Source organism: Catharus ustulatus, chromosome 2 (genome assembly GCF_009819885.2).
Source record: "Catharus ustulatus isolate bCatUst1 chromosome 2, bCatUst1.pri.v2, whole genome shotgun sequence".
In the NCBI taxonomy this organism is placed as follows: domain Eukaryota; kingdom Metazoa; phylum Chordata; class Aves; order Passeriformes; family Turdidae; genus Catharus; species Catharus ustulatus.
In genome coordinates this window covers 72,869,286-72,941,374 of record NC_046222.1, presented here as the reverse complement: position 1 = coordinate 72,941,374, position 72,089 = coordinate 72,869,286, and the positions used below count along the sequence as shown (strand labels likewise).

General features: G+C 38.9%; 1 long non-coding RNA gene across 1 annotated transcript; it reads left to right on the top strand.

Moving 5' to 3' along the window:
• Positions 1–32,710: 32,710 nt before the first annotated feature.
• LOC116992567 lies at positions 32,711–58,760 on the top strand. The gene is made up of 3 exons (XR_004417074.1): positions 32,711–32,828; positions 58,108–58,198; positions 58,694–58,760. It is a non-coding gene; the product is annotated as an uncharacterized LOC116992567 (long non-coding RNA).
• The last annotated feature ends 13,329 nt before the right edge of the window (positions 58,761–72,089 follow it).

Here is a 72,089-nt window from a genome sequence, read left to right as displayed (position 1 = left end):
TTCAATGCTGGAACAAAAAACTCTGCCAAAATGCTCAGTATCAATTCAGTGAGTTTGTGGGACCAGCTCTGGAAAATTAACCAGTTAATGCCTGACTTCCAAATTTTTGCCGATCAAGGTAAAAGACAAAAATGTGTTGCAAGACATGTTTCAAGGGTCAAAGATCAAGGGAAGCTGCAGCTGGCTCATTTACAAGGAGGCAGCATGACAAGGGTCAGAAAGGTATGACATAGGGAAGGGATGAACACTGATGAAATTACTGGTGTTTTATATCAGTGGCAAAATGTCAGACGCACAGAGAGAGGGTGCTTTGATATTCAGAAAGAGATGTAATTTAGGGCTGTGATATTTGAAAAACTAAACAAAACCCTTACTGTCGTACATTTCCTCAAGGGCTACAATTCCAGCAGTTAGCAAATTCCATTCAAAGTTCTTTTTCATGCTTGTTAGCCTGGACATTTGTAAGGAATTTCAGAAAGCACAGACCATGATGTGGATTCTTGGGGATTGTGTGGAAGTGAGGAATGACTTGGTTAGCAGAGAGGCTGATTCCAGAGTGTCAGTCTGCAGGAAAGTGTAAGTAGATACAGTGTATTTCAGAGTGTTTTCTAGAGATACAGGTTTTGGAACCAACAAGAGATGGGAAATCATATTAAACACTCTCTGCCCTGAATCAATTACCTTTTTGGATGTATTGTCATCTCTTTCAGTTAGAGCCCAGAAAGGGTTATTCTGGAACATCATCCTTTCAGTGGGAATTTTATGCTCCTTCCAACATGAGTGAGTCACCATTGCCTGGCTAACAGGCAATGACATTTGCTGATAAGAATGTCATACAGTGCATGTAGAATGAGAGGCATTGCAAATGAAATTATGTCAAGGAGAGATTTCACAGAACCACAGAGCCTTAGAAGATAGGTGAGCCTACAAGGGTCCTCTGTAGCTGAAAGAGAGGCACAGGCAAACATAGAACTTGTCTTACTCTGCTGACTTAATATCTGGGTCACTCTCTGAAGATGCCTCTATTGACTCCATAAAGATCCCAGGGAGACTCCTAAATTAGGTCCCTGAACTGTCTAAATGTCTGTGTGATCAATCAAACCATGTCTATGACTTCAGGTTAACTTCGCATCTGTTCGTAGTACAGAGTTTTTGTTTAACCTCATACATATGATAATAAACTTCTAAGTAAAACTTCAGAAACATTTTTGAGGATTCACCTCTTTGCATCCTCTGCTCAGTTCAGAAAATTTGGAGATAGCTTTCTTTAGGCTTTCTTTTGACTTAGGGAAATGATATTAGCTTTTGACAAAATCAAAATATCCCTGTCATCCTCTATTAATCATGGTAAGTTTCTCAATGAAGAGATTGGTTGTGTTGTTATGGAAGCTGGGCACAGGTTGAGAATAATTCAGAGGCATTTCAGAGATTTCTGATTAACTGCATGAAGTGACACTGTTTTTAGATGACTTTTTATTTTCTCCTGGTCTTCCCATCTTCTTCTGGCATTTGGAAATTATTTTCCATTTTTCTAACTCACTGGACATTAATCTCATTGTACTTCTGCTGAAGTCAATCCAGGAATACTATGGTTCTGCAGAAAAATATAAATGATGCAATCTACCCAAAAGAATTTCTTTATGCAAAGTATGTTGCTCCATACCTAGTGACTTGATGGCTAATAAAAAAATGAAATATTTATTTATGACAAATTGAATAAGGATCAACTACAAAAAAGTAGCAAGGTCAATCCAAAGCACATTATCATGTCTCATTTTAACAAGAGTCCCATCCTTAAGCGAATTTATTGAAATTCTGATCACAATCTACTCACCTTATTTTCTTGCTTCAATTGGCAATGGTACCTATATTTATATTTCTTCCACAGTAAAAAACTCAAATGTAGTAATTATTTGGGGGTATGGGCTTTTTGTATCTTGTACGTTCTTCAACAGTATGAAAACTGACATAAGTCATAAGTCTCTAAAACTTATGAAAGCACATATTTTTTTTCCAAAAAGTGTGGTATGATTATATAGTTGTAGTATTCAATGTTCTTTTGTTCCTACCTCAGCCAGAGTAATTATACTAATGTAAAGTGATATGGTGACAATATTATTTAACATAGTAATTCAGCTTTCTTCAGGGCTGAAAGAATATGATTCTTTGTTTGTTATAAACAATTACATTTCAAATTCATAATATTCAGTTTCAAGTAAAAGTAATTTACAGAATGGTACAATGTAGAAGCATGGGTAATCATGCCTATCTTTCATGTGAACACTTGAAGTGACACTGATTGCAGTGGCATTCTGGATCCCATCTTCCCTAAATAAAATGAAACAAGCTACATTTCACTGTGATTCATAGGGGATTGAGGACTTGGATGCCTATCTCAAACTCACACACCTTGTCAAGGTTGTCATCATGGTGCTTAATAGGGGAATTCAATACTGTGATGCTTGTCTCTTTCTATTGGCCGTAAATAAATCATTGAACAGCTACATTCCGACATGAGAATCTCAGCTATCCAACTGAATTTTGATTGACTTAAACATGCAGAGAATGTATGATTTCCTCTAAGGTATTTTGCAATTGTACAAAGTAAAACTATGTTAAATACTACTCTGAGGATATAGCTTATTTCCAGTAAAAAAGCCAAAGGTTTATGGGGAGTATTAACAGCATGGGAAATATGCAAAATAGCTTAAAAAAATATATACTAAAATGGACACTACCTGAGTTTGTAGATCAAAAAATGAAAGGACACTTTTTGAGAACAATCTGTCACTTAAATAGCCTAATTCAGGAATGGTCTCTGCTTAAAGCCACTAGCAGATTGGACTCTATTATAGAATAGTAGAATGGCCTTCTAGGCCATTTTTTTTCATGAAGCAGCAAGGAAGTTGGATCTTCATAAAACCTAGATGGCAGTCTAGATTCATAAGATGTTTTTGACACAGGATTTTCAGCAGGATTGACAAAGAGGGGAATATCCCTAATATTGTTTGATTAAGATTTTTCATATCACATTTACTACAATTCCTCCCAATTCTTTCAAATTTTTTTCCTTGTCCTTTTCCAGAAAATTATTTTCTAGATCTCATGAAAGGAGGGAGGCATAAAGTAGGCAGCACTGTGCACAACACAATCTCTGCTTTCTTTAAATTTATTCATTTTGTGGTATCCTTTATGTGACAGAGCAGCCCCCAGTAGTGAGGACAGGCAGGGATTCAGTGCTGAAGTTTCTCCTTGGCACTTTAATTACATAGGGTGAATGCACTCCATGAATTTAACCCCAGAGTGTGAGTTCCTCTGTAGGTACATCACTGCTTTCAGTGAAGTCAATAGCACACTTACATGCAGCAAGGCTTGCAGCCATTATTCTTGTATCTTGTAAATCAGCACAAATCTGATTGAATTCTGGTTTCCTATTGACTGGTGATCATTAACAGGGTAACAAGAAAAGGGAAAAATAAAAAAAAAATTCCCCTAAAGAAGAATTATTAGAAATCTGACATCTGTAATGGTGTTCAAAGGGTTCAGTTATTTGAGAAAAGTTGCCTGGATAAAAATAGATTCCTCATTGATAGTCAGATCATTGAGACTCCATAAAAGGACACACTATTGAAAAAGTTCCTGCAAACTGGCTTTGTTTGGCATCTGACTGAATTGTGGGAGCCCTGAAGCTACCAGCAGCTTCCTGCCTGGCACTCTTGGAAATCCTTTAGATAGTACAAGCAATAAACACTACCCAGTGGGAAACTGCAGAGTAATGTTTTACACTGATTACATGCTAACAGCAGGGAGAAGCTTGATGTGGACTTTCTGAAGTCAAATATATCAGCTGAATACCCTTTTCTTATAACAAATAACTTATTGAATCTAGGACACTACACTATCCTCTCAGATAAAGAGGGCCTAAAATTACATTCACACTCCCCTTAAGCCATTGACAGTGATGTGGCTCTGAAAAGCATGAAATTATTCCCGATTCTCCACTAAGTCAAACTATATCCATTAAGGTTAACTGAGAAAAAGGAGCAATGGGATTTGTATTTAAAATTTCATGTTTACCAGGCAGTACAACTGATTGAATTTTTTTTCTTTTTGTTGAACAAAATAATTGTTACACATATATTTTAGAATATATATTTTATAAATCATTAAGAAACCCCAAACCCATGGAAACACATAAAAATAAACACAGGTAAACCAAGGTGAATTTATAATGCACTTGAAAAGGCAAAAAGTTGAATTGAATTTTGATTGAAAGGTGTGTTTTGTTGACTGACTAAATCTCCCTAAAGCTGTGGGTATTGCCACAAGAGGAGATGTTCTTGTTCCATAGGGAATAGAAAGTTTCACAGAGTATTTTAATGTTTTGTTGTATTTATAGAAATGAAAAGTTCAAGTGTTGGTAACTAATAATACTTGGTATTTTTAACAATCAATGTGCATAAACTTTACGTTGAGGCTAGTGACTTAATATTTATATGTGCGTTGTATCAGTGTGTTTCACTGATATCACTCATTACCTTATATTGCATTTAGTAACAGCAATGGGATCTCAGCTGCATTTCTGTGTGAAAATCTCCAAGTGGACCTTTTTGTGAGTTTGGCAGATTTTGGGGTTTTTTTTTCCAAGTTTCTGGTGTGCTTTTCATTGGTGCTCTTTTACAGCTTTCTCTCTGCTTTGGACACTGAGTGCCTTTCCATTGCTTTTCCATTTAATATCGCTAGCTCCAATTCTTCTGCCAAGTCTGTTAGAAGGAAATGGGCTGGGTTTAATTTTTGCGATGAAGGAATCATTCTGAGCCCAGGCAAAACCCTCCAAAACTAAGCTGTGGGGCAGGCTGCAGTGTTCCCACTGCTACAAGAACTACCTCTGATGGCTGTTTCAGGACAGGCTGCCCTTAGGAGCTATTCTTACACACAAGCATCAAGAGCAAGAGACTGAGAAAATATTTGAAAAGAAAGAATAAGCCATTGAAAACCACTACAACAATACTTCATAAGATCTGATGAGTACTCTCTTCAGTCCTCATTAATGCTGCATTGCTAACAAAATTATGCGTGAAGTCAGCTGCTCCCCTCCTCCACTTCATATCACTGTGGGCTGCTGAAACACAGTAATTCAGCAGCTCCATCGTCTGGTTGTATAAAGCTTTTGTGAAGCTGCTTAAAGTAGGGTCCACTTCTGATGCCAAGAGCAGAGGGTATCAGCTTAACCAGCTCAGGTATTTTCAAACACCTCTGAGGATGGCTGTTCCACAATGTTCATAGATTCCAGGTTTTAGAGGGACTTGGACAAACTTGAGGAGAGGGTCTGGGAGAACCTCATGATGTTTGACAAGCCCAAGTACAAGGTGCTGCACCTGAGTTGGGGCTTTCCCAGATAGGAATACAGATGAGGAGGAGTGATTAACACTAGCCCTACTGAGAAGGAATCCCCATAGATGAAAAGCAGGAGACAGGAGAGAGGGAGGCTCAGCAGGGCTGGGCAGGAGGAGATGGTGGCAGAGAGAGTGAGGGCAGAGGGAGTTTCAAGAATCTGGGAGCAGGTAGGAGAGGGAGTGAGGGAGCTGGGTTACTCTGTGTCCTGCCTAGGCTGGACACCCTCTGGCTCAGGAGCTGGAGTTTCTGCCCCAGCACTTGGGCAGCTGAGCCTCCACCACATAACCTGGCACTCACCCCTGCCCAGTCTGCACTGCCACAGCCCTGCCTGCTCTGCCCTGGTCTCTGGTGTTCGTCCCATTGTGACCTGTCCCCTCTGCTGTCACTGGGGATGGAATCCCAGCAAAGACCTCCTCACATCTCTCCTTCCTTCTACATTTACTTCTTTTTACTATTCCCCTTTTGTTCTCTACTTTTGTCTGCTCCATTCTCCCATTTAATTTCTTCCCCCTTTTTCAAGGGTTGGTTGCCAGAGTCTCTTGGGAGGCAGTCCTGGAGGGTAAAGTAGTCAAGGAAAGCTGGGCATTCTTCAGGAAGAAAATCAATTTTCTGGTTAAAAAACGCCTGCATGGCCAGGCTCAGAGAGTGGTGGTGAATGGAGCTACATTCAGCTGGCACCGTGTCACCAGTGGTGTTCTTCCAAGGGTTCAGTGTCAGGGCCAATCTTGTTTATTCCTCCTCCCACAAGATCAGGGAGAGAACTGGAAGGGTAAAAGTGAGAAAACTCTTGGGCAGGGATAAAGACAGTTTAATAGGGAAAGCAAAAGCTGTGCAAACAAGCAAAGTAAAACAAGGAATTCATGTTTTCCTTCCCATGGGCAAGCAGGTGGTCAGACATCTCCAGGAGAGCAGGTTCTCATCACATGTAATGGTTCCTTGGAAAGACAAACACCATCACTACAAATTGACTCCCCCTTCCTCCTTCTTCCCCCCACTGTATATTCTGAGCATGGTCTGGAACCTCCCTGGTCTGATTGTGTCATCTCTCCTGGCTGTGTCTCCTCCCATGCACCCCCAACTCCCTCACAGAAAGCAGAAAAAGCCTTGGCTCTGTCTAACTCCTGCTCAGCTATAAGAAAAGAATCTCTATATCATCATCCCTGTGTTCAGCACAAATCCTAAACACAGACCCATATCAGCCACTGTGAAGACAATTGAGTCCATCCCAATCAAAACCAGCACGAGCTGTAACTAAAATATCTTCTTCAGGATACCAAAGAGGGTTTTTTTTAGGTTGGAAATAGAAGTCCTTGTGAATCCTGCAGTTTATGACTCTCTGGCATGTTTTGTTCAGACCTTTTCTGTGATATTCCACACTGCAGAAAGTAAAAAAAAAAAAAAGATTGATGAGAAATTGACTGAATGGCACAACCATGAACCATTGCCTCTATATCAAGGTTTTCCCTATTTCCAACAAATATTTAAATAGGAAACAATCTGTGAAAATTGTTACTACATAGAGTGATGAAGCAGACCTTGCATTGTGACCATTACTCGCTATGAAGGTAAAGAAACTGGAGCAAGTCTCACATGGAGTGACTGGGAGTGAAGCTGCTGCTTAGAAGGTAAATGGCCTCAGTAAGGAGTTCAAAACAAAGGCAAAAAGAGGCTCAATTCTAGTAGCAATGATAAAGGAGAAAAATGAAATATCAAGAAATCTTTAAATAAACAAAGAACAAGAATTATTATTTTGGAATGAAAATGGCTCTTCCACTTAACTTTCTGTACAAAAAATGCTAAGACTTCTCATTATTCTGTTTCTTTTGGAGCCAAGGACAGCAGAATCGACATGTTCTTTTCAGTACAGTCCCCAGGGAAAAATTGACATATAATTGCATTTTTTATGAGGAGTAAAGATATAAAATTTATTTTCGTTTTTAGATATTTTTACTTTCTAAGAAAAGGAAGAAGTAGTAAAGTAGCTAGTAAAGTCACTCAGGTTTATCCTTTTAAATTACTTTTACAGACTTCAATGGAAAAAGTCTTCTTACTCTTTCCCTCTAATATATAGTAATAAAAAAGTCCCTCTTCTTTTACTTTTTAATTCTCATTTTTTAGGAACTATTGAGACAGTGTCAGTTCTGTTTATGGATAATTATGGAGCTGGCACAGACATTTGAGGATAAGTCAACAATGGTCTGAGCAAAATATAAGCAGAGAAACTAATTTTCATTTGTGCTAACTGCGTTTTGTCATCATTGGAGAAGATACAAAAAATGATAGAGGAAAAGTCATTCCTACTTTCCAAACTAACTCCTGCATAAGGATGTTGACTGTCTAAAACTGTGAGTGCCTGTGTAGTCAAGGAAGAACTTGAAGAAATCAGTCAATAGACATTGGCACAGACACTTCAGACAGGATGAATAACTGGCTCCCTGGAGGTGCTAATTGACCTTGAGTCCCTGGGCAGGGTGGGCAGAGGTACTTTGTCCAACCAAGGTGACAGATTATGTAGGGTGTAATCAACCCTTAGTCGTTCAGTACAACCAGGTTTTTCAAACTCCAGGAGTCTCTTAATTTTATTTATTGCTTCATACTGGATAAGTTAAATGAATGTCAAGGACTTGTTTTTTAATTCAAATATTTCTTCACTTGCTGACATCTGTTATCATCTCTAGTCAGTTATTTAAAAAAAATTAGCAAACAAGACCTTCAGCTTTCCTTATCTGACAAAGGGCAGAACATTTGTAATGAATCAATCTTCATCATCCACTTTATTTAGCATCACACTGGCACAGGACATTGACATTCTCTGTTTCAAAGACTGAAGTTCCTCATCACCTGTGTAAAAGGAAGAATAAGGTATTTTTCCTTTTCATCTTTGACAGTTTAAATTAAACTGTGTCTCTGGCTTTCTCACAGACAAGGTTCTTTTAAGACAGCAGATAAGAGGCAGTGTTTGAAGAACATTAATTATAGGTTCAAATGATAAAAACTGGCTGGAGTAGGCTAATTTTTACAAAAGACCTTATCCTGTCATGTTCTTAGGAAAAGAAAAAAATGAAAAAAGAAAAAAAGAAAAAGCCTCAGCACCCCAGCTGAAAGAATCACATGCAGTGCATACAGAAAACTATCACCTTTGCTCAAAGCTCATTTTATTGGCAAATTTGAGATGACAAAAATTGACTCCTGCTCAGATGAACTGATTTTTTTTCCCCTAAGTATAATAATCATCAAGTCCAACTTCCTGACCACTCCAAGGCTGACCAAAAATCAAAGCACACTACTAAGGACGTTGTCCATATGCCTCTTAAACACTGACAGGCCTTTCAGAGTAAGAGTTTGTTGCCTGTGCATGCTATAATAGACTAGGGTAAATGTAAACACACTGCAAGAAAAAACAACTTTTGGGCTTTTATCTTTCATTTCCAATTTCTGGTCAAAAAGGTCATTCTGGATAATTTCTTTCCTAATGCAATGCTGTATAACCTTGTCCATGGATTCTTGCCTACAGATGTTGCCTCTATATAATGGAGTGTCAGATATGATAAACTTCAAGGCTCTTCTTTCACTTGAGAAGAATACTGCAAGCCACTCCATTTCCCCTGTGTTTCTCTGCTGAGCACCATTTTAGTGTAATCCTGTTTAAAGCATGCATGAAATATATTAGACATAAACAGAGATTTGGGACTGAACAACATAAATTATTAAAAACACTGAAAATCTCTACATGAATCCAATCTAAAAAGTATCATATAAGTAAAGAAGAAATCCATAAAATTTCTCACAGAAAAATAAATTGCACAAGAAGTACCACAATTACTCTCTCCTTATATATAAAGGACGGGTGAATTCCAGCAAGGTTAGGAAGCAAGACATTTAAAACTGGGGTTTTCTCCCAGAACAATCAATACAAGATATTAATCTTCTATGCCTCCCTTCTGATGTATATGTGTTAGTGCATTTTAGAAAAGGACAAAATATGCACACAGATAACAAAAAATGAAATTTCAGAGTCAAAAGCCCGGACTGTGAGCCCTTAGTGAACAGAGTCAACACTGTGTATTGATTGAAAATTAGCTAGGGGAAAGGTGCTGTATAAATGGCTCTATAGGGGAGTCAGGAGTAGAGTAGAAATTGTAACACTTTGCTGCCATTCTGGCCCAGGATAGCAATTTTAATTCATCAGGTGAGCCCAGAGGGAGATGCACTGCTGACAAGGAGTCAGAGGTATACTTGAATTGATGGTGCTTCATTCAGAGAGGCAAGCCTTACTTTTGAAGAGATTTTTCAAAGCCTGGATCTTCCACATCCTGATCTTTACATGGGGGCCCAGAGTCTCTTTTGAAAAGCTTGTCAGACCCATCAGGGTTTCCTTTGATTCACACTGGTACGAGCAAAATGCAAACAGACCAAGGACTGTCATCAGATGTTTTTTACAGAAATTACTCTGGCAGATTCCAGGGGTAACTCAGGTTCCCACAGCTCCTCGTTGCTTTTGGCTGTAGGAACCAACCTGACTGCTGAGCTTCCAAAGCAAAGTACCAGAGCACCTGAGCCTTGGGACCCAGTGAAATTTCCAGAGTTATTTCACAAGATCTAATAATCTCACTTCAAATGTAACAAACTTAAAAAGAGAAACCACAATGCCTCCCCCCAAAACAAAACCAAAAACTACCCCTAATTAATAAGACATCCTATCCTGGTAAAGCTTAGAAAGCACTAATTTACTGCATCAATCCAGTTTATTAAAATCCACACAACATTATTTGTAGGTATTCTCAAAGTTATGGGATAAAATGCTGACAGAGAGCAACTGTGACATTATACAGTGGATAGGTATATATACTGTTTTGGTTACACTTCTTTTCTATCTAATTTAAAGTAAATTTCAGGGACTTTAGAAGCTACCACATAAGTCGTAGTGGTCATGCAAAGAATATAAGGATCCAGATATGTTTTGATTATAACTCATGACCAATTAAAGTGGTTGGTAAATTTCCCTTAAGGGAAATGCTTTCATTCTGGAGGAAAAGAGAATTTTGAGAAACGTGAATGGCTATGGTAGAAACAGGTTTGGATGGTATTCTTTTTGTTGTCCTATGGGTTTCTTTTGTTCCCAGAGAAATCACTTGAAGATAGAGGGGTGGATGTTGAATTTAACCTGATTGGTGTTTTGGGAATTTATCAGATTTTTCTGGTTTTTTTCCTTTCCCCTTGATATTCAGAAGAAGCTAAGCCAGTACAAGTGATGTGGTGCATTTCACAGCTTCTTAAGTACTTCTCTCTTCTTGAGACATCTATGTGTTTTCCAGAGAGAGAAAAGCTTTGCTTTTTTCTTCCTTCATTCATACATAGTGGTGTTTGTGAGAGGAGACTTGGTTAATGAGAGCTGCAATGTGAAAATGTTCTCTGCAATCGTGCTAGGCCATGTGTTTGTACTCATTGAGAAAAAAAAAAATAAGGAAAAAAGGGGAAAAAAAGAGACTATAATGAAGAAAACAAGTACCAGCAAATTGAGATTTTCCAGATGTTTCCAGATTTAAAATATTGTTACTTTTTCAACATGGGCAATGATCACACTGAAAAAGACTAAGCTGTTCCTTGCTTAGATTAGTCTAAAATTACTATGAACACATCTAAAGTAAGCTTTCATCCTCACCCAAGGATATTACATGCAATTATGTTATTTGACTGAATTACAGCTCTAAATCTGTGGGGTTTATTCACAAAAAGTACTTTAATGGGTATAAAAAGAGATGGAACTTGTAACATTATTATGAAGCTATTTTAGAAAATATGAATTAGTGAATTTTGCCCTTGCCAAGATTTTATTTTACTGACTCACTTCTATATTGCCATAGAATATAGTGACATTTCAAAAAGTAGGAAAAATAAACAAGGTTTGGCTGAATGTGGCAGAAATCTTTGAAAATATGTTCAGAATAGTAAAATAAATAATGTTTCAAAAAATTTATGTATCCTCCCACATGCATACTTTATATAAATATTAAATTTCTTGTTAAAAATCTATGTTCACTATCTCTTGCCCACACATTCATGCAAGTTGAAAGTGTTGAAATTGGGCCTGTCCTTTGTTTTCATATTTTTAACTTTTATTGGTATTAAATTTTTTCATTTTTAACATATTCTTTTCAAAATGGAACATTTATGCATAACTTTTTTATAGTTCATGCCAAATCTTGGCTACAGATGCTGTAATTTGATATACTCTAAGCACAAACACTTGTGTTTCCATAGTTCTTTCAGTAATTCTGTGTATTAAAAATATTTAGGCAAAAAAAAGAACTACTGTCTAAAAATTGTTTTGAAAAATATATTGGTCATTGAACAGACATCCTGTGCATGTTTATTTAATTTAACAATGTTCTGTGAGACTGTAATCTTAATGAATCTTCAGAATAAATCACACTTTTTCTGTCCTTTAAGAACCTCGTTGTAAAGATGACCAAATTCTATTGAATTTTGAATTTTGTTTCCAAAAATTCTGGCTAGTTTTTCTCCCACCTGGAAATGTGAACAGTATGAATTTAGCATGTATATATTACTCATATGAATGCATTCTTCATATAGGGTTTCACAATTGAGAAATACAGTTTTCAAAATGTTTACCAAACTTTGTTTCCATCACAACTTAGGCACAGATGTGTCATTAATGACTCAAGTTTGAGTGCTGTGTCTGTGGTGGGCTGACCCCAGCTGTCAACTCAGACCCCATTCAGTCACTCTCTTACTCCCTCCCAAGCAGGCTGAGAGAACTGTGAGGATAAAAGTGAGAAAAAAACTCTAGGGTTGAGATAAACAGTCTAGTAAGCAAAGGGGAGGGGTGGGGGGAAGAAGAAAAGAAGTCATTCTAAAAACCATCCATAACCAACATCAAAGCCCCCGGCAATGGTTATTCCCTCTCTGTTTTATTGTTGAGTACGTTATGGGGTATAGAGAGCATCCTTTGGTCAGCTGGGGTCAGCTCTCCTGACTGGCCAAATCTCCCGGACTCTGACTGACAATCTCTTGCCCACCTCAGCCTCCTCTCTGGGGCAGCAGAGTGAGAAGCAGGGATGGCCTTGACACTACATAGCTAAACCACAGATGTGCTATCAGCACTTTCTTGGTCACCAGTCAAAAACCATACAGTTTAAGAAAATTAACTCCATCCCAGCCAGACTCAGTGCAGTGTGGATGTAGAGAACACATTTCAGGCATTTGCATGATTGCAGATCCAATCCTTTGGCAAAATTAATGATTATTTATTTATTTTATTAATAGTTTCTGATTCTCTTTGCAACAGCCTGAGCATGTACCTGGCTTAGTTAACATGCCATCTTTCAAAATGTTTGCTACTCCCTCATTGATTCTAACAGGAGTCAGAACAGACCTGATCATCATCAGTGTCCTTTACAAAAAACAGAGGCCAAGAGAGTTGTCATTCAAAAAATAGGTGGAAGGAGAAGTCAAGGACCATCTCTTGAATAATTTCATCTCCTCCTCTACTTGAGAGGAGGAAGCAGTGACACCAAGTCCTGTCAAATAGTCTTAAGTGCTGAAAAAGATGGGTCAAATTCCTCTTTTCTCATTAAAACAGAATTAATTTGAAGCCGCAAATGCAAAGCCCAGTAGTGAAAACAGGTTAGGGTGCTCACCTGAAGAAGAAAGCTTGACTTTACACAACTCACTATTAGCTGTCTGCTGACTGAAAATAGAACTAGTATTATTTATTGATTTAATTTTGTGACTTTTTTCTTTTTGTTTTTTCAACTTACGTTTTCTACTGTCTTTCTGACCCTTCTGTTTTCTTCTAGTCTTTAAAGGAATCTAAAATCACTCATTGGGACTCTGTTCTTTGGATTCAAGAATTTATATGAAATGCATAGCATAAAATTAAATTAGTAGATTAACTGATTGTAACAGAAAATTTGCAATTACAGTCTGACCTTTGTAACATAGTCCATAAAATTTTGAATTAATTTCTGCTGGAACTGGAGCACATCTTTTAGATAAACATGCAGGCAGTCTCAATTTTAAAGGCAGTCAGTAACAAAGATTTTACCACAGTTGTTCCTCTCAGGTAAAAATGTGCATTTTAATTCTAACAACTCTGTCAGTTTCAAGCTTAATAACGTCATTGTGATACCGTGTACCTTTCAATCTCTGCATTTTTCTTTATTATGGTCAGTAGAAGAATGTATTTGTAAGAAGTCTATTTTGTAATGCAAATAGACAATATGCTCTACAGGAAGACACTGAATTCCAGCTTTTGCTCTGATCCTCTCCTTGTGCCTCTCAAAATGGTAGATTGGTACCATCCTCCCCAAGGATGGAGGCTAAGCCATGGAGCTTTGACAGTGAAGTGCCATAGACTGGGCACCTGTGGCATAAGCAAGCTGGTTACTCTTCCATGTTTGAGCTTATAAACTTACACCTGGAAATCTGTAATGTGAATTTGATCTCAGTCTTTCACTCCAGAAGAGCAATGTTTGTTTCCAAAACAGATTCATATGTTATTTTGCTACCATATGGTCTTGTTTTGTGATGTATGTTGGCATTTCTTGGGATGGAAAATGCAATACAAACATGACTGATCAGGAAAATTGTTTGTCAAAGAGAGAAGCTAGAAGAAGAAAAAATTTGTGTGTTTAGCTTGTTGTATGAACTTGCTAGGTACTTACTGAAGAGCATAGTCCTTCTCTTAGTTTAGGTGGCCAGTGTCAAGCTCTAAGGTTTTCAGTATTTGATATTTTTTCCTAAAACCTACCTTGTAGGTTTTCTTCTTTAATTTCTTAATTAGTTTTGGAAAGAAAAATAATATTAATTACTTTTTTTCAGCTGTCCCTTTTTTTCTATTGCACATAGTGGAAGTGTCAAGAAATTATTATGTCAAACTTCAGTAAGCATCTTTGTGAGGGCTTTCATTACCACTGGGAATCTTGTATTAAAAGAAAAAATAAAAAAACCAAAACGTTCAGTTAGTTAAGAATTCACCTTTCTAATACTAATCCAGACTTTTGGCTGGTTGGGAAATTGCTGGACTATGTCTGTCCCTGGTAGATAGACATCTATTTCATATGGAACAGTTAAAATTGTGCTCCCTGGGACACATCAATCACCAGTCATTCAGATCATATCATGCATCTTTCAGCAAGTCGTGTAATGGAAATTTCCATAGAACTGATGAAAGGTAAGCCAAAAATCTTCAAGTAAGTGCTTCAGTTGCCAGGAGTTTATATTTCTAAACTATCTGTTAAAACAAAATTATCCTCCTTAGCATTTAATCAAAGAAGTTATTAATATATTTTAAATTTGAAACTCAGTTTTATAAAAAATATTTTTAGGGATATGCTGTTCAATATTAAATGTGTCAAGTAAATGCTGGTTGTGATCAATCAGTTCCAGATATTCTTGGAACTGACAATGGAATATTTTTTGACGCAGAACTCTGTGAATTGCTTATTCCTTCAATCTACAACAACACCACTGAAATGAAGAAAAATAGCTCAGCTCTTTCCTTCTGTTTTTGTAGACAAAGCAATCAGATTAACATGTTAGGGTTGATGCCAGAAATGTACAGTTCATAAAACCACCAGATTTTTCCTCTCACCACACACTCTTTTATCCTCAGTGGTGTGAAATTATCTTTGTGTGCCTTTGGAAATATTGTCTTTAATGTTTGCAAAGCCTCTGGAAACTCTGGACATTTGTGATCAAAATGTTACTAGTTGAATGTTTTTTAGAAATTCTCTGCAGGTCATATTCAGATTGTTTAAGTTCCTCCTGAGGTATTATCTACCATTCACTGTCTTGATCCTGTTCCCGTCTAAGAGCCATTATGTCAGCCCTTCCAAAGCCTTCAAAGTTGCTGTCTGCCTTACTGACTTACCACCAGGAATTTAAGTGAAATTTAAGTGCTGTGAATACTGATAGTGAAAAAAATAAATTTGGTATTCTAGTGTGGCCTTTGAATTTAAAGTACATCTGGTGTATACTTTTCTTTTTATGCACCCTAAGCCCCTGTATTTTCTGGATATTGAGGACATTTGGCTACAAATTTGAAAATATTAAATACATATTAGCTACAAATTAGATCACATTTTAGATTTTAAAAAAGAATAGGTTTAATTGTATTTCAGTGAAAAGTGTTTTTGCAAAACTGCATTTTTGAAGGTGTTTTAATAGTTACACAACTATTCTGTGGAACAAAATATTAGTAATTATCACAAATTATAGAGATTTTGTATTTTAAAGAAATGCAGTGCTCCTTACACAGCTGAAGAAACGTGTACTACAGAATGTGTGTACCTTGGAGGATGAATGTAGCTTTGGAGAAGGTGATTAAACCAATTTTTGCTGATTCTTCAGCTTTTCCTTTTTCAGAGGCTTTTTGAATGGTGTTACTTATGGTTTAATAGCTGTTCTCCATCTCCATCTGAGCAGGTTGTGAACAATGCTGTGTGCTGCTTGCATTTGGGCTGCTGCCTACATTGTGCCATTCAGCACTGTGCTGCCTCTCTGCACAGCACTGTTGGTGATATGCAGAGGCACCAGTCCCAGTTACAGAAAGAGAAGATGAAAACTAGCCCAGGGTTAACCACTCCCCCCTAATTCAAATTCCAGAATTACTCCTTCCAGAAATACCAGTTCAAGGTACTTCTGTGTGGGGCAGCATTTTATAGGATGGGTATGTCTTGAAAAACACTCCATTGGAAAAGTTAGCACATGCAATATAAGACAGCCCAAGTCATCGTAGCATCAGCACAGCACAGATGATTGCCTTTATTTTGCTTATGAGCTGTAGTAGAGAATGTCATATTCAGTGTTTTCTGCTTGACACCACACTCCATTTGTGCCTGAAGGCAAAAGGCTTCTTCCCCACACTGGAAGATGATGGTAATAAATAATGTCCATAATTACTTTTTAAGTGTTAGAGAGTACACTCATTTGCTTGGAATGCAATAAGACCTATTTTTGCATGGGTCTTGCACACAGCTACAAGATAGATGGCTTCTGTCCCCCAGAATTAAAAGAGAGAGGGAAGGGAAGGAAATTCATGTATCATTCTGAAATATCAGACACTGGAAAGTATTTTGTGTGCCTTACCCACAGAATGCTTTGTGAATGCATGGGAAAAGGCAAGGATGGGTCAAGGTGAGAATTCATTGTTTTGAGAGAAGCCAAAGAAGCATGTATATTCATATAGGTATTCAAACCATGAGAAAGACATCATTTCTGGATACCTATCTCCTCCTCTTCATCCTGCTATCCAAAGAGGCATAATGTCCATGGGACCTATGCTTCTGTAGAACAGATTAAAGTAATTTGCCACCTACTAACACAAATGAGGGTTACTTGAGTAATTTTTGGCCAAGTAAAATCTCATTCTCCAAGAGAATGAGGGTAGACCAGAGAACTCCCACTGGAATGAAAAAATGCAAAGTAGCTTTGCTGGATTCGAAGGTCTTGACTGACATGCGCTAGGGAAAACAGGATGTGTTGTGAGGAGGGAGATAGCAGGAAGCAGGATGATTGCTGGCATTTAAAGAAAGCTACTTGACTTTTATCAGATAGGGAGAAAAGATTATTTGGCACTTATGTTAATTACTGAAGAGTCATAGGAGACTTTAATTTTGAAGCTAAGAATGATGGGATACCTCATCAAAGGTGTAGAATAAATTTTCCTTGGTCTGAAAAATGTAAGCATGAGTAAGAACTTTTTTTTTTTTTTTTTTTTTTGCACCTTAAATTGGATCAGAACTTTGTTAACTTTGTTAGAAGCAATTTTTTTGTAGTTTGCTGCCTCTGGTTGTTAAAGATCAGAGTTGCTTCCCAAACTGGCCTAATCTGAAAACCTTGGGACAAAGGTCAGCAACTATAGATTGGGCAATTTATCTGGGGTTTTACTGCAATTTCCCGGTGAACACCAATAAATAGAACTGGAAGAAAAATGTTTTCTCATCCCACTATGTTCCCATTCTCAATGGGAAATACAAATTCGAAAAGCAGACATTCGTGAATCAGAAGTCTAGAAATGTTTATGAAATATAAATCGCACTTCTTTTTAAAAAATATTTTCACTGCTCTTTTGCATTACTTTGTAGAATAATTAATTTGTAGTTTCTTTCAATATGTTCCAATACAGTTGTAAAAAAGAAGCTATTTTTTAAATTAAAAAAACAGTAATGAAAAAATACTGATTTGGGGTGGGGAGATTGAAATGTCAAAGCATTTTAAAAAAATTATAAAAAAGACTGTTTTTATTTAAACAGATTTCACTTTGACAAACTGGCATTTTTAAACAAAATACATCTGCATCGTAAAATTTGCTAGCAAGTTTATTCACAGATCTATGAAATACCACTGTCTTGTATGATTAAAGTTATCCATTGGAGCATTGCAGATAAATCTGTCTTTATGTCAGTGAGAGATCCTATAAATAGATCCAGACCACTGAATTATCAGAATCAGTGGAAAGAGTGCAAAACTGATGCAAGAAGTAATGATATTAAAATATAGGGAGACAATAAGCCTGGATGAAATTTTGTCATTGCCCCTCTAAAAAGTTTCCATTACTGTTCCATAACCCAAATCTTTGAACTGCAAAAAGTCATTGTCTCCTCAATTATTTTTGAAGTCCCTGTGTTATGAGAAATCCTCCCCAAACCTACACATTCTAATACTTTTTTGTACAAAAAGCATGAACGTATTTTGTCTAGTGGTCAACTGGCTTTTGGCTGAGCCCATGTAGATCATACTGGAAATACTGTATGTGACAAAGTTCTGTCAAATCCTCGCCACCATGAGCCAGTTTAAGAGCTTTTTGTGTTATATTGGGCTAAGGAGTGGTACTGGAAAAATTTCAAACTTTAGTTAAAAGCTGGTCTTGTTAAGAAAATGTAGAAAAACAATCCCAGGTGGCCAAGAAGTCTGAAGAAGAAGAGATCCCACTATCATGGGCATCATACTCTGAATCATACAATGAATGCTCCAGGGAAGTGATGACATGAGGTAAAATGCACTCATCACTTCTGACGGAAGAAGATTGGCGCTCTCAACCCAACCCAAAGTGACATTGGAAGGATGAGCATAATTTAGTGGGGTAAAAGATAAATGATAGTATCTTTAATTGTACAGCAATTATAAGGCTATAATTCATGAAGAATTTTTATATAATTTATTATGAATGTATCATACCAGAACTGTACTAATGATTAGGATAAATACATTGCTAAAATTCTAATGGGATAAACAAGGTGTTCTCAGTACCCTATGGTCAGTACATTCTTTTTTTTTTTCACAAGAAGATTTTGGGTGTGCATCACCATTTGTTTGATTCAGGTATTTTTGTTTTCTTTTGTTGAAATGAGAAACTCTACTTCCTGGAGCCATTGTTTTCTCAATGTTTTAGTTTGGTCTAAAAGATCAGGAAGAGAAGATGAAATTTTTTTCTTGATTATTTTTTGTGTTCCAAACCCATGATTTTCTTTATACAAATCTTGGCAATAGATCCCAAGCACAAGTACAGGCTGGGCAGAGGATGGATTGAGACTAACCCTGGAGAAAATCACTTGGAGGTGTTTGTGGACGAAAAGCTCAATATGGCTCAGCAATGTGCACTCAGCCCAAAAAGCCAAACCTGTCCTGGGCAGAATCTAAAGCAGCGTGGGCAGCAGGGCCAGGAAGGGGATTCTACCCCTCTGCTCTGCTCTGTGAGATCCCACCTGCAATGTTGTGTCCAGCCCTGGGATAATCAGCAAAAGAAAGGACTGGACCTGTTGGAGCAAGTCCAGAGGAGGCCATGAAGATGCTAAAAAAGGCTGGAACACCTTGTCCTAGGAAGACAGGCTGGGAAACTTGGAGCTGTTCAGCCTGGAGAAGAGATGGCTCTGGTGAGACCTTCAAGCAGCCTTCCAGTAGTTAAAGGGGGCTTACAAGAAGGCTGGAGAGGGACTTTTCAGAAGAGTGTTTAGTAAGGGAACAAGAGGGAATAATCTTAAGCTGAAACAGAGCAGGTTTGGTTTAGTTATTCGGGGAAAATTCTGTGAGGGTGGTGAGACACTGGAACAGGTTTCCCAGAAAAGTGGATTAACTATCCCTGGAGATTTTTAAGACTGGGCTGGATGAGGCGCTGAGCAACTGGTCTAGCTGAACATTCCCTGACCATAGCTGCACAGTTGAAATTAAATTATATTTGAGATCCATTCCAACGCAAACCATTCTATGACTCTATGACCAAGATGAATAAATTTAAAGAGGACAATATTTTACAGCTGCTCTGATTCTTAACTTTCTAATGACACAAACTGCTAATAATTTCTCATGTATCTATTGAACATGTTACAACATTATATTCTGAACACAAAGTTACATTCACAGATAAACATGAAAAATTTTGAATACTTTAGACTGTTTTCTTAAGATGTTGGATTTATATAAGAAAATGTATCTCCCCAAACCTAATCAGCCTTTTAATTTCTTTGTGGTTACTTTAACTCAACAAGATGAAATGCCAGCCAAAGGAAATAACAGGGACAGTCAAGTCAGCATGACAAGGGAGTCCTGTTTACAAACTATAGCCAATATCAATTTATTTCTGGCTTCAATTCCTGACCTCCACTTTAAAAGCAATTATTCACAAATGACAAATCTTATGAAGTCTGAGGACTGGCATGTTATGGATCTTGTAAGTATAATAACCATATATTTACTCATTCTAAAATCTTCATTTGGCACCTCCAAAATGCCAGGCAGATTTAGCAGCCAGATGCCTGTTTATTGAACTCATATATGCAAATAGTACTTGTAAGCAGTAAATTGGCATTCTAAGATGATGTTTGTAGAAAAAAAAAAAAGGCAAAAATATATTCTTGACTTGCATATACTTTTATTACTTCAGAAACACCATAATCAAGACTATTGTCTCTAGACAAAAGTATTTTTTTCCTTTTGCTTCCACAAATAATACATTGATGATCCATAAATGCCTTCTCTGCTGGAAGTCCAAAAGTCTCTTAGACTCAATAGTAAAACAGGACTTGCTTGATTATCCTGTTATTCTTTCCAAATGCACTGATTTTTTTTCCCAAAGCAATCAAATGTTTTCAACTTTCTGAACATTTGCAATTCTTATTGTGGTTTATTCCACAGAAGTTTTAATTCCACCACTGTGTTGATTAAATTGTGGGGGAAATAGGTGGAGAATAATATATATATTGTTTTGTGTAGGAATACTAGATGCCATCTCTTCACCAATGTAAATATATAGTGTATTTATTCAGTAAATGTGATACAAATCATTATTATTTTTGAAGTGACCAAGATGAAACATCACCTTTCACTCTCTTATGCTGTACAAAAACTCCTTTCCTCAGAGTTATTGTTTATCTCCTTATTTAAATTCTAGTTAGTGTTTGTCAGAGGCAAGCATCATCAATACTTTTTTGTAATACTGATGATGTTTGGTACCAATAAGAAAAAGTCTTCTGTTTATTGCACACTTTTTGATTTACAAGTAAATTCTCACTCAATTAACAGCTTTATTTATTTTGTTGGTATCCCAAGGAAATCAATGGCTGACAAGAGTTTGAAATTAAAATGCAGTCAAACTAAAATATTCTCAGAACAAATAAATTACCTATTACCATTGAAATACTTCATTTCATTGCTGGACATCTTAAAATATTTAAAATAGAATTAACATTAACTTTATATTACAGAGGACATGTAGAGCATTCGTTAGTGTCATGCTTAAATTCTTTTGAAAGTAATTAAATAAGACACGGTTCACTATTTGTTTTAATGATATATTGAAAAAGGAACAAAGTTATTTGACCTCTATTTGTGACTGCATTTGTGGCATCCTGTTCCTATGGTGTTAGCTAAATCCAACAGGCTTTTGGTTGACCTTTGCATGACATATGCCTTGGCCAGAGATATCCCCTGGTGATGCTGTCACGACTGAGGTGCTGTGTGACTGTATTTTAGTTCACTTTAACGTGTCTGAAGTGATGTGATGACTGCAGTGCAGCTCATCACAGAGGTGGTGTGGTGGCACGAAGCACAGAGCGAATCTTTCGTGTTCTCAGGTGTGGCTAGAGGGCATGTGGAGTCATATAAGGCTTCAAAGCTGGCTAGAGCAGTACTGACAGGCTGTGAAGGGTGGAGACAGAGAAATCTGATGAAGTCTCATACATGTTTGCTTTCTGAGGAATCCCTGGAGTGAACTGTGTTGAGAAAGCCTGAGATGAGTTAACCAAGGTGGAAGCCACCCAGTAGTTGGGTAATGGGGGCAATCAGGAGTCCAGTGCTGGTGATTCCCTGGCCTTCTGTTGTGTAGAGGTATAGATATATCCTGAAGATCTTGAAAATTAAAAACAAGGCAAGTATAGGGATACATTAAAACATTTAGGTGTATTCAGGTGCCCAGCAGTTATCACGAAGCACATGAAAGCCTCACCTAACTTACAGATTTTCATATAAAGCATTCTTCCCATTAAAGTAGCTTTTTAAATATATCTGTAGGTAAAACTGTGGATTTGGGTCCCATAAGGGTCCACTTAAGTCTTATGTGATGTGGTACTGAGAGTCCTGGAGATGCCTGTGCATCCTGCCACGTGAGAACAGGTGGAGTTTAGATTGATTAGGAAAAAAAAGAACATGGAGCAGATAGGACCCCATATTCATTGCTAGCTGGAGTTGCCTCTAGTTCCCAGTAGTTTATTTTGGTTTTTTTTCTCCTGCAAAATAATAGCTTGATGAGTACACAGATTTATACAGTTGTATTTATGTATATGCATGAAAATGAATTGCTAAACATTGCACAAATATGAAAACCTCTGAAAGAAAACTGAGTTGAAGCAATTATTTGCACTCTGTTTGCAAGTTTCATGGTATTATGGTCCTCTTGTTTGCAAGAATTAGTCTATAGTGTAGATTAGGAGTACAAACCTGGCCTTCTAGCAAGATATCTTTCATCAGGGCAATTTTTTTATTCAGTCTTCAATCTATTCCTTATTCTTTTTTTTCCCAAAAGCCTTCAAGCATGGCTGGGAACTAAGAGGTTTGTTCATCCTGCATCCCACGACTGAAAGAACATTCCCCAAAGGTATACTCCACCAAGTGAATAATGCATATCCATTTGAGTGAGGAGCATGTACACAGACATTTGGCCATGAATGTGCCCTGATACACACACTGGCTCCTTTGCAGCACCGGGCATGTCTGTGAGAAGACAGAGGCTGTTTGCATTTTGTGCATGCAATGGCTGCACGAGATACCCTGTGACAAGGAAGAGGCTAAAGAGTCAGTCTGTCTTAGGTGAACAAAAGTGGCTCCATCCCCAATTTATATATTAGCCCCTAGGGAATCTTCCTGTGCTCTGCTTCACTGACCTGTGGCAGGACTCATCATGGAAGCTCTTCTGGTGGACAGGACATACTCCCGTAGGTACCAAACATCAATCAGCCCTTTAAGACACTCTGACACCAGAGAAAACACAGTTTCTTTGAACACAGCTCACACTGAACTCAAGTTGGGTATAAGCCCATGAATGGACACGAGCAACGGACCAACATGTTTAAGGAAATCTGTGTTGGTAAGCAGATGGGATAATGGATGTTAAACTGTCTGTAGCTTTCACTGAGTATATTCCCAGAAATAAGTAACCACATTAGAATTGATTATGATCCCTCTTATCTCCAACGCTGCAAAATAGATTTAAGAACCCATAAACAGTCAGAGCCATTGTTCATGAGGACTCCACAGAAATGTGTTTGAACTGCAGCTGAGTTGCTCAGAATATTCTTACGAACAGGTTTTTCACTTTTAACATGTATTTTACTACAAAAAGAAAACCTTTCAATAACCTTGGAGAATGCACAGAATCCAGGAAAACCAGTTCCAAACTTGAAAAGAGCACAGCACAGGACTTTTGGCAGATTAAGAAACCAAACAGATTTTGAAGAAAGGTTATCTGGATAAAAGAAGAAATTGTGAGTATCAAATTGGGATAGAAGATAACATTGAGGTAAAGATAATTTATTAAACCTCTGAACAGATGGATTAATTCATATCTCTGATTTCTTGCCAATTTTATGACTTTTACTTCATATTTCTTTGTTTCAGTCTACACACTCCTACATTGCTCCTAGCTCTTGTTCATATTCTCTGTTTATAATATAGTTTCTGCCATTAATATCTCTGATGAAAAATGCATGAACTGTGACATCTCTACACAAACTCTTTGGTGACTCCAGTTCATAGTTCTACAATCCAGCAACAATCATGAACAACCACAATGAAAACCAGAATCTGAGGATACTCAGTGCAAACCAAATATGAAGTGCTACGGATATATAGGGTGATAATCAGAATCCTTTCAAACGACTTTGCAGACCAGACAAACAAAACCCATATAGCTCTCACTTGTTTTAATAGTAACTGAACCATCTTTCAGTGGTAAATACATCAGCTAGTGCCATCAGATTTACTGGTACATGTGAGCCTATGTATCATTTGGAAGCAGAGGTACTGATAAATATGAGGGAGTCAATTCTCAGATGTTCCTAACTTCTATGCTTCATCATTATCCATCACAGTTAGATAGTTTCTAAGAATTCTGACCATGAACTGATGCAGTTTCAATTAGTATTCAAATGTTACATTGCTCAAGTTATTATTCTCCCCCCGCAATTTCCATCTATTGTTAGGCTCTGATCCTAGTTATGTGTATTGCTGTCAGCCTCAAGTCTTTCTTTCACCTACTATTGAGTTACTACCAGTAGTAACACACAACATTTATTTTGTTCTTTCACAGTCACTCAAATCCAGCCTAGTATTACCTAGTGGTTATTACTTTTCTGATTATTATGTCCACTGAATATATATGTAAAGCTGTACAAACCATTTATTATCGATAATAGAAAGAATCTATAAAGGAAATACCCCATTTTGCAGAGGGAAAAGAAAGTAAGAAGAGGTTAGGTATCTGCCCCAAGGGCTCAAACTGTGAAGATTTTATCAGATGGCTTTTCTTTGTCTTCAGTGGTCAGTCCCCAAGAGACTCATATCTATAAAATTATTAAGCTTGTTGTTCAATTGTACTGCCAAAAGGAGAAAATAACTGATGCATTTGAGCTTGTTTATTTTTAGCTTGATGCAAAGCCATATTAGTTATAATCCCATTTTTTAAAGTGAATGAAATCCCATGTTATCAGGACGGCTAGAGCTGTTGTGCCAGATTGATGGAGCTTAACGTGTTTAGCCTGACAGATGCTGCTCAGGATCAAAAGACTTGGATGTAAACAATGGCGTATCTTCAAGGTCAGGAAAACTCTAGGGAAGTTGTCTTGGTATGATGTAGGGTAGAAGGAAGAGGCATGTTCAATGTGTAGATAAACATAGTCATCTGAAACAGGACAATAACTTTCATAAGAATGAGTCCCAGGACATAAGACAAGTCCAGTCAGTCAAGTGCAGCAATACTCTGTTGCTCATTCATAAGATCACTAAATGATGGCCCCTTATTTTTAGTAAATCCTTGGCTCAAATGCTGTTCTTTTTTTCTCACTGCTTCTCTAGTATGTCACAAGACAGATTCTTTCTATATTGCCAAGATCTCCGTATTTTGCAATATAAAAATGGTACAGTCTTTAAACAATTGTCTTCAGTATTTTGTTACCATCTGGAAGAAAACTTAATAATTTCTGGACAGAGGCGTTAGTGTTAGGTAGCTAGTGTAGAAATACGGAGTATCTTTCCATTGTGAACACCGTTGTTGTGAGGTTTTGAGCCACCAGTCTTCAAAAATTTAATTTCAAGGGAGCACAGAAAGATCAGGGAAGACTTTGGAGTAAGTCTATGTTCCTTTGCCCAGCTTTAAAATGTGTTTGACCCCAAAGCTAATAACCATCTAGCAAAAGTCTGAGTGATCTCAAAAAATGAGTGAGGTTTACATTTAGATGACTATCTAGTCATTTTAGCCACACAGTCAAGTGTTTTTGCTAGCATTTCTTTTATTAATAGTATCTCTTGAAGACTTTTCCCTTGGTTGTTTAACTAAAAGTTAACTTCTTACTTCTCTATCTTTCTAATTTTTTTTTTCCTAAGCAAAATGTAACTATGTGGAAGAGCAGAATGTCAATTCTTGTTCCATTTCTGTGTTTGATCTCTTCTTTCTGGAACGGTACCTAGTGGGCATAAAGATACCAGTCAGTACTGGACTAGAGGCTGGAAAGACAGGCACAGGCTATGGCAGATATCTGGATCTCTAAGCAACTAATACATTTTATTGAATACTATCATTATAGAAGAAAGGAGGGACAACTGCAGACCGCCTTTATAATCTTCTACAGACCTTTATACTCAAACATTTTAATAGATAGGCATCCAATTCTCTGACCCATATAGAACAGATGCAAAATTGTCATAAGCACTCATATTTGACCAAATGAAAGTAGCATTATTATAACTAAAAGCACTGAATGCAGTCAGTCCAACTGTGTTACATCTAAGATCTTTCCTGGTTATGAAATATTTATATTCAAACCAGAGATTTCTCGTCTGTTTTAAACAAGCTGATAACTCTGAAGACTTTTCAAAGGTTGTCACGCAAGCATCTAGTTGCTTCTAGCAATGGTTTTCTTTCTTCACAAAAATGAGAAACAGGCCAACTTTTCCCATCTCTAGACTGAAGTTCAGTCTGCTACAAATGTTGCAGAAACAGGAAGTTTGACATTTCCAGCTATTGGCTGCAATTTGTAATCCAATGCAGAATTATGAAGTCACTGAGATGACATTTCTTTGAATGTCACAGTCGTGTTGGTGGAATTAATGACAGCATAAAAAAAAAAAAAAAAGGATTAATAGTATGATTATTGACTACTACCCAGACTCAGTGTTTGAGGTATTGCAGAGACTAAAGTGATATTGCGCAACTTCAGAATCTAGAAAATAATCTGGGACTGATGTTGAAAACTTGTTTTCTGCTGCTGAGCATGTAGCGTTGTAAAGGTGGTCACACAAGCAGAAACCTGAAAACCACCAAGACATTTAATGATTTTTCATATGTAAATTTTACTACCTACATCTGCAGCAGCTACATATAAAGCATTAACTGCCTTCAGAATATTCCTGGAACTGGTAATATACAGTAATTTCACGAATACAAGCTGCACCAATTTGACCAAAATTTTGGTGGAAACCCGGAAGTGCGGCTAATATTCGAGGGCGGCTAATACATGAACAATATTCTAAAAGCTGCCAACACAGAAGTGAGAGCCCGCGCCAGCCCCAAGCCAAGCTGGAGCCCGGCCGGCCCTGGCAGAGGTGGGAAAGCCTGGCAGAGGCGGGGCCAGCAGTGTGGGGGGCGGGCGGCAGAGCCTGAGCCAGCAGGGCGGGGCAGGGGGGGCGGCAGAGCCCGGGCCAGCAGGGCGGGGGAGCCCGGGAGAACTGGGGCTAGCAGTGCAGGGGAGCATGGCAGAAGCAGGAAGCCTGGCGGGTGGGGCTTCCTGGCAGCGGGGGAAGCCCAGCAGAATCGGGGCCAGCAGCGTGGGGGAGCCCGGCGGTGCGGGGGCCTGCAGTGCCGGCCAGGGCGAGCAAATGCGGCGGCGGTGCAGACGGGAGGGGGCGGCCGGCGAGCCTGGCGGCGGCCACCCCGCCGGCAGAGCCTGGCAGCGGCGGCAGCCCTGCCGGCCGGGCGAGCTAACATGGCGCGGGGTGGCCGGCGTGCCTGCCAGTGGCGGCGGCGGCTGGCCCGCCGGCAGGGCGAGCAAACACGGCAGCGAGGCGGTGCTGACGGGAGAGGGGGGGCCAGTGAGCGCGGCGGCGGCTGCAGCACCACCCGGCCGGCCCCGTTGGCAACCATGAGCGGGCCGAGCCTTCCTGGCCCCGCCCCGAGCCAGTAAACCCCGCTATGCCGCGATCCTGTTACTAATTGGCCAATTTGTGAAAGCTGCGCACGGATTCTCGCTACGAACGAAAGTGCGGCTAATATTCGGGGTGCGGCTTATCTATTGACAAAGACAGCAACATTGTTGAGGCACTGGGGGTGCGGCTTATACTCCGTGCGGCTTGTATTCGTGAAACTCCTGTATATTTCTTTTTATTTAGCTACAAAGAAAGCCTCTACTCTTAGTGTTCAATTATGGAGTCATCTGAAAGTCAATTTTTTCTCCATCATTGTAAATACACTGGCTTTTATGATAAATAACAAGAATCCTCTTCAGGTAAAAGACAAGTTGAAATTTTATATTGCATTCATCTGACATCTCAATGATTAAACATGAACCAAATACTTATCACAGTCAGTACTATCCTCTCTGTATTAATCAATTAAGTATTCTATTAAATTTGCCGTACTTGTCCTAACAATTTCTACCTTCAGAGGACTAAAGAATTTTTTTTTCTCTGAATGTGTAAGTGTGCTACAGAAGAGATCAAAGGAGAGTTGGACATTTTGTTCTTTACAAGAAGGTCATCTGAAGAGGAAAGAAAAGTTTATTTGAAATTGATATGGGAAAAAGTTTTTGCTTTCTCTCCTGTTAACACAATCTGCAAGGAAGCAAAGTCCCTAACTATTGGTTTGAGCTTTCTGCTTACTGTATACATGGTTAGTTGATAGTATTTGTATTTTCAAGCTTTTTTTGTGCTACTTTAAATATTGCTAACATTCTTAGCATGATTCCTAAATAATCAGGCATACATGGTCACTGTCTGGTTGTCCTTAACTTCTGAAAATTAACTCACTGTTCAGCTGGATTTGAGTCAAAAGCAGAGGACCTTAGCTGTCACTAGGGATGTGACACTAGACCTAGCTGGACTTAGGGGTGTGTTCTGGAAAGAGAAAGGAAACCCTGTACCTGCCCTCACTGAGAGAAAGTTAAATAAGAATATGCATTACTACACAGTTCTGAAGCCATGTGGGGAAACAGTGTGAATGCTTTAAACAGGAACAAAAATATTTTATCAAAACTTCTATCAACCCTAAGATTCAAATGCACAAAAAAAAAAAAAAAAAAAAAAAGTCTGGTCAATTTTAGTGTTCTCATTACTGTTTTTTGAAGCTTTTCCTGTCCATTCTGTAGCATGACAGCTGAGACAATGGGGATTAATGCTATAGCAAATGGTGAGCTTCATAACAAATACACAGACAGGTCCCACAAGGCACTAGCATTTATCCCAGATAATTACTCCTTAAATATCAAATATATTTAACCCCTTGTGGGGTCCCCCTTCATGCTGTACCTTCCATGGGTTGATGGGATGATGAGATTCCTAGGTGGTGCTAAGCTTTGGTGTCCAACAGTGTGATTGATCATGAAGCGATAAATTAGTAGTAGAACAGAAAAGGCTCCTTCCCATTTTCCCTTCTCTTGCTGCATTTGGAAAGGTTACATGAGGGTCCATGAAACGTATTTCAGCTGCTGCTGAGCCCTACACATCAGAAAACTGATTCTGTCCCTCTTCCTGTGAATCTTGAAAAGCATTCCATAGAAAATTTACATTTAAGTGATTCTTCAAGGTCAGACTTCTTCCTCATTTAAGTCTGTTTGACTTCTAATAGAAAGCCAAAATAATGGAAAATTCCATTGCAATCACAAGTCTTACTGACAAAGGATTAAGACTGAAGTTAATGTAACATTTTTCATCTTCTAACAGTCATTGAGAAAATCTGGAAAATGAGTACATGTAATTGCTTATCCGTACCTTGTAAACACCATTTAAAACCTTCAAAATGTTAATGTGAATACAAATCATAATTTTTTCCCTCAGGGATAGAAAATGTGTCTGAAGTTCATGCCAGAAATCTCACACTGCTAAGGTTTTATTACCTGAAATGCAGAACTTGAGACTATTAATTTCCTTAAAGATAGTGCAGCAAATGTCATTGCTAGATGGAACATAAAGTTTCAGGGTTTAATACAACAGTCACCAGTCTGTCAAACAAGAACAGCCACAGTTAAGGGATTAAGAAGTTATTGCAAGTAACACAAAAAAAAAGTGCAGGAAATGTGCAGCTGTAATCATTCTGAGTTATCAAGAAATAACAGTGTACTGGTTCTTAAAAAGTAAAAAACCAGCACTGTTATAGATTCAAGCTTGTTTCTATATCTGTGTGACATAGCAAATTTCCCAAATTCTCTGTGTTGGCCAAAGAGAAGCTGAAGATAGTGCTACAATACAAGTTGAGATAGTTAGAAGCTATTAGTGAAGCTGTCTTAGCAGAAATTGCATGAAAAAGCCTCACAGAAACACTGCATTGTCCTGTGAATTCAGCACTTCAGAGCATCAAATCACTATGCAAACATTAGCTAAATGTTAGTCATATTTCCTTTGATTGGTATGACAAAAATAAAATCTCCCTCCCTTGCAAATACTGTAGAATTGCAGTTTCCCTTGTCACATACAAGACATTGAAGAGAACAAGTCATATTGTCATTCAGAGTGAATTAGGAGACTTTGTATCCAGCTTACCAGGCTGCATGAAATATTATTTGGATAGGAGAGAACATGTGATATGTAAGAGAAGATTAAAATAAATCTTAAAAGTTAAGCAGCCTGCTTTGCACAAGAAGATTTTTTTCCAATATTTACTATTTCAATGTTTATTTTTCACGTATGTTGATTCTTCTTAGATCTTCCACCTGCTTCAGTTATGCTGCTTTAAGATCTCTGGGGACATGAGAAGAGAGTTTGGTGCTTAGCACTACTGAAAAAGGGCTTGAAAGTACAGCTGCAATCCAGTCTACCTATCCAGACACATGATAGGGAGCAAACTGGAGCACTGTTTCGCCTAAAAAGCCTCCTAAAGCAAGCACCTTGCCTCATCAAGAGAATGAGAAAGATCTGATACGTGCAGAGGGAAAACACCACTCACCTAGTTTAGGCATCTGTTTTTCTCATATAGTCTATAAGTAACAGTGTTTGTTTAGTGATGATGACTGTCTTTGGCATAAGAGCCTAACATCAGAGCCCTCCCGTATTCAGAAGGTGAAAGATACAGAGTTCTCCTTCCAGCTCCCAGACACTAAGTGTCTTCATCCACTGATCATATATGAATCTTAGAGGGAGTTGCACCTTGGGGTTAGTTTCTGTCTTGGTTTGAAAGACAGGTGTCTGCTGAGAAAGGCAGGAGCCTCTCTTTGAAATGGAGAATGTAAACGCCCTCCCTCCAAATTATTATAATTTTGAAGTCAAGAGGTCTCCCACATAAAGATATGGGAATTAGGAATAACAGTTCTTTTCTAGGGAAATTAAAATAGAAATACAGTACTACAAAGAAACAAACCCCAAACCCTGACAAAGTCAGAGTACAACCTGACACCCCGTCAGGCAGGGTGTTGGTAGCAGTCCCATTAAATGGTGGCTGCATCCTCCTGCAGTGACAGATGTGATTCCCTCCAAAGGTCCAGTGATGATGTGGAAAAGTCTGGTTTTCCTCTGGAATCCAGTGGAAAAAAGGGCTACCTTGGTGTTCCAAATCTCAGTTTTTATTTATGTAGTAGGAAAGGCTTTGCTCCTCTCCTTGGCTGGAGCCTCTCCCAATGGGATGAAGGAATTTTATCAGTCATGCAGTGGTACTCAATGGCCCATTAACAGAAAATATCTGCCTGGAGGAAGGATGGGTTGTGGAAAAGATAAAGAACAATGCCCCACCTGGTTTTAATAGATGGCCCATTAGCAGATAATATGTTCCAAGGAGATAAGGATCACTGCCCCACCTGGCTTCAACAGATGGTGATAGAATACACACTTTTGGTCACATCCTGTATTGCAACCTAAGACAGTTTCCCTTGCCCGAGTCTTTGGCATAAACTCTGCATGAAGTTTCTATTTCTCTCTTTCTCTGGCACCTTGGCGTTTTCCATTCCTCACTGTGCAATATTACAGGCTCACCAGGAGGGTGGGAATGTCTTTTCCAAGATATCCCATAGCTTCATCATTCAGAGGCTCTTCTGAGATATTTTAGCTGTGGCAGCAGCTGCTCTCACACTGGAAAAAGGATGTGAAATTGGGTCTCATGAAATTAATTGCATTTGGGCAGCATCTCCATAACACAGTGTGTAGAAGATGTATTATTTATATGTAGAAGAGCAGACTGATTTCCCAGAGCGTGAAGTAGGGCCAGCATGTCATGGAAAAATTGAACTTACTGCATTTCTGCTGTGCTTTGGGACTGTGGCCATTCACTTTCTACACACCAGGCATGCTATGTGGATCTGCAGATGCTTGTCCTCCCCTGAGCTTATTAGTAGCCTAGAAATCTCAGGGAAATGTACCACACATGTTGTAAGGAGGAGGTCCTTAGGCAACCTGGTAAATCTGGAACTGAAGATACTTTTGTAGTATTTAGCCAAGTTTAGTTTTTACTTTTCTCCTCCAGATACTGAAGTCTGGACTAAGCACCAAATATTTTCACTTTCACTAAGAGACAAATTGAGACTTATATTCATCCCTAATGGTTGTCTGTATGACAATGATATCAATCCCTAAAAATCCCTCAGCTATCCTAGGAGAAGGGAGAAACCAGGTTAGTGACATCTGAAGTGACAAAGGCAGGTCAAAAATCAGAAGAAAAAGGAGTAAAACCTTTAAAGCACTAGCAGACTTCTGCTTGCACTACCAAGTTTACAGATACTGATATGGCTCCAATTCAACTATATCTAACTTATTCCTTTTATCTTAAGCAGTGCAACAACGCAGGTGAAGAGGTTTTTTTAAGTGGTAGTTGTAACAGCAGGATCTGTTTATGCAGTATGATATGAGATGCATTATTGCATCAAGCATGGTCCAAAGAGATGGATCTGAAAATATGGCTCACTGCTTTTGTCCACTGGTTTGGGGACAGTTTTCTTTTTGTGAAATTATAAAAAGAAAGGAAACTGACCTTCAATGGGAAGTAGAAGTCCAATTAAATTCTTCAGTGAAAATTCTTTTGTGCTTTTCAATGATTTTGATAATACTGAGATGTATAGATCACTGTACATTTCCATCTGGTTTGAGATCAGTGGTCACATAAGCTAGACTCATTCTCACCACATTTCAGTCCTGTGAAAGGATCAAAAGCAAAATTCAACTGTGCTGGGAGTTTTGGTAGGTGATTAAATGAACATTCAATTTGTTCCCATTTACTGGTGTGACATATAATGATTTGCTGTCAGCTGAGAGGAAGATCTGAGTAGACAGATTTCATATAAAGCAAGGGATAGAGATGAAAGATAGTAATTGACTGTTATGTATTAAAGGGAGAAGGAGTCTGCATGATCACCCAAATTTCCAGACATTAATTTTTACAAATAATTGCAGCTGGATCTACCCAGAAGATCTTGGCATTCTGGGATAGGGTGGATCAGGAAGAAACACGATGGGAGGGTAAAAGAAGAAGTGGAAGCGGAAAAAAGGAGACGAGTGAGCACTGACTAGAGGTGAGGATTGACTATGTTACAGTTTCACAAAAAGGCAACATATCTGGAGACTATTGCAGTATTTGAGGGAGAGCTTCACAGAATTCTGTTATAAATGTAACATTTTGAAATTCTCTTATTGTTAATGATGTAGTTGAAGTAGCAGAGAAAACATCTCACCTGACATTTATATCGACTGCATTTTTTTTGTGTGTGTGTCTTCTAGAAGATGCAGGGCACTTTAAGTTACAGTCAAATAATTATGGGTGATAGTTAAAGAAACAAACAGGTCTGAAGTTTAAATGGAAAGTGTTAGAAGATCATCTACATTTAAACTCTATTTAATCATTATTTGCAGCTTGTCTCAAATCAGATTTTCAGCTTCAATTAATTCCATGAGTCTGTAGGTTAAAGTTCTTGATGTAAAAGTAGGATTATTTTTATTCTACTTGAGGTTTCTACTTGCAAAGAGATGTGAAAGAGCAGGAGTGTTGTTTCTACAGAGCACTGATCATTTACTTTATATTAGCAGCAACATCTATGAAAGAGCCATCCTTAGATCTGCTAAATGATACAGTTGCTGGTCTGCAATCTGCTGGGGTTTAGAGAAACTCAATCTCTTTCAATTTAAATCTCCATTCTCTTTGCTTTAAGGCTCACATCGGGTGCTGGATTTGATCTTTTGTCTTTCACAGTGGAGATGGTGGATATCACAAGGATTTCTAGAGGGCTCCCTGTTGTTCCTTTAGGTTGGCAGGGAAAAGCTGCCGGCTATCAACAACACAGTGACAGAAAAACTTGTGTCTTCACTTAATACTTGACCCTGACTTCTCAAGAGTTCTGAATGCAGCGATTGACACTGCACTTTCAGTTGCTATCTTTAATCACAATAGGTAGTGTAAGGAAACCATCCTTTAAATATTTTAGGGGGATTTTCTAATTCACTGGTGGGTGCCTGGATGACATGTCTTGCCTCCCATTCCCCTTCACGCTATTGGTAACCTCCTATAAGTAAGGTCATCTCATCACTATGATATCTCATTAAGAAGGAGAAATGCATCAATTCTTTGAAGCTGTACATTTTCTTTTAGGGGTATTTGTCCTTAATACTTACTTACAAAGGCTTAAACAGGAAAGAGTGGGATCCAATCCAAGAGTGGGATCCAATCCCTCTCACCATGACCTTTAACAGCTCTTTCACCTATTTATTTGCTGTTTAATTTCTGGCTCATGCTGTTCTCATTTATTATTTAACTCGCTATATAGCCTGATTCTACAAGGTCAGTTAGGGTGCTGTTTATTGAAAAGATGTATGCAATAAAATACTCAAACATCATGTCATTGCTTTTAAATTAGATGCCTCAGAAAAAGACAGAAGAGTAGTTAGTGAGCTAGTTAAGTGGTCTAGCATGTTTACAAGGAAACACGGCATGCCTGGAAGGAACTTCTAATTTTAAAAATTAAAAACTTGGCTTTCCTCAAGGGTGAAGTATCTTCGAGAGCACAAATCTACCATGAAATGCAATAACTCTTTTCTCGGAAACAATGCAGACAGCATTTTTAATGCAGGTTTTAAATTATTTATGTGAGAAAATTCAGCCCTGGGAATTGCAACATGATTTGAATAGTAGGATGGAAACTGGGACAATCCTTATCTTACTGTTTAAATAGAGGCGGGTCTTTACAAAGCCATCAGAGTTACTCTGTTTGGCAGTGGTGCAAATGTTTTGTCTGAGCATCACAGAATCAGAACTTCCCTATCCCACACCATGTTTCTCTGGTAGATTGAGTATCTTGATAGGAAAAGTAGGAGTACTTTAATGTCTTTCTAATTCTTCATGTTCTCCAAAGGCCTGCCCCTCAAAATAAAATGCTGGCTTCTTTTGAGGCTTAGGTAGTTTTATGAGATCCTTTGGGCTCATAAGTAACACTGTCCCTTTACAGTATCTTACACTGTATTTCAAAAATCTGTGTGCACATACTTCCTGTCAGCTTGATTTTGTAAGTTTGCTTTGTGGTGCTTTTCTCCTCAGTAAAGCCACTTTTTGTGGCTAGCTATTTGTTGTCATTACTTTCAGCCTTGATGGAGTTTATCTATGCATGCTAGTACTGACTTCATTGCTGTCACCTGAAAAATGTGGTATCCCTTCAAACCACTTGGTAAAACTGACCTTAACACCATCAGTTTTGATGACTTCTAAAAATTAGAGGTAAGCAACTAAAAGGACTGAATTAATGAAGTTACTAATTACTCAGGGAAAAAAAAAGTTTGGATACAAAATGAAGACCCTGGGAATTAGTACTGTAGGAACAGGACAGAACTCAGCGTTCCCATTAGAGATCCAATCCTGCCAGCAGCCAGGGATTTCATCAATGAAACGTGGCAGTAGATGCAGGGAATAACGAGATATTGCCAGGGTACTGAGCTTGCTACACAAGACATAATGCAGCTACTGTGACTGTTGAGAGCTCAGGGCAATATGGTTCTGTTCTCATCTATTCCAAGAGTTAATTCAGCAGCAGCAGCAGCTCTGTGTGTATGCCTGGACAAAAGGAGATGGTACGAGTAAAAAATGTTCACTGTTGATTTTAACCCATAATCTTCCCTCCACTCAGCGCTGTAGTCACAGCACAGCCAAAGCAGCTTGTTTTCTCTTTGAAAACCTGCTAAATAGTCTCCTATTTAAAATGTCATTTTTCAGCATGACATGCTGAGCCACAAGGATTTCATTTGAGACAGGGCTGTAATGATCTGGATATGGTACAATAAAACAGTGAGATGAATCAATTTACTGAAATGATGGTTTCTGTACATATACTATTGCCATATAGAGGGATTGAATGAATTCTTTCTTGCCAGCTCTAGATGTATTCCTCTTTTACACTTTTCCCTATTCTTGAAGTTCTCTAAACAGTGAAGTGACTTTTATCTTTAGCTCACAAAGATGTTAAGACTGGGGAAAAAGTTAACTGATTTTTTAGATGATGCTACAGCAGATCCTAAGCTAAGTAAAAATGTTCATACAAAAAGGTTATTTTACTCCCATTATGTTTTTGCCTTCCTTACTGTGAGGAGAAAGCTGAGATAGAAACTGCAGGGGCACCCTTCTTCACAGTAAACACTCAGCTGGAAAGAACGTGTGGTACAAATAAAGATCCAAGGGAAAAGACAACATGAGCCAGAGAGTCATGTTGTAGAATTAAGGAAAGACTCAGAAAAGTTGTACATAAAGTACTGGAAATACCATAGATGTAGGGGAAGAAGGGGTTCTTGGGTTGGTTTATATCACCTTCATTGTATTACATAATTTAATCCAGCTGCATTGCAAGTAGGCTTACAAACCAGTAAAAGAAAGACTTAGGTGATGCAAATATGCACATTGTAAAGATAAAGTCATGTACTGCATTGATAAAACTCTATCAAGTGTGCACTGAATGGGAAAAAGAAAAGTATTGGACTTATTTTTATCAGGGATGGGTGGTGATCATGAGATTCTCAAATCCATTGAAGAGCTCTGCTTTTCAGGATCAAGGGTTATATTTTCTCCAACTGGTTTCTCCATTTGACAGAAACATTTGAAAAATATGAATTGTTTTCTTGTTCTAGATGGCTGAAATGGAGAGCATTGACAGACATGTAAGATGTGGGGAAACTTTTTTTTTACCACTGAAGTGTTTTCATAGACTTTTTGAATAGGGACTATATAAGAAAATTAATTGCTTTAATTTTTAAATGAAAGGAAGCAGAAAACAATCCATTGGTGGCCTGATCCTTAACACAAAAATCCCAGGAGTTTTCTAGTCACTCTGTCAGTGCAGCCAATAATCCTTCTTAAAGCTGCCCTGCTCAAGGAAAGTGCGCTAAATCTCAGCTTCTGAGGTTTGCAATTGCCAAGTGAGTAATTCCACTCTCAGATTAGGTAGTTATTTTGGACCATGTTCAAGGTGAGAAGAACAGTAGGAAAGCAAATTATTACAGAGAGAAAGATGGATATCACAAGGTGGTGTTATGAATTTCCGCTTTGGTTTTCAGGGCCTGGTGAAGATGTTTGAGTGCCCACTCAAGGGACAGGGAGGCCTCTTGTGGGGATTCAATCCACCTCAGCCATCAAGCTCATTAGCCACAAAGTGGCACCCCAGCAGTGTGTTTGGGTGTGTAAGAAGAGTTTTATGCAGAAGAGCGTACAGGAAGAGATTTCAGTGGTTAGATGGGCAGGTGAGCTGCTGCCACCTGCCCAGGTGGGGATGGCTGGAGAGTGCCTGCCTGCATGCAGTGCTCTCCCTGAACAGTGCTTTCTCTCTCTCTCCCTCTCTCTCTCTCTCTCTCTAGTATACCTCAGTATCATGCACTCGTAGATTATTCCAGTGCTTAGAAAATGCCATTCCTTCTGTATAAAGGAATTACTTGTGCCAACATATGATTCAGCACTGGGGAGGAGTGAACTGTTTTGTATGCCAGGGGAGAAAAAAGGTCTCTTACTTGAGAATCTTAGAGGTAGGGATAAAAATATTTTGGCTGATTCTGGGTTCAAGGATCCCATTGTTCTTAGGGTTAGGAAAAGACATGATTGGTAAGTATCCACCATATCGGAGTGTTGTTAATGTGAACTTGTTACTTGCAATTCTGTTTCCTTTTTTTGACAGAAAAGCTTACAGACTTCATGGGTGAAAACACAATAATTTTTCTATTGTAATTTCATCACTAGGACCCCACATTCTAATTTATGTCAGAAACAGAAGTGACTGGAAAAATCATATTGCCTATATTTTACTGTTATTTTTGCTGGACAGATCCCAAAGACGAAGTAATGCTAAATACCCTGTGTCTGTGATCAGGAATAGCATACATGGGATGTGTACTCTTGACCCTATTGGATCATTCAGTTTCACTTCTTAAGGTTAGGATGCTTAAAGATGAATTTCTCCCCACACGTGTAGAAGGGAGGGGAGAAAAGTTCCTTCTAATCTACATGTTCTATCACCAGGTTATTCTAAATGCTGGCAAGATTAAGGATTTTGGTTACTACTGTGACCTACAAGTCCAAGGAAGATTTACATAAATGAGGATGAAAATGCGTGAAAAATATTGGTCTTACCTCATATGGCTAAGCAGAAGGTCGCACTTCCTATCCTCAAGATAGCAGAATATTCCAGATGAGAAAGATGAGAACAGGAAAGCTGTGCTGAAATATAAATGAATTGTTGCTTAGTATCTAGAAATAATTTACATATACACAGCCATTAGGACCAATGCCTAAACATGCAATTTCCTCTGAAAGCTCTCTCACCCTTTATCTTTTCATATGTATTTTTCAATACTGGAAGATAGTGATTTCAGAATTCTCAACTGGGAGAGAGGAAATTAATGCTATACCTTGCCTCTCAGAGCAAGCTCATATTGCAAATTTTCTTTGAAGTTACTTGATCCCTTAACAAATTAAATTCATTACATTTGTTTCATGGCTATCATGACAGCCAAGTGCAGAAAAGGTGTTTATGCAAGGCTTAGATCTGTTCTTTACTTTCAGACAAACAGATATTAGAGTGAAATTTAGATTATCACTTTTCCACAGGAAGGTCAAATGTAGGACATCTTCATATGACAAGTAATTTTGTATGGAAAATGTTATACTATTTGATATGCTGACATCAGAGACAACATTATTTTAGTTAATTCCCGTGAGCTGCAAAACTTGATTTCAGTACCTGTTACTGGAAGCAGAAACCAATTTTAAAAAATCTTACACAAGTATAACTGTGGGTTTTCTATGTTGGGAAATTTTACACTAAATTAGTGGCTGTGCTTTCTCAGTGTGGAAATGATAGAGGTAAGGGCCAGCATATCAATTTAACATACCCAGGATTAAAACTGTGCCAGGTATATAGATGGTGCATTTACTTGGCATCACTATCAAAGGAGGACAGGAGCCACCATCATTAATTTAGGAACACAGGTGCATGTTCCTCACAGTTTTATTCAGCCACCTGCTATAGGTACTTCATCTAGGTAGCAAGAAGTAGTTCAGACACTACAGACAATGCAGAAAAGGAATTATGTTCACACGAGGTGCACAGCTGTAGTGGGACCCCTTTGCTGTATTGCACTGTGGTATATCCACCAGTAGGATGTCCTGCCTGATCTCTGTGTGCTTCTCCAGAAAGCTGCAGGTCTTCTGTAAGCCTTGTATCCCAGCTACCAGTGCTGCACAGGAAAAGCCTCACAAATGGTGTGAGGTGCCCACATTTAGGTAATGGTGTCACGTCCCTGAGGTGGGACTGATCTCCATACTGCAGGCACTGAAGCGCCCCTTGAGGTGGGTAAGTCCCAGCCTATAGGTGTCCATATGTGAGTGACATGTCTAAGCTTCTGCTGCTCTTGATGCAGGCACTGATCAATTTTTCCAAACCAAAGTTTTTATTTCCATGTGCATATTATGGACACAGCTCCTACAGGATGCTTATGCCTGCTTGAAATGTTTTCCAGAGGCCAAGTGGGATAGCCTTGGCACCTCAAATGGCCAAGCTGCCCATTTATGTGCAATGAAACTCTAGATTTCCATTGATTGCAATGGGAACCCAGATGTCTAAATCACAGGTAGATACCCACATAGAGTTACCTAAACTTGGTCATATTTTATGGTGGATTTTTCTCTTCTGGCTTCAGTGGAGTAATGAGTGGAGTGGTGTTTATGACTTACAAAATAGTGCATGATCTTCTGCTTACCTGAAAAACAAGATGCCTTGCACCAGGTTTTTATTTACTGCTGAAGGGCTTCCCCATGGATGAAACATATAGGGAAATTCTCTTCAAGTACTGAATTTTTCTTTGACTGGGGTGTTGTTTAATGACAGTCTCATAGAAAGGTATAAAAATATATAGTCTCTTAGCTTTATGAATGGCATTTCATATGACATGGTTTTATGACATGGCATTTCCCTGTGGGAAAACAATTTTGGTTTCTTTAGTGATTTTACTGTCTTCTATCCATTTACCAATTTCTATTTGAATTCTGTTTGTTTTGACATACAAGCATTTACTTTTGAAAGTGATTCAAAAAATGTGATGTTATCACCTGTCTATAAAATTAGTCAGCTGAGTATTACTGAATATCCTTTTCACTAGATAGGCCAGTTAGTATTTCATTGTCTTTTAAGTGGTTAGTCTTTACTCCAGCAAAAAAAAAAAAAAAAAAAAAAAAAAAAGGCAAGTTTATTTTAGTGGAAAATAGAAGGTGTACTGACTCATTCATTTTGCATATCTGATGCAATCGAAAGTGCTTCAGTCCAGACTGCTTTTCCATGAGGATACTGGTGGAATGTCTTTAAGTTGAAGTCATGGTCTTAGAAAGGGACTTAGTCACAGAACTATCCTATGAACCACTTCTTTTGCCCTTGAAATGGAATTTTCAAGTCCAAAATTATGCTGCTTCTCTCAATATTTTTGATGCTCCAGAGCTACGTGGAAAACTGAGCTCATGCATGAGTCTCAGCAAGCCTCACAAATTGGTAATTTCACTACTACGTACTAAATGTAATTTTCAAAGGTCTGTGAGACAGGAACTCCCACAAAAAGTAGCCAAAAGGAGGACTTTTCCAGTTTCTGTCATTTCAGCCAATAGAAAATTTCTGTTCAGTATTTAAGGAGACTTTGGGTACATCTTGATGGTCTCATGAGTCAAAACTTTGGAAATGATTCTGTCCATATAATGTACAGGGAACATGAGTGACCCCTGCAATCAAAAAACTTTGTTTTTATTTCTCCAGTGAACCTCTAAGATTGTTAAATAGGAAAAGACTGGACATATTTCCAGATGCAAAACTCCCAAACACTAGTCTGCATTTTTCTAATGAAATAAAATTGCATAGACATACAATACATTCAAGATAGATTTCAAAGATGCTATATGAGAAAGGGGATTTTTAAAGGATCTGTGAATTTAACAATAACAGCATTTTCTGGTTTCCATTTATAGCAGTATCACAGAATTTCAAATTTTTAATCTTAGTTAGTGATCCATCTCTAACTTAAAGATGACGTCTTCATGTAATTGCCAACTACAGCGACACAGGAGAGACTCTGCTTAGTGTAGATACACTTGATTTGCTTTTCCAGGTATCTGGACATCCACTGACTGTATTTTTTGTTGGAATTACCAGTACAAATTACTTTATCTTGGGGATTTTAATGATTTTCAATCACTGGAGTTTCAGTGAAAAGCCAGCCATCTCAGGTGTCTTGAGACATGCAGATGCATTATTCAAAAGGTGTAAGAAGATCCTAGTGCCAAGAAGTGTTGGAGAAGGCAGTGAATTCCTGTGGTCACTCAGAGAGAGGTCTGATTTCAGTAAAAGTTGCAGCCTGTGGATTCAAACTGCCTACATGAAGACAGATAACATTGTATGCATAATACTGAACAAAATCCTGGAAAAAAAGTCTTGTGGTATCAAAGTTTGGGGTCAAATCCTGCCTGGATGTGCAGTATATGTATTTCCAGAGGAGGCATTATGACCTTCTGATTTGGTGCAGTCTACAAGAGCACCAAACTAGATTGCAGTCCCAGCAATTGGGACAACAGATCTGGGCTGTAGAAATCATATAATTTTGTGAGGAGGGTTTAATATCTTCCTGTTATTGGCAAGGCCATTGCAGTCTTACAGTTTCAAGAGGATTGTATGCCTCTGTTGTGTGCCCTCAAAGATCCACACCAAAATTAAAAGGATGCACTTGAAACCTGTTCCTTCCTATTGCCATGTTTTGATTTCTGTGCTTTCCACACTTTCTGTGATAATTTGAAGCCAAGTCTCATCTTCCCCCTTTGGGTTTTTTTCAGTCCTGATCTTATTTTTGTCCTGCCTTTCCATTTCTTATTTTTCAACTTGACCTTGTGTTGGAAACATCACCTACTTCCTTATATACTCTCAAGAAAAATGGACTGGCTAAAAGCATTCATGTTTATATGCCCAAAGAAGTGAAGATATGCTCAGGTACAATCATCTGGAGCTGAGATATATGGACACTAGCACAAGTGGTAACTGTTCCAGTTCTGAAGAGCTGGGTCTGTGTGTTTCGTGTTGTACTGCTCAGCCTTGGATCTCACACTTTCCTTGTGCTGAGGAATGCGTCCCAAGAAAAACAGCAGAGACAAATTTGATTATCAGCTACACACTATTAACAACTCTCATCTCTCCCTGCTTGAGATCTTCTCTAGTTTAATTAATTGCCTGATCTGAGACAAAGCTTTTGGATAAACACACACTTATGAATATTACAGATAAATCAGGCAGGGAATTCCAAATGGCATTCATAATATCTTTCCTTTTGAAGTGTCCTCCAGACACTAATTTGCCTTTTCATTTTATTCTCTTTTATTTTTTAAAATAATGTTTTTCATTCTTTAATTGGAGAAAAGGAGGTACAGTCAGAATAAACTTGTGGCATTGCTGTTCATCCTTCTTTTTGTGTTGTCATAATGCCTAGTTCATAGAAGACTTTGAATTACCCTAAAATATTTGTGAGTATTTATTCTATTTATGGGCATGCAGTGCAAGTGAACATTCCCTCCCCCACGTGAAGAGAGCAAAGGTTAAAAAGGAGCCAGATCTTCTACTCAGTCATGTAGCTTTGATATAGGGAACTCATGTCCAATTCCTTGTACAGGCACCAAAACATCTGAAGATAAAGCATTTGAATACACAAATACATTTTGGCATGTAACTTTTCTTGTCAGGTCCTAGGTGTGTTAGGAGAAAAGTCCATAAATACCAATATGGATCTGTGCATTCATTGTTTTGGGGTTCATTTTCCCATTGTTTAATTAAAGTGAGCTTTCTTCAGGTACCAGAGGAGTTATGATTATAAATCTTTGCACTTTTAAGAAGTATCCAGATGCAGCAAACTTCTCTGATACTTGTATAGAAGATACTGTAGATTGAAATAGATACTAAAATATGTACTTGTGAATATTTTATTTATTTTTTTGTCTTACTTCAAATTGTTATGCAATAAAATAGTGTCCAATAATCTTGAATACTAACATCATTGCAATTGCAAATTTTGAGCATGAATCCTTGACTGCTGTTAATAATTTTATTTTAACCGTACACATTTGGTATTTTTTATTGAGTCCTCCATTTCTGTGCATTCAAATGTGCATTTTTATTCCCCATGTTTAGAATATTTACTCTCCTGATGATTGAAAGATAAAGCAAGACACAGCTAAGAGCATTGGAGTCGAGAACCACCTCTAGACTGTTGATGTCACTGAAACAGAGATGTAGTCTTTTGCCTCTTAGAAGGAGAAAAAAGAAAAAAGAAATAAAATAAAGGAAAATAAAAAAGGACAGGGAAACAATAAATTGAAAAATGAGAGGAGTATGAGTTCTTCCTTATTCAATAATATCTTTAAAAAGTTGTAATATTTAGGAATTTGTTATTATCTTACAAACATACCTTAGTGTGAAGAAGCCATTTACCATTAAGTGTACTTTTAGCACTCAAGGAAATCACTGCCAGATGCATCTCTACATTATTTGCTTCATTATAGAACAAAATTGTCTTGTTTTCTATAATTTTTCTAGCAGTAAGAAATACCATATAGCCAGGGAACATCGTAAGGCTGTCTGAATTTTTTAACATCTACTAACTGCCTCGTTTCCAGTAATTTTCTTTTATTGAAGGTGATTTGCTGAAAAACAAGATATTGAAATGTTAAGGCCACTTTGGGAACGGAGGTACATGGTAGTGTTGTGAGAAACACCAGCAGCTGGATGTTCCTGAAATCACTTTGGGTGTCTTCAGTTGTAGGTGCCCCTCTTCCTTCAATCCACAGGAACAATAAAAGTGTGTACCCACTCCTGTGGATGTTCCCTGTTTATAGTAATAAATCTTAATACATTTTCTCAAAATAAAACAAAAATGAAATAGAAATATCTCCACTATTTTCAGACAGAGCAGAACTCTTTAAATTACACTGTGGCTGCAAGAATAAATTTCATGTCGTACTTTGTTATCTAATAGCCACAGACTTAAACAATGAAATGAGATGATGCTGTAATGAAATTCCACTAGTCTCCCTGACACCATGGAAGAATTGAGACTATTAAGTGAACTGCAAGGGAGAGAGAAAAATTATCTATGGACAGACATTTGTACATTAGGTGGTGATTTTTCTACAGATGCACTAATTACAATTTTAATTCATGCATGAAAAAAAGGAGGGAGCACACATTGCTTCTGTCAAAATAGTTCTGAATGCTATGGAGCTCGTAATGAGTAATGTTCCTTTGGATGAAATGTTAACATGTCTTTTTCTTCAGTGTTATTTTGCTCTACTCCCTTGTTATCTTGTAGAAAATGTTGATTGATATTCAAGCCTTAAAATAAGAATATAATGAGTACGTAGGATTTCAGAAAAAAAGCCCACAAAATGCAAGGCAAGCAAAGTCTTTTATCTGAACGTATTTTTTTATTACTCTTCAAAAGTTCTTCAGCTATTTAGAAAAATATCTATAAATCTCTGCTTATCTTGATACATACTTAATCATAAGATAATGAACTGTGCTGAGTGGTGACATGCACCAGTAACCCCATTTTAACATTATAATGCAGTGCTGTTAGGGCATTTTTCTGCAGTACAGAATATTACTCCTAATGGAAATAATGTGCTGTAGGCAGATCTATTGTGCCATCTCTCCTAGGTTTTGCTGGAGTACTTTAGTACTTAATAGCCTGAGGGAATAGCTGGGTGTGTAACTAAATCAAGATTTCACAGTCAAACAAAGGATGACAGAACTAGGGGGAATGATCACCATTTTGTGATGGTTTGCTCCAAATAAAGCAGCATTAAATATCTGAAAGTTTCCTAGAGACTTACAAGAAAGTTATTAGATATTAAATACCATCCAGTCTTCAAAGAGAAAGAGCAGGGAATTACTGTCTTGTCTGATAAGACTTATGTTTTCTACCCTTGTTCTATTAAATGTGTTCCACAGAATTATACATTGATAGCTTTTGAGAGAAAAAAAATTAACTTATCATAGCCAATACTATTCTGGTGTTACATAACAATCAAAATGATAACATATGATCATAAAATCATGGGTTGGAAGGGAGATGAAAAATTGTATACACCCCTACCATGGAGAGGTCACATCCATGGTCACTGCTGCTTCCTGGTAATTGCAAACTGTGTGGGATACTCTGCAGTGATTGTGACTAAACAGTACCATGCAGATATAATGCATGACCTTCCCTGATAATTCGATGTATCAGCTATTCATCAACCTGAGTTAGTAAAATATTATTTTCCATCTTACCTTATTGGACATGCAGGTTTAATGATATTCATCTTTATTTAAAGTTTTTACCATTGGTAATGGAACAGACAGAAAGTCTTCTGTCATATATAAATTTTTTCATTAAAGTGCTAAAAGAGCAAGTTATTCTATTGATTATTCTACTCCTCTGTTTTCTCCACAACTCTCAAAGTGAAGTTGGCTTGTTTATCTGTTTTCACCGACTCAGCATGACTATAAATGCAGTCAAGTACTTGGTCCTTGTTTCCCAGCGATATTCAGAGTTGGCACTGCATTAAAGATTCTAAAGTGTAAATGAGAGTAGTTTCAGATTCTCCATGAACATCAGCTCTCAACTTCAGTCCATTTTTATCAGAATAAAAACCAATATTTTATAGGCATCATTAAGATTTATGCGCCTCTGAAGGAAAATAATGCTTAAAATTAAAGTAAATATAACATTTTCCTATATTCCAGTTTCAAGTAGTAACAAAATTGCTGATGCTGTTTGAATAGTAAGCAACTGATGAAAATAAACTATCAGAAAATACAATCTTTAAAGAGAATATAAATGGCTAAAAATCTGATGTAACGGTGATGTAAATTGGAATTTCCTGGACTGCAACTATAGAAATTATGCTAATTTAAAAAATAAGACCAGAATATGAATTGACCTAGAAAAGACTGAATATATTTTACATTTTGCTTTTGATCCTTTATGCAAGCATTAGGTTTTTTCCTCCTTATTATTAAAATTTCCATGGTTTTGTCCACAGCTGTTACAGTAGCAAAACCCGTCTACATAGATAAAGAATCATTTCGAAATCCAAGCAAAATTTCTTGTTCGGTTGTTGGTAAAGAAAGAAGGGGGAGATGTACACTAAAGAATGCTGCAATTATACAATTTGCATAATGTTTTTTGAACAGTTTACACCATCTTTAAGGCAATGTTTATCATAAAGCTGGTTCCTTAGCCCTTTATATCCATATTAAACTCTGTATATTTATTTTACATAAATGCATTGTTTATGAACAAACTTGTGACACTGCAAGTTGAATTACTCTTCCTAACTACACAGTTGGCACAATATACATATCAGCACTGCTTAGCTGAAAGACTGCTCACCCAGCCTGAAGAAATCTCCTCTGCTTGAATGTACTGCAGTTCTTGAAAACTCTCCTCAATCAAGCTTGAAAAAAATCTTTGTTGGTTAGATGCCAAGATTTCATTTACTTGCTCACACCCGCTCTTTTCTGCTTCTGAAAACCTTTATTTATTTAGTCACTCTTTAAATATTAACAATAATGATGCAATCTGGAGAATAGGAAACAACTCTGAGTTTCTGGAGAGCATGTACCTATACCCATAGCACGCTGCCTGTATTCTTTTTCCCCTACTTTCTGCTGAGATATACTCTCCTGCTAGCATATACATGACCTTTGTGTACCAGACAACAGCACATGAGTTTTAATAATATTAAGGTATTAGAATGTTTTCCTAATACAAAAGTAAGTACACAGAACATGACACAGTAAGAATAGCTTGCTTTTCCTCTCCAAAAGGGTATCCAAAATGTGATAGAATATAGCTGCAAGGCAATCACATTGGGAACTAACAAAATCACGATTTTCAATATATTTGAATGTACCAAACTTTTGAAATTATTCTTTCTGTGAAGCACAGTAAAATGAGCACTGTCACATCACTGTAAGCTGATAGAGACTCTGTAAGGCTTTCGAAAGCTAAATTAGAAGCAGATGTCTGCCCAAACAAAGAAAATTATCTTATTAGTAAATGTTTTTTCTAATGACAAAAGTGAGACTTCAGCCAAAATATGAGAAAAGTTGTGGATAGTAGATGGACTTGAGAATTAGCAGAAATTAAGGGAGCAGTTCTAGTGACTTAATTAAGACCAGTTATGTATATTTTGAAAAATTTGACGGCAGAAGTTCCCTCTCTTAAACACGCAAGATAAGTCTTCAGTGTTTCCTTCCTAATTTGGGAGGGGGTGGTCATGTACTGGAACAGGCTCCCAGAGAAGTGGTTACAGAACCAAGGCTGCCAGAGTTCAAGAAAGGTTTGGACAGTGCTGTCAGGCATGTGTGACTCTTGGAGTGGCCCTGTGCAGGGCAAGAAGTTGGACTTGGTGAACCTTGTGGGTCCCTTCCAAGCCAGGTTATGTGATGGTATTTGGGTTCCTTCGCAGAACACTGCTGGGAACCTTTTTAAGATTACACAGCGACTGGAAATCCTAGAAGTAATGTAAATACTTTATTTTGTTTACACAAAATGACAAGCAATATTCTTGAGCAAAAATAACATGTGCTCCCACAGTTAACAGCCTCAGATTTTGATATCTTGCTTAGATGTGGTTAGAAATGCTTTGGAGAGTAACAAAAAGCCTCTTATTTAGACATAGTTTTGCTTCAAATGCTTTGTCCCCCATCTAAAGTGAATTAAATTTTAATAACAGTAATTATCACAATGGAAAATTCTGCATCACTTTTCATCAGTGAAACCCAAAGTTCTTGGTAAGAAAGAGCAGAAGATCACTTACTGCATTTCACACTCTTTGGCTGGGACTTACTACTTTGAATTGTGGTTTAACCCCAGTTGGCAACTAAGCTGGCAAAGCAGCTGCTCACTCCCTTTCCTTCCCAAGTGGGATGGGGGAAAAGACTCAGAAAAACAGTAAAACTTGTGGGTTGAGATGAGAACAGTTTATTACTTGGGGAAAAAAAGTAAATAAAATTAAAATTATATTTAGGACATAAAGGAAAGAGCAAGAGAGAAAACTAAAACCCAAGAGAAACCATGGATGCACAATACAATTGCTCACTACTTGCTGACTGTGCCCAGCCCATCCTGGAGCAGCGATAGGCACCTCCCAGACAACTCCTCACATTTTATACACTGAGCTTGACTTTCTGTGGTATGGAACATCCTTTGGCCGCTTTGGACAGATGTCCTGGTGGAGCTCCCTCACAGCTTCTTGTCCACCTTCTCCATAGGCAGAGGATGGAGGACAGAAAATCTCTTGACTGAAGAATAAACATTGCTCAGCAACAGCTAAAACATCAGTATGTAATCATCATAATTCTCGTAAAAAATCCAAAACTGAGCACTGCACCAGCTCCTAAGAAGACATGTGACTATCCAAGCCAAACCTAGGACAGTTTGAAAGAGAAAAGCCTATTCTCAACTGAAGTATAGAAAATAATTCCTTCTAAGTACAAGTACTAATATTAAAAAATTTGAAGTGTTTACTCCATAATGCAAAACCCTGAAAACCTTTGCATATATATGAACCCTCAGATGAAAGCAGTCCTTGACTTACCACTTAAAGCACATGAGCCCTTTCTTTTTGAAATCTTACAAGGTTGGTTTAGCTAAATCTAGATCTTCTAGATCTAGATTATCTTGAGGAACTAGTTTTTGAAGTATCTGAGGCTCTAGCCCAAATGAGATTTTTTTTGCTCTGGGGCTGACACCTCTGTTGAGCTTTAAAACCAAGCTGGTTCAGGGGGAGCCATATTACCCCTTGCAAGGGTTGCAGCAGGGACTGCTGATGCCTCCTCTTACTTCAGGTTCCTGGAAACCTGTTGCATGACCATGAATTTCCACCATGCCCTTCAAGTAATTAGTAAAACATTGTCTAAAATGTTTTAATATACAGCAGCAATATCAGGACAACAAATCATCAACATCAAAAAATGATATATTTGAAATCCTCCTGAGTATCTTGATTTCCAAGAAAAGGTTTGGATTTCAATATACATGTTGGAAAACAAGAGTAGATTCAATATTTTAATATACTGAATTCCAGCACACTGAGGATAGGCATTTGAGCATCTTGAAGGAAGGAGTCGGCAGAAAAAAGGAGGAAAAGAGAAATTATTTAAAAAACCAAATTAAAGCAGAAAAATGTCTTTTTAATCTGGTCATTTCCAAGTTATGTCATTTCCCCTCATTTTTGTAATGTATAGCTGATATGCTTCTGAAAAGAAGGGCAGAAGGATTGGAGACAGTCTTCAGTTGCAAATGCCAAGTTTACTACACAGGTTAGCAATTTAATACATTTATTGCACTGAATTTAGTTATGAATACAAGAGCAATTTTAGTAGAAAGGCTACAACCTTCTTCTAAAGCTTACAAAAACAATGACTACTCCACTAAATATTTGTTATTCATCTGTCAAAAGGAAAAAGGAAGTTTTAACTGAAACTTTGTTGGAAGTGTAGCTAAGTGTGCCTCGGGAGAACATGCTGAGGAATATAATCATTCTCACTGGGTATTTTCACATCCAGTTTCTTCCTGGAACTGACCAACAGTATTGCACAGTGTGTCAGGAAGAAAAGATTGTAAAACAGACAGCCAAGGACTCAAAACTGCACATGGACACCCTGGAACATGGAGCTGAATTTTATTGGTTTACTAGGGAACAGAAAAAGCTTTTTTAGTTCAGCAAATGTTTACCCACAACTCAATGTCTTACCCTTTTTGTCTGGTTTTTCAGCATCAGCAAAAATGTCAATACAAAATAGTATTGACAGAACAGCTTGGCATGTTTTTGTTTTGTTGTGTTTTGAAATAAGTTTTTAAAGATGAGACAAAAATGATACTGACTCCAATTGCCTGGTTAGCTGCAAGCACTGCAAATATTCAGGTGGATGATCAGAAAAAAGACTAACTTTTCTCAGGTCAGGAGGAGAAAAAAGGTGAAAACAAACCCTGTGCAACAACCTGTGGAGGAGAGACCAAGTGAGACTGGTGAGGGGTCAGACTTGCAGGGATTGTCCAGTTACTTTATGCTAGCTGCAAGTCTCTGGTCCTGCAATAGAGCATCACCCCTGGAAAACTGTTAATCCCATCTGAACTCTCTCAAGACTATTCAGAGGAGGTCAAAGAAATGAAATTTAAGTGGAAATGTTGATACTTTATCAGTAATGCAGAATTTTTCACCCAGGTTATCCAGCAAGAGATTGCTTACTGAGTCATCTTTGTTGTCTCCTACCTTAGTATGCTCTTCCCACATACCACAGTATCTATAGCAGTTTTAGAGGGCATCTGCAGGTTTTTGTTGAGCTTGGGAGCTTGCCTTCAAATTTCATTTCTAACCTCCCTACTTTAGTTATCTTGTACACTGTTTCTCACATGAGCATCTGGTCCAGAATGGTATGTGGAAGAAGCATCCAACACAGATAAAATTGAGAAGAGGGGCCATGAGAACCTCATGATGTTCAACAAGCCCAAGTGCAAGAACATGGACTTGAGCTGATTCTTTCCCAGACATCAGTACTGATGGGGAGAAGTCACTGAGACTAGCCCTGATGAGAAGGACTTGCAAATCCTCATGGATGACAAGCAGGACATGAGCCATGAGTGTGGCTCACAGAGCAGAAAACCAACTGCATCCTGGGCTGCACAAAAAGCAGAGTTTCCAGAAGACCAAGGGAAGTGATTCTCCCCCCTCTGCTCAGCTCTCATGGGACCTCACCTGGGATGCTGCATCCAGCTTTGGGCCCCAAAGCACAATAAAAACGTGGACCTGTTAGAACCGGTCTAGGGAAGGGCCACAAATATGATCACAGGGATGAAGTACTTGTTCTACGAAGACAGGCTGAGAGAGCTGAGATTGTTGAGCCTGAAGAAAAAGAAAGCTCTGGGAAGACCTTATTGCAGCCCTCCTGTTCCTAAAGAGGGCTTATTAAAAAGAGAGGAGGGGAGACTTTTCATATGGGCAGAGGGGACATGACAGGGGGCAATGGTTTTAAACTGAAAGAGAGTAGGGTCATATTAGATATTAAGAAAAAATTCTTAGAGAGTGGTGAAACACTGGAACACATTACTCAGGGAAGTTGCGGATGTCTCAGACCTGCAAGTGGCTGGACAGGGCGCTGAGTAACCTGATCTAGTGGAAGGTGTCCCTACCCACAGCAGGGTGTTTGAATGAGATGGTCTTTAAGGTTTCTTCCAACCCAAACCATTCTATGATTCTATGAAATTATTTTTAATTGAGAGATAGCTTTCATTCGTTCATTATGTCATATACACAGCTAGCTCAAATGATCCTCTTGATACTACTTTCCACCCCTGGGGAAATTAATTTTTCCAGATTGAATGGAACTTTGAAAGAACATCCATTTTCATGAAATAAAAATGAAATATGACATGAAATGAATATGAATATGAAATTTTTAAAGTGTAAACACAGAAGCTTCAAGCAATCATTTAATTCATGTATGTGTTTGTGCAGCAGGAAGAGGAGTGTGGATTAGCTGTCACAACAGCCAACATCTTTTAAGCCAAAAGATGAAGTCAGCTAATACCACATTTATATTCACCAGCAAACATCTTCTAATCCTCAGTTTAGAACAAAAATAATAATTTTTTATTCTGGAATTCCTTTCTGCTTCCAGCAAATGTTGTCCCAGAATGTCAGCATTGGGATATAATACCCAGAATGAAAAAACACTCCTGATCATTCCTCTCTGCTGATAAGATTGACTCCTTTTGGACATTGCAATTTTTTTCCATAGATAAGTAAGTTATCACCATCCTTTTATCATGGGATGTATAGTATTTATCATCACAGACTCTGTGCACAGCTCCTGTTGTCATGTCTAACTCTTCCTGTTTGTCAGACAAGCCAGACAGCAAGGCTCTGAATTTGTACCTGACCTTGGTCTCACAGTGCAAGAATCTACTTGTCTGCTGTAAACTCAGATTGGCTGCCTAAATATGAACACCTGAGGCCCTCTCTACTCATGGAGATGTCATAGGGCATCTTAGACATGGGGCTGGTGTTTCACATGGAGGCTGTAGGAGACCGTGTCCTTCTGCATCAATGGCTGGGTGCTGGGCGCTGGGCAGGATATTCAAAGGCATCTCAAAGAGCAGTAGTTTTCCATACCTAATCAAGAGCACTGGGCCCAGTGAAGTCTTCAGTGCTGTTTATCTGACTGATTCAGTCTACTTCAGGATAATCTGGATAAATCTCTAAACTCCACTGACCTCATCAGCTAGATTCCCAGAGACTATAAGGAGTGAAGACACCATCCTCACATCTTACTTTATAGACAAATAAATCTATGTGACTGATCTTGGACTTAAATCTAGATCTGAATTACAAGTTTTGCTGAGCTGAGTTGGTTCTGAAAGACATGGAGAAAGAAATGGAACAAGAAAAAGAGAAAAAAGTTTGGTGGATTAAAAGACAAGGCTTGCAAAGAAAGATTGGAAGAAATCATTTGGTCTGGAAAAGATCAAAAGGCATAATAATGGTCTTCAAGTATTTTTTGTAGAAAGAGAAGTTGTAAATTATTCCCTGTGTGCACTGAAAATAAAGGGAGTAATTGCAGTAAAGGGAAATGTAGTTTTGACCTTGAAAGAGGAGTTTCTAATCATAGGGATGATGAAGTGCTGATGTGCACAGCCTGGGGAGGTTGCAGAATTGCAATCTCCAGTGCTTTTTACAAATAGGTTGAACAAACATTTCCAGGAATTATTTTGGTGTAATCAAATGTGCTCGAGGGCCATGACCTGGGCCAGGGGAACTTTCAGTCTTCAACTGTATTTTCTCCAATCAAATTTCTTTTGGTTTTTAATCTTGAACTACTCCACACAGAACAGGACACATCAATGAAATATCTGTTATAATTTTAAATTATATTCTTCTTGTGGTGAAGAAATAGAACGTGTTTGAGACTAGACAACAGTGGTAAGGTGCTGAAAGAAATAGCTTACATAGTGCCTGTACCACAACCTTTACCTTAGTAGAAGAGGAAATAGAGCTGTAGAAAATTAGTTGTAAAAGCACATGTCTTAATTATTTATCTATTTAAATCTATCTTTTCCTAGCAAGGAGAAAAAGCTGTAGCAGTGTGGGATGTAATACAAAATAGATGTTACTTTACATCCACTCCTAATGTAGTCACTGTGCTCCTTACGAAGAATCCACAAGACTTGCCTTTGCTCTCCTGCTGTGGGGCATTATTGCAGAGAGCTCTGATGGCTGGCTGGGAGTTAATTAGCTGGAGTAGGGAGCCAGCCTTCTCTCAAATCCACCCGGGGCAAAACTGAAGGAAAAGGTTAATCTTTGGCAGGCCCCAAAGCACATTAGTGCAGCCCAGAGTCTCTAAGGAGAAAGGGAGGGGTGTGGTTGCCACAGATCTGTTTGTGGCACTTTGAAAACAAGGAGTGGTACAACATTTTAAACACAAAGCTTCCTGCTGTGCCTTCTTTCACCCTATGTATAAAGACATTTTGAGTTTAGATTGGGTTCTGGGTTGTATTTTGCCCTTGGTGGAAATTAGCACAGAGAACAAATAGTCATAATACCAAGGAAAGGAATTTTGCTGGAAGTTTGCTGTGGCCTCCACATTACTCTCATGAGCCTAGGGTTGGGGATATTGAACTAAAGAAACTTTCTATAACAGTTAATCTAATTTTTCTGGAAAAGATGTCAAAAAAAGGGTAGAAAAGACGACACAGACTTTTGGCTGACCTCCCTCTTCAGGTCACCAAGTCCCCTTGAAACTCCCTATGGTTTTAGATATTAAAAACTGAAAAAAAAAAAGGTATTCTTCTAACTGTGTGGTACTGTTTGGGCAAGGAAGTTTGTGTTCTCATTGTAGCTCATGGTGACAGAATTCTTTGGTTCATTTAACTTAAGCTTCTTATAAAAGCTGGGAAGAGAAAATGGAAAATTTGCTGCTTGGGACTGCTTAGGAAGGAGAAGCTGAAAGAGGAAACATTAATATTAGCTGAGAGGACACAGGAGAAGACAGCAGAGGAGAAAGTTGCAAAGGTCCCAGATGGTGAGTGACTGGAAAGCAAGTGAGAGAGCAGTGCCAGGAGCAAATAGCAGCTCCCAACCAATCACCATGTGAGGGAGGTTACACTTACAGTTTCTTGGGATGATCTTATGTCCAGCCAGTAGGAGGTTATCAAACACCAGGAATCCAGAGAAGAGCTGGCATAAGGAGCCAGGGATTTTTTGGTGGAAGGCAGGAACTGGGATAAGTGGCTACATCCTTGATACAGGCATGAATGTTCACACTGCCTTAGGCTGGTACAGCTGGAGAGACAGAAAACAAAAGCAGTTTAACTATTAATGAAGAGTTACTGTACAAGACTGTGAGAAAGTCACTGGTTAGTACCTGCCCTTGCTGTGCTTTATGCTTCAGGGGAATAGCACTCTGAGAATAAATCTAAACTCTTTGAGGAGTAAGTATTGTGGGGCTCCCTGGATGTTTCAGCTCCCAGCCTCAGGCCTGGGCAGCTGCATCACATGGAGCAGTCATCTGCAGAGAGGGTGCAGCACTGAATCTCTAAATCATCTCAGCAGACGGCCATCAGTTGCAAGGTAGAGAAAGGCTCCAGTTTCCACGTCAGGCTATATTATTAGGCTGGCAGCTGGATCTTTATATCAAAGTGAACTCTTACTGCTGCTGGTGGCAGAAAGAGCAGACTGACAACAGGACTGAATGTTTTTTGCTACTGAATGCAAAGTATGAAGCCTACAGTGGTTTCAGTTTATTTCAAATAAAGGTAGCACATATTTGCTTTGCAGATGGTGTATTCGCTCATCTACTTGTTCATAAAATTTGATCATTAAAAAATATATATGATTCTAAATTCTTTAGCTGGGAATACAAAATGTATCATAGCTAAGCAAAAAAGAGTACAGTAATATAACAACCATCTAGAAAAAACTACATAATTATTTCCAGATCTTAAAGTCTTAAGAGCTACCATTTCTTCATGAGAAACAGTTTATTTCCACAAAGAAACATAAAAGGATTGTAAATATCAGTGATACAACCTCAGTTGCCGTCTCATCCAAATACTCTCCATGAAAGGATGGTATCTTCTGAGAATATGAGGTGAGAGAGAACATCTTGTTCAGGATAGTTCCCAGTAGCCAGAAATCACAGCAATTTTACAGATGAGCAAGTTATAAGATGTGACACAGCTAGTGTCACTAACTACACTAATACATTCACAGAATAAAAAATCAATTAAGTTAGAAAAGACCTCAGAGATCATTGACTCCAACCTATGACCAAAAACCCTCAGGTCAACTAGAGCATGGCACTAAGTGCCATGTCCAATGTCTCCTTAAACAGTTCCAGGAATGGGGACTCCACCACCTCCCTGGACAGTCTATTCCAATGTTTAATCACTCTTTCCTCCTAATATCCAACCCTTTCTTAAATGACTTCTGGAGTAACTGACTGTTTCCTCTTGTCCTGCCACTGGTTGCCTGCGAGTGGAGGCTGACCCCCACCTGGCTACATTCTCCTTTTGGGTGGTTGTAGAAGGCAATGAAGTCATCCCTGAGCCTCCTCTTCTCCAGGCTAAACAACTCCAGCTCCCCCAGCTCATAGGAGTTTCCCTCTAGAGCCTTTATCAGCTCCATTGCCCTTCTCTAGACTCAAAATCCTTCTTCACTGAGGACAGTCACTGCAACAGGTTCTTCTGGGAAGTGGTCAGGATATCACACCTGTCAGAGGTCAAGGAGGTCCTGGATGATACCCTTAGTAATATGATTTAGTTTTAGGTAGTCCTGCATTGGGCTTGATGATGCTTCCAGATCTCTTCCAGCCTGAAATATTCTATGAGTCTATGGTTCAGTAGGGACATTAACAGAGGTCCACACATCCACGTAACAGCTCAGACCATCTCAGAGGTTTGGGTTTTATTAAGCAATGGTTTATTTACAGGATTTAAATTCTCCAGTTAATTCAGGAAACATCTGTAATTATGAACATCAAAAAATATGTGAGAAATGGTTGCTTTATGAGACCTCCACAAGAACGGGCTGTGTTTGGCAGAGAAGCTCTTACAGCACAGTCCTTAGTAGTTAGTGCTAGCTATTATATAACAACATTACGCTAAAGTCAGTGCTAGGAAAGGCTATTTGGTCAGAGCATGGGTGCTGGCAGGGGCAGCCTCTGGCTGGCTCCCTGCCTGTGCAAGCACTCTGCAACAGGGAGCATTGCTGTACAGAACCACAGAATCATAGGAAGACTTGGGAGTTGGAATGGAATTTAAGGATCTTCTATTTCCAACATATTTGGATTTGATTGTCCAGCACCATGCAGCGCTAATTCCTTGCTCTGGACTGCCTTCAACTCTTTCCATCCCAAATTGGCCCATGCCCAGCTTTGGCAGTAGGTGCAAGGGATTATCTACAGTTTGGAGTGCAGGCCACTGTTGTAATCCAATGCTCTAGGTTTTATGGTTCTTCCCTAAGCCCCCCTTTTGTGGTTTCTCTTATGATGTAATCCCTTTCCTTCCCCCTTCCCCTCTGACCAGACCTGTTTGGCTAGAGTCCAATCCCTCTGCCTCCTCGCCAAGGTTTGAATACTCCTGCGCTTCCTGTATTCTCCCTCTTGCTTCCCTGGAATTCTTCAAGAATAAACCTTGGAACACATCCTGGGAGTCAGAGCCTCCTTAGTCTTGCTTTGTCCATGCCGAATCCCCCCAATCTCTGACCTAGAGCTAGCCAAGGCAGTTCGGAGACAGTAGGAGGGGTGTGGCAGGTCACTGCTGGTCAGCATCTGCCTCCATGGCCACAGTACCACTGCTCTGTGCTCCTGTACTGCAGTGTTGGCCCGTCTGGAGCCAGTCTCTGTGGAGTTTTACTATGTCACTGACTGCTCTCAAGAATACGATAACATCACCTCTAAAAAATGCCTGGTTTACCCTCAGTCTCTCCATGATAGTCTCACTCACAGTCTGCTCTCCTTTCATGGGCAGGATCTGAAGGGGATGTGGAGCAAGACTCTTCCTTTTCGCAAAGCAAAGAATAAAGATGACCTTATTTTGGCTAGCGAAAGGAAAGTGTATGTTTAAAATACACAGAATTATACTCTGGAAATGCCTATTACACCCCATTTACCATAGAAAGAGCCCAGAATGTGTGTTTAGTGGGGAAAAATAATCCACCAGTAATAAAAGTTTTGTAGCTTCAACTGTGCAAAATATTATGTCAGGATTATATAGAACTGTAACCCCCTTGTATCAAAACCTGCACTGGGCTGGTGCTCAGGGGAGGAAGGATGGAGATTGTTGCCCAGCTAGTCACCCTACCCCACTGTGAACAGACACGACACACAGACTGATAAAATTTTCGTCTTTGTGTCTGAACCCCCAAGACCTCTCCATTAAACAAATATTATCTTTATAAATATGTAAAGATGGTTGTGTTTTGAAATTTCCAGTACTACCTATACTTGGGAAGAAGCCTTTCTACTTTCACAGCATTGGTAAAAGTGTAAGATGTTCACTTTAGGGTACCTAAATTAAAGAAAGACAAACCTCAGTTTGCAATAATCCCAGACAAGACCAACAAAAAGAATCAGATCTAAGACATGTCCAATGGGAAAACTGAAAGTTGTGGAAGATATTCAGGCATGTCTTCATCTGCTTGTGTTACCAGGTAAACATGCCAGATTAAAAACAAGTTATTAAGACTTTCTAGAATTATTCCAACCAAGTCAGGGTTTCAAAAACAGAAGGCTGAAAAGTGTTCCTATTAAATTTTCTCTTACTTTTTATTTTTTCAGATTAGGCAATTTAGAGAGATTAATAATTCCATCATTCCACTGAGCTCTTGCTGAGTGTGAATTCCCACATTTGTTTATGAGTCATAATAAACATGGCAACTAACCAAGTTCCTGCAGTTCCAGAGTAGGAATGTTATTTAAACAGATATATAATATACCAGGAAATTGGTACTTTTTCCTTGTTCTTATGAAATTTCCCTTGCCTGTTCCTGATACCAGCCTGAATCAAGATTATTAGGCAAGCCCATTTTGAGACATAGTTATAGACAGGAAAGCTTAATCTAAAAAAATAATATGTATGTTGAAGTCTATGGTGTTCAGTGATTTATTTCGTTGACTTGATTAATTTCAGAGTGAGAAAATGATTAAGTAAAATATCTGAGAACCACATAGGGAGAGGGTTATCAAGTGTCTTTTGATTTTTTCACAGAATGAACCTGTAGATGACTTTGCTGATCAGTACTTCATTTTCTCCAAGAATTTATTTCTGAAGAACTTAGAATTATTACATCTGCCTCACTGTAAGTAATGCCACATCTGTCATTTTCTGAGCATTTTCTTGACAATTTTTCACCAACTGAAGAAACTAAAAGCAGAAACTAGCCTGGTAGAAGAAATTAGATCATGGGTTTTAAGAAATAACTTTGATCTTGGTTAGCAACAGTGACTAGCCCCATGAAACTGTGTAGCTGGCAGACCTTATAATTTTCTCTGGTATTGTTTTCATAGGGCTAAGGGCATCAGCAAGACAAGGTTTCTAGGCAGAGATAATACTTGGGTTATGTTTTTCTGATTCCCTTTGAAATGTTTCCATTTATTGACAGCAGTGTTACAAACTCTTGCTGCGATTGCAGAATATATCCAGTGAGACACTAGCTGTCAAATATTCAGTATTCAAAACTGGACTACCAAAATTTAGAGGTTTTTCAGACATGATTCACTGAGCTGATGAAAAAAAAGAAAGAGGAGATGGATGAGACAGACAAATTAACAGTTGTGTATGCTGTTTTTTACAGAAGTCAAAATGCATGTGTGAACCCATCTTGCTAACATCCTGGATCTGATGAATACTTAATATTTCAGGTATTAATGCAAAAGGGGAAAGCTTCAGTGAAGGAAAACCCACTTTCCTGAAACCTGTTTCCTGAATATTCCCTAGGGGAAAAAGGCCTCAGCTACTACTTAATTTTTGCACCCTGACTATTCACACTACACAAACCTAATTCCACAAAACTCAAGCACAGTTCTTGGGACACCTTGTTAGTGTCTGCTCCCAAAAAGCACAGACCAAATCATATCACTTTTGGCTCCCTCAAGCCAACATAACCTTCCATCACTATCCCACTTGGCTATGCCACCTCCAGGTGGCATATTCCACCAACCTGGAATTTTCTCAGGAGCATGCTCTAAGACTCTCTGGTGGGTTGTGACAGATGTCTGGCATGACATCTGTTGCTTTGAACTGAAAAACCACACAAAAATAATCAAGATGACAGGTTTAGTGCTATGCGATGTATTTGTGCCCAGTTTGCCTTGGAAGGTAGTAGTTTGGGAATGCAATTATTCATTACCACTGGGCCCTGGAGCAGATGCATTCAGCAATACAGATGTAGTTAGCATTAGAGGGGAATGCCAAAAGGAATAAACATAATGATACTATAGTCCCTGGCTGGTCTGGTCCCATTTTTGGCCTCTAAGAATGCTTCCAGGCCATGCCTGATAGATCTAGTTCAAGAAACCTGCTCAGACTTAGGAATGTCCACATGCTTCTCCAGAGACATCAAAAATCAGTCAAATTTAAGCCACCAAAATGTAGTTTATTCATTGTGATTCTATGAAAAAAAAATCAACCAAGCCCCAAAACAACAAACAAAAAAACCCAAGCAATATCAAAATGATTATTGGTTGGTATAGTCACAGAATGTGTAACATTAGTTGGGTCTCTGAGTCATCACTTCAGATCTTCACTACCATTGTCTCCTCTCTCTCATCACCCAAACCAGGAGGGGAAGACCTGGAGATGAGCTGTGGTTCCATTTCCCACCCTCCTGGTCAGCAGCACCCCACCTTGCTCCAGACTGGCAGAACAGGTCTTGTCTGCAGTCTGTGCAAGTGTGGCAGAAAAAGTAGTGCAGTATTCAATCATGATTTAAAGGGATACAGAATCCACTGTAGCCCTTGGAAAACAGCTTGATTAGCCACTCAATGAATCATGCATGATTTTTAATTTTAATTTGTCTGGCTTCCAAATGTTGGATTTTATTATATTTAAACCCCAACCAAACCCTAATTAAATTTTCCAAAATTCCAAAAGTTGGATATTATTATACTTTAACCCTAACCCCCAGGATTGGATTGACAAAAAATCCATCTATGAAAACATTATTTATCAGGTTGATTCTTACATAGATGAAGTTATAGCTTGGTCTTAAAAAAAGTTTGAGTGCTCAAAGTTTTTCACTAAAACAAAACATTTTGAGTTTTTCTATCGCTTTTTTAAAGACAGACAAATTCAATGCCCTCTTTCCTCTATCTTTTCCAGAACCAAATTCATTATCTTCAACATAGTTTCACCAATAGCAGACACAGAGGTAACGAATACAATGTGATCATGACTCGAACTTTTTTCTTTTAAGCCTTTACAGACTTTACTAGTCTTTTCTGTAAAAAAACTTGAGCTGATAATTCTCAGCTCCCAGAAAAGCACTCTAACCATCTTTTATGCAATACAATTTCTTCCCAGAAGGTAGTAGGGGAAGTAGGTAGTGTATAGTTTATAACTACCTTGTATTTGTATGACATTCCTGCAGTTTAATCAGTAGCAGGGCCATTTATAGGACTCTGGCCTTATGATCCAAGTCCACAATGGATTTTGTGTTAACTGTTAAAAGTGAAGTAGGGATGGGAACCCAAATGTCTTCTCTTCCAGCTATGGTACCCTCAGTGCTTCCCTTGTGACTCTTGATCACTTCTGTTCTGTGTCTCTGCTAATGGAGATATCCTTCAGTTGCCAGGACCTGGAGGGGCTTTGATCTATGTTCCTAATTTAAAAATAATTTTGGTGTTATTGTTTAAAAGAAAGATTGTTTGTATTGGATTTTTTATGTGTATGCAAATGCAAAAGTGAGTGAAATGGGAAAAAAAAAGGAAGCTATGTGACTGGTATACTGCACTAGCAGTGAAAACCAGTAGTAACCCACTGTGATTAGCTTTGGTAGCTGCAGGCAGTTGAAAATATATATAACATAGAGAAACTGAATTTTGCTTGTCATCTCTTGAAGCAATGGAATGCTACTAAGAGGCTCAAGTAAAGAGAATTTAACTGAGTCTTGAGGAAATTGTAGAAGCACTGAAACTTCAGCAGTTCTATATGATTAGGGTTTAGAGAAAAATTATCCCCTTTCTTGGTGAAAGTTGTAATTGTGAGGTAATGTAAATTCTTTAAAGCTGTGCACAAATCCTCATACAGCTTTGGATCAACAAATACTGAAATTCTCCCAAACACAGGCAGAAACAGCAGGCTCTCACAGGGTACCAGTTTGTTGCATGATTAGCCTGGTCTTTGCCTGCTGTTTTCAGCAAACACCTCAGGTGCACTAGCAGGGATTTCAGCTGGATTTGACCTTTGCATCTTTCTTTGATCTGCATGAGAGGCAAGTCTCCCAGCACAGCTTGTACACAATACAAGGAAAAACACTGCAGAAATTACAGTGTTCATCATTTTCTTTGTCCCAGACCACAGACATTATGCCTTCTTCCATTTCCAGATGCTGTGTGGTTTTAGATTTACCAAAAATTGGATCTTACACTCAGTTTGAGTAGTCCTTTTCTAAAGCAAAGATTTAGCTTCTTCTTGTCTCTGTCAGAGCTTTGTCCCAGATTGACAAGCAAGAATTCAGAATGATAATACTGAAACACAGACTTCTAAGGAATCTGTTTTAATAATAAGCATCCTGAAGCCAGAAACTGTAAAGCTGTAAAAAAATCTATGTAACAAAGAGAGTATATAAAAAAGTATATAAACCCAGTGCATTTCACTACATCTGTGCTATGTGGTAAATATAGAAATGTTTTCAATTTTTAAAATTATGAAGATCAATTCCTATCTGACTTTATAATAGTGATAATGCAGACATTAAAAAAATCCCTAATAAGAAGCTCTTACACCATTTTATATAATTAAATTTATTCTGGAGTTATTAAGAACAAAAAAAAAAGGAACTTCAAAAAAACATTATAAGAGCTTAACAGCAATCTTTACACCATGTGACAGTAAGACATATCACAGGTGTGTTCTGAGTCCAGAACAAAATACAAATATCTCAACAAATGACATGAAAATGCTTTATAGAATATAATGTGTCGCTTCAAAGAGCTTGTCTTGGGGCTAAAAGCAAGAGCTGTGTATCCCATCCTAAAAATTCAGATTCAGGGCAGAAAAGGTCTATTTTGCTAATATAAAAAGCCACAAAATATCAAACTGGTATTGAATGCTGACTTACTCCATGAAAGATAATATCATAAAAGAAAAGAAAGTTGTTATGGAAGGGAGACTGGCAGAAAATTAATATTTGAAGAAAAAAACCCCTATCATAACATACCAAGAGGAATATTTTAGGCAATCTCTTTGAATGGTCAAAATAAGTTTTGTTTGTGATGGATCACAGGATAGATTTTAGTGCACAGATTGGTTTCTCATATGGCTGTGCAATTAATCACATAATTATCTCCTCTACATGACACACATGTACTAAGATACTGTTGTCCCTCTACTAAGCATCATCTAATTTCTAGGGTGTGTGAATCAGCTTCTCTATAGAGGGGAAACAAGAAGCATTCTCCCTGCGTAACTCCTCAAATCACAAGTGTAAAAGTGTCACACATTTATCCAGATCATTTGCCACCCTCGGAACAGAGGTGGGCATGACCAAGTCACAGCCAAGCTGGTGCTCCCTGAGCTCAGCTGACAGCAACTCCTGGCTTCAGGCGGTGGCTCTGCCTCCATAAATAACCCTACTGTATTAGCAAGCGTAAGAAAACCAGTTCTCTTGCCTTTTAAACCCTTGCTTTGCCACCCACCCACTACCACCAGCAAACAGGCCTGCTGTGTGTGCCTGCTGCTCGCCCACCATGCTCTGTGAAAGCCCTTGAGACAGTGCCATCTAGTGCCACCTGCCTCAGAAATACAAATGCAAACACTCCTGGGCATCCCCAACATACCTCAACGTGCTCACTAATGTATCAGGCAAACGATGATTTGTATCCGTGTAGCACAGGGATAAATGAATGCATTGATGCTTTGTCCAAGTTTTCCCACAGGTGACCTCTTCCCAGTCCTCAATCTCTTTCCCTTCTGTCTGCCAGCTCCTACCCTCATCTGGAGAAATTATTCCTGGGTCTAAGTACTTTGGTATCATCCACTAAGGAAAAAAAGTGCCCTTATTATTCTAGCTATCCTACCTGTGAAGCTTAATATGTTCAAAATGCACATTTTCATGTAAGTGCTCCACAGACTGTAATATATCCATTTATTTATAGTTTATCTATTAGACTGGCTGTGAATATCAGATATTTGTATTGAATATTGAAATACTGCATTTTAAAATACAGAAAGTACTGAATATTGTGCCAAACACAATGGCACTAAAAAAAGTCTTGGTAGCCTCCAGCACTGGATAATTATAATCACTGGATGAGCACAGCCACTGGACAACCTCTGCCAGTCACCTCAATGAGTGATCCAGCATTAGATGACAGAAGAGATGCTTCTGGCACTGAAGATTAAGAAGGTACATTAGGTTTCAAATATTTGTGGTTTCTTTAGGTCTATGAAAATACAAAAGTTCTATAAGGAGCAATTGCTCAAAATGATTGGCAACTTGTTAAAAAACTCCAAATAATAAAAGAAGAAAATAGAAAAAGAGTATGTTTCAAACATTAATATTTAATGGTTTCCTACAACCGGCTGCCCAGCTTTCATATCTTAGACCACAAGATGCTGGTTTGCCTATGGAGGATGGCAGGAAGTGAATCAGGTGGATTATTTAGTCTTTGAGAGGCCTAACATAATTTCTGGAATATTATCTTCTGTTCTGAGGGCTCTTTTTATAAGCACATATAGAGAGTTTATGTTACCCTTCATATTAAATCTATCTTCAAAGTTAGATGTGGAGTAAGCAGACAGTACCAGTTTTTGAAAAATTGTATTCATTTTATTTGTATGTGATGTCTCATTTTCAGCAATCTCAGTGAGTCTAGAGTCCTTAAATGAGAGCATATGTTAGGACTGCACATCTGAACCGTTCTATATGTGACCAGTACTCTACTTCTGCAGACACACTACTGGCAGAAATGGGAATGGTTGAAGATTTCCAACAAATTTTACATCAAGAATTTCTTTTGGTTTCTGATATCTACCACATTGTTTCCACAAGATTTTTGTCCAGTTGAATGGTTTTGGAATATTGGTGAAAAAGTTTGAACAAAGTAAAGAAAATAATTATGGTATACATTCTTCTAAGTTATTACTGGAAACTGGAATCTGCTTTCTTTTGTTATGGTATTCCTTTGGCATTTTAAGCAAGTAATTGAATAATTGAGTTAGTTTTATCCTCAAGTTTAAGAGAGCTTTTGCTCTCTCCCCACATTAGTTCCCTAACTGAAAATGTGTGGTAATTCTATTTCTTTGTTGCTCAAACTCAGCATAAAAGTTGAGTCATTTATTTTGCTTATTGTGGACACTGTGGAGTTGGAGTAAGAATCACAGAAATGCTGACATTTGGCATGCTACACAGTAGGTATGGCTATCCACTAAATATAACCCCTCAGTCAACACTGTCTTTCAAATGTACAGCATCCTAAGGAAAAGGGACCTAATAATGGTGCATTAATAATTACATAATCAATATGCATATGAGAGAAATGAAACCTTAGTCTTATCATGAGTAAAAGTTGGTATTCTGTGGCCCATTATGGCTGTAGTACACACAGGGGCAGTATCTACAGCATCTGCCCGTCTCCCAGGTCACAGTTTCTGGGCTGAGAGCATTCCAGATTAATTCAGTATTTTCCTGGTGAGAAGTGGGACCCATTTAAATGAGTGAAAATGTTTCATAAACATTCAAGGAGCAAACATCGTCTGGTGTCTTTTTGAAAAGAATTGTCACTGGGAAAACAAGTATAAAAGATATTTATATTGAAACAAAACTGGTCTGATGCCTTGGAATCATGTGTTGGAAGTTTTTCAAAAAATACTAAAAGAAGGTTATTGGATATCTGCATAGCCACACATTCTTCTAGCATCTTCCAGGAAAATTTGCAGGGCTATTAAACAAAAGGAGATTGCCAGCAGCTTTCACAGCTTAAAGAGAACAAAATGCTTCTTAATAAATTCTGAAATATTTAAATAAAACTACACAAAAAGATAGTTTCCACAGTTAGCTCTTGAATTCCTGAAATGTGGACTGGATCTAGTTCTCAGGTTAACTCCTTATAACTCAGTAACTACCTTGTAGTAGGTCATAGTGAAAGATTAACAGAAGATGACTCAAAACAGCAATTAATGGCTTTGCTGCCAAAGACACAATCTATTCTTCAGCTTCCTTATCTTTGCTTTGACCCATCTGTAGTACAAGACCTTTGTCTGGTCTTGGGCTGAATTTTCACATCTTATCTCCTTCTGCTTTTAGAAATGTAGAACTAGAACTATAGTTCAGAAAAAAAGGGATTTTTTTTATTATTCTTCACTGGAATAAAGCCAGGATATTTCCACATTTTTCATCAGAGAAATTAAGACAGAAAACAAAACCAGCAAAAGATAACCCACCATGACATTGTGGATAAAATATTCACTTGATCCATAGGAGATCATGTGTCAGTTCCCACTTGTGACTGACTTAGGGCTGACACTTCTCTTCCCCATCGAGTGCCCTAGTGCACAGGTTACAGCTTTAGTTTCCTTATTGGGAGTAATAAATAATGAAAAACAGCTTCAAAAGGAGAGACTGAGAAGGATTAACTACTCCTCATCGATCCAAAACAGTGGGGGATTTGCATATAATTCTTCAACTCCTTCAGGACATTTCCTTTGCATTTTCCTGATGGTATGTTTGTGAAACTGGTTTTTATTTCTCTCCTCAACTTTTGCCCTTTAGCTACACAAAGGTTGCAATGAGGGTCTGTTTAAAATGACACATTTACATGAAAAGATTAGGGTTTTTCAAACTGCTGTATTCCATTCTCGCTGAATAAAACCCTTATCAGCACTCCTTTTGACCTTTCCTGTTATAATTTCGCTTCTGTTGTGATCTCTTTTTTTCCTTCAGTAGAGAGCAAGAAATGCACATATTCACAAAAACCCCAAAACTTTAACTTTAAAGAATATGATTTAAATAAAAGCAAGTAAAGCATTTTTTTTCGGTTCTGAAGAAAATCAGTACATAACCAATTGCTTGGGTTTTGTTATTTTTTCTGATCTAGCCTCAACACTTCTGTCTTTATTGGGATAGGTGCAAGCACAATTAAGCCAATAGAGTCCTGGGCAAAGACACAACAGTTGTTATGTGTTTTCTGTCTTTTTTTGATCTGTAAGTTGCTGCTAATTATATCTGCAAAGAAGTAAGTTCCAAAGCACTATATAAAGTTATTTTAAGGAAATCAGGACCACTGAAGCATATTACCTGGGCTGGGGAGCCCAAACATTAGTCTCTTCTGGCTTTTGTCTCTCTTCCATGGTTACCTGTTGCAAGAACTGCAAGGTGCTAACTATAGAGAATGGAGGAAAAATGTAAGCAGTGACTTTAGCAGATATGTTAAATATATTTCCATTAATTATCTACAAAGCTAATTCTTCTTGCCAAACCTGTGAAGCATCTAAGCTTTGACGCTGCCTTGCCAGGGCACTGAACTGCATCTATCAGCTCAACCAGCTCTGGTTCCACTCCAGTTTTCTTCTACAAGTTTCTTTACAGAAGCCAGAATTTAGAAATGACTGCCAAATTTACTTTTACGGACTTCTCAAATTTACGTTCAGGGTTGTACTGCAATTTTAGGAAAAAGCAAATAGAGACAATTAAAGACATTAGACTATCAAGTATAAATCATATCTTTTCTTCAATATAAACCTTTTTTTGGAACAAAAATCTCTTCTGAAGAATTAGGTATTCACTGAAAGAGACAGGTACATTTGTATGTCTCATGGGTAAACTCCTAAATGAGACTCTTTTGCATTATAATTTCAGAATAAATTTCAGAATAAAAAAAAAAGAGAGAAAAGGAGATGCCAATTTTCAGAACAAAATTCCCAAGACAGAAAGAAATTCATTAGAATATGAAAGATCTGTGGTATAATAACTGACATTCCATAACAGGCTGAAATATAGCTCACTATAATAAAACAATAATAAAGTAATAATAGAAAAGATTATTCCATTTAGCTCAACAGCCTATTTAGGGAAGAGAGACACATATAACCCTTAACTGCTTTGTTTAATCTTTTTATAAGTGAAGAGCATGCTTTCTTTATTTGTGATTTTCATGATGCTCCTAAGTGCTCCCTATAGCTGGTTTTATAAAATGTAAATACAAATTCTCACTGATAACATTGCATTACACAATTCTTTCTAAAATTTGCTGGTGTGCAAAGACATTACAGTAGTTTCACGAATACAAGCCGCACGGATTATGAGCCGCACCCCCGGTGCCTCGACAATGTTGCTGTCTTTGTCAATAGATAAGCCGCACCCCGAATATTAGCCACACTTTCGTTCATCGCGAGAATCTGTGCGCAGCTTTCACAAATTGGCCAATTAGTAACAGGATCGCGGCATAGCAGGCTTTACTGGCTCGGGGCGGGGCCAGGCAGGCTCGGCCCGCTCATGGTTGCTGACGGGGCCGGCCGGGTGGTGCTGCAGCCGCCACCGGGCTCACTGGCCCCCCTCTCCCGTCAGCACCGCCCCGCCGCTGCGTTAACGTAGTCGCCCTGCCGGCGGCCCAGGCACTGCCGCCGCTGGCAGGCACGCCGGCCGCGTCGCCGCTGCGTTAGCGTAGTCGCCCTGCCGGCGGCCCAGGCACTGCCGCCGCTGGCAGGCACGCCGGCCGCGTCGCCGCTGCGTTAACGTAGTCGCCCTGCCGGCGGCCCAAGCACTGCCGCCGCTGGCAGGCACGCCCGCCGCGTCGCCGCTGCGTTAACGTAGTCGCCCTGCCGGCGGCCCAGGCACTGCCGCCGCTGGCAGGCACGCCGGCCGCGTCGCCGCTGCGTTAACGTAGTCGCCCTGCCGGCGGGCCAGCCGCTGCCGCCGCCGCCAGGCTCGCCGGCTGCCCCCTCCCATCTGCACCGCCACCGCGTTTCCTCGCCCTGACCGGCACTGCAGGCCCCCGCACCGCCGGGCTCCCCCACGCTGCTGGCCCCGATTCTGCTGGGCTTCCCCTGCTGCCAGGCAGCCCCACCCGCCGGTCTTCCTGCTTCTGCCATGCTCCCCTGCACTGCTAGCCCCAGTTCTCCCGGGCTCCCCCGCCCTGCTGGCCCGGGCTCTGCCGCCCCCCCTGCCCCGCCCTGCTGGCTCAGGCTCTGCCGCCCGCCCCCCACACTGCTGGCCCCGCCTCTGCCAGGCTTTCCCACCTCAGCCGGGGCCGACCGGGCTCCAGCTTGGCTTGGGGCTGCCGCGGGCTCTCACTTCCGTGTTGGCAGCTTTTAGAATTTTGTTAATAGATTAGCCGCCCCGGAATATTAGCCGCACTTCCGGGTTTCCACCAAAATTTTGGTCAAATTGGTGCGGCTTGTATTCGTGAAATTACTGTACTTATAAATTGTATTACTAGACAGGACTCTAAGCTGAAAAACTGTGTCCAGCATTGACTAGTCATAGAGAATTGAAATCTGCCTAATTTATGAGCAAAAATTACACAAACTACGACAACACAGACAGACAAAGTAATGGGGAAATTGGAGCATGGTGACTCCTGGTGCTGAGCTGCTCAATAAGGATTTCTGTGGACACTTAAATAGAGAAAGGAGTAAGACAGTTAAATGTATTTTGTTAATGTGCATGTCAATTTACTTTTGTGATATTATCCTAAAGACAGGGAAGTAAATCAGAGGAGACTGCTGGGGGAAACAAACAGAAGATAAATCAATGGGGACAATGCTACTTGGTTCTGACTAAAAGGATAAGATTTATGCTTCAGTGGGTTTTTCAGCAGCAGCTGAAATAAGCCTTCCAAAGAAAAGGCACACACAAATTGCAGAAAGTCCTATCTCTCTCAAGCTAGAGATTAGAAATTGAAAGTCCAGGAGTATTATAAATTACAAAGTAGATAAGACCTGTGCCAATGGTGGCTTTATTTTCAGTGTTAACCCTATCCGCTCTCTGATTCTGGATGACTAGTGTCTTTGAAAAGGGTGTCTTGGGTTTTTTAATTCCCTTAACTATTTTTGCAGTCTCAACAATCTCTGTAATTCTCTTCCCTGTACGTATTAACCTATGACAATGACAAATAGAGCGAGGGCCTGTGAACTTTTACAAAAATATATCCCCTTGAAGACAAAAGCCAATTTTTTCTGATGGTTTATTTCTGAGAAAGTGTGATGTATCAACAAATCTAAGTAATGAACTTCAGTGCGTAAAAAAGAAGACATTAAATAGATGTAAATTCATAGTTGGGATTTTGTTATTTTTTGGTTAAAATAAAATAGAAATTTTGCCATGGCACTTTGTGAACTCTTGTCTATAAGATGTTTTTGTCTTACATGTTACTAAGAGTCCTTAGGGCTTACTGTCATATGATTGATGCTATATGTAATTTACATTGTGTGTGAAATTATGGAACAGGGACAAGCTTAAGACTCCAAAGTATGCCAGAATTCAGAGTTAATAATTTAGATGTTCTTGGATAAACTCAATTGTTATTTTATGCCTGTTTGACTTTGAAGAAATTAAGTTGAGGGAAAAAGTAATGGCCAGAAATAGCTTCATCTATGCTATGGAAACACTCGATTTAATCTTCATGATGAATGTAAGTGTAGTTAAAGCAAGTTTTAACGTTTTCAATTTACTTTCAGTTGCAGACAAGTCAAATATCAATACTTTCATTTTTTAAAATCATTGCATAATGGAAAACAATGTTTTTCTTCTGCCACATGAAAGCAAATTATTATTTCTTGAAAGTGGCAAAGTTGAAAATGTTATTTTACAAAGTTTATTCACTATAAAAAAGAATGAAAGAATGGAAATGTGCTAGCATGGAAAAAATATTCTGGTTTAATGAGAAAACACTCAAATACAGTAAATTCACGAATACAAGCCGCACGGAATATAAGCCGCACTGCTGGTGTGTTGGCAACATTGTTGCCTTTGTTAATAGATAAGCCGCACCCGGAATATTAGCCGCACTTTAGTTTGCAGCGAACTTTCACAAAATCGTCATTTAGTAACACAATCGCGGGATCGCTGGGGCTTACTGGCTTACTGCCAACCTCGGAAACATTGTTTCCAAGTGAAAAAAACCACACCCTTTATTTACAAGCCGAAAAAGACAGGAACAATAGTATGGTCATTTTGCGAGCATTCCCAATGGATCCGCGTTGCCTTTAAACAGCCGCTCAGCCGCGCGGGCAGGCAGCTGAGCTCCGAGCGGAGCCACATCTCCGTGCTCCGTGCTGGCACAGGAGTGGCCGTTGTAGCCCTTGTGGCCCGCGGGGGGAGCGGCCCCGTTTTAGCCCTCGCGGCCCGCGGGGGGAGCGCCGCTCCGGCCCTCGCAGCCCGCGGGGGGAGCGGCCCCGTTTTAGCCCCCGCGGCCCGCGGGGGGAGCGCCGCTCTGGCCCTCGCAGTCCGCGGGGGCAGCGGCCCCGTTGTAGCAGTTGCGACTGCGGGGGGAGCGGCCGTTGTAGCCCTCTCCCTGCGGGCTGAGCAGCTCCCCCAGCCCTCTCCCTGCGAGCCGACTGCCCACTTCATCCCTCTCCCTGCGGGGAGAGAGGCTCCCCCAGCCCTCTCCCTGCGAGCCCAGCCAGCCCCGTAGCCGCACAAGACTGAAAACACTTTAAAAAGTACAGAGAAATATCACACACTTTTATCGAACTGCCGAGGTAACTCACCCCGATAACAACCCCCGCCCCTCAGTAACACCGCCATCCACAGGCAGGCAATAAGCTGTTCTCTGATTGGTTCATCGTCGGAACAACGGGAAACCATGGATTTCAGACTGTTTTGGCTCGGGACTGGACCAGCATGATACTAGGTAAGGGCAGACATCACATTTTTGTCCATAGATTAGCCGCACTGGAATATTGGCCGCATTTTCGGGTTTCCACCAAAATTTTAGTCTTCTTGCTGCGGCTTGTATTCGTGAAATTACTGTACATGTTAGCAATTGCAAAATTGACAGCAGACTTTTGATACATCTGAATAAGCTGAGGAAAGTTATGCAAGGTGCATTATTACCCATTTGTGATTTTCTTATCTACAGGTATTTTCTGCAGAGAGATGACATGGAAGTCCTAAAGCAACCTGTGATGAGCCAGTTTGAATCTAGTGTCAGCACTTGTAGCTTTGCTTCTAAGCTGAGGAAATTGGTCTCTCAAATAGCCTGATGATAGATACTGTGTTTACCCTGGCTTTGTAGAAATGGCTTCTGGTGGAAACAGCAACCAAGAGAATTTATCTAGTGGGGAAAATAGCTCTAAAATATTATGAAAACCTGCAGTGGAACTGGTAGTTGGTGTAATATAAAGAACTGGAGGGGTTATTTTGGTGGGTTTCATTTGGTTGAGTTTTTTGGGGTTTTTTTCAAATTTTATGCGATAGGAAGAAGATCTCATTTGACTCCTTTCTTCACAAAACAGTCCAGTTTTCATGAAAAGTTATAATTTTCTTACAATTAGATTTGGATTAGATCTGCTGAGGCTTTTGCTTTTCCAGGCACCTAGAATCCAAAACAGCACAGGCAGTCATATCTCCTTTGAGTTCCCTTATTCCATCTGTAAAAATTCAACAGGCCACAACCTCCACTAGTCTCTTGCCTTAGGAATCTGCTTTGTACTTCCTGAAACATGGACAAAGTTGTTATTACACAATGTATCTGCCACTGGGATCAATCTATAATTCAGTTATCTACTTACTTGGACGTTTTCCAAGTACCTCTAAACAGTTATGCCAATTACTGGCATAATTGGAAATTAATCAGAATAAGCATCAGCAAACAAATCAAACTGGAAGTTGTACAGTTTGCCTTGCTAATTAAATTCCTCATAAAATAGCTGTCATGAGATGTCTGCTACCTGCTGACTGGGGAATGTGGGGAGTTTTTCATACTAATTTTGAACACTATTAATAAATAGGATATTAAAATGGAAAAATATAAATAGCTTCAGAGAGTGATCAAGGGTTTTTATTTTAACATATGGAATATTCCCAAATC